This window comes from Capra hircus, chromosome 20, assembly GCF_001704415.2.
Source record: "Capra hircus breed San Clemente chromosome 20, ASM170441v1, whole genome shotgun sequence".
Taxonomy (NCBI): Eukaryota; Metazoa; Chordata; class Mammalia; order Artiodactyla; family Bovidae; genus Capra; species Capra hircus.
The window spans coordinates 69,682,782-69,754,723 of NC_030827.1; positions in this window are offsets into that span (position 1 = coordinate 69,682,782).

A 71,942-nucleotide genomic window follows, 5' to 3' on the forward strand; every position below is an offset into this window, starting at 1 on the left:
CATCACTGACTCAACCGACATGAGTTTGAGTAAACTCTGGGAGTTGGTGAAGGACAGGGAGGCCTGGAGTGCTGCAGTCCATGGGGTCCCAAAGAGTCGAACATGACTGAGTGACTGAACTGAACTGAAAGACCCCCTCCCCGTCTTGGAGAACTCTTTGGACCCAAGGATGAGGTCTTGCCTTTGGAAAATTCATTTTATTCCTCCTCAACGAGCAGTCATAGCAGTGGGCCCTCAGGACGGGCTCCGGGGAGGGTTCACTTGTCTTGTGTGATGTAACAAGTTCATGAAAAAAGTCGTTAGCCGGCCGCCCCTCCCCTGTCTCTGTCTTGGAATTGTGTGGTAAATATCGCCACTAGTCCAGGAGGAGAGCCGTCCATCCGGCGGCTGGGGCCATGTTTACATATGCACTTCCGGTCGTTGACAGACGTTGAGCTGCTCGCATGGAGCTCAGTGGGGGCCTGGGCTCAGTCCAGAGACAGTCCGTGAGCTGGCTCATCTGAAAGTGTCTCCATCTGCCTGATGCAGCAACCAAGCCAGAACAGACAGCAGCAACCACCCGGGGGCAGGCGGGCAGGGGTGCACGGCATCCCCTCTGCTCCTGTGGGTGTGGGTGTGGGTGTGGGCTCCTCCTGGTCGCTCACGGGTGTGGGTGTGGGCTCCTCCTGGTCGCTCAGGGGTGTGGGTGTGGGCTCCTCCTGGTCGCTCACAGGTGTGGGTGTGGGTGTGGGCTCCTCCTGGTCGCTCGCGGGTGTGGGTGTGGGTGTGGGCTCCTCCTGGTTGCTCAGGGGTGTGGGTGTGGGCTCCTCCTGGTCGCTCACGGGTGTGGGTGTGGGCTCCTCCTGGTCGCTCACGGGTGTGGGTGTGGGCTCCTCCTGGTCGCTCACGGGTGTGGGTGTGGGCTCCTCCTGGTCGCTCACAGGTGTGGGTGTGGGTGTGGGCTCCTCCTGGTCGCTCGCGGGTGTGGGTGTGGGTGTGGGCTCCTCCTGGTCGCTCGCGGGTGTGGGTGTGGGCTCCTCCTGGTCGCTCGCGGGTGTGGGTGTGGGTGTGGGCTCCTCCTGGTCACTCGCGGGTGTGGGTGTGGGCTCCTCCTGGTCGCTCAGGGGTGTGGGTGTGGGTGTGGGCTCCTCCTGGTCGCTCGCGGGTGTGGGTGTGGGTGTGGGCTCCTCCTGGTCACTCGCGGGTGTGGGTGTGGGCTCCTCCTGGTCGCTCAGGGGTGTGGGTGTGGGTGTGGGCTCCTCCTGGTCGCTCGCGGGTGTGGGTGTGGGTGTGGGCTCCTCCTGGTCGCTCGCGGGTGTGGGTGTGGGCTCCTCCTGGTCGCTCGCGGGTGTGGGTGTGGGCTCCTCCTGGTTGCTCAGGGGTGTGGGTGTGGGCTCCTCCTGGTTGCTCAGGGGTGTGGGTGTGGGCTCCTCCTGGTCGCTCGCGGGTGTGGGTGTGGGTGTGGGCTCCTCCTGGTTGCTCAGGGGTGTGGGTGTGGGCTCCTCCTGGTTGCTCAGGGGTGTGGGTGTGGGCTCCTCCTGGTCGCTCGCGGGTGTGGGTGTGGGTGTGGGCTCCTCCTGGTCGCTCAGGGGTGTGGGTGTGGGCTCCTCCTGGTCGCTCGCGGGTGTGGGTGTGGGTGTGGGCTCCTCCTGGTCGCTCAGGGGTGTGGGTGTGGGCTCCTCCTGGTCGCTCAGGGGTGTGGGTGTGGGTGTGGGCTTCTCCTGGTCGCTCGCGGGTGTGGGTGTGGGCTCCTCCTGGTCGCTCGCGGGTGAAGACCTTCTGGGGCGGGGGAGGCTCTCAGTCTCTTCCCAGGGGGTTCTCCACTCAGAGATGCCTGCCACGGCACCTTCTCATGGGGGTTTGTGTTCTTTCTGTCACATTTGGCAGTGGAACCGGCAATGCCCACTGGCAATCAGGAGAGATTTTTCTGGCCAGTGGTTCTTCTTTGGATTCAATTCTGTGGGCTCTCTGGGCCCATGCTCCCAGCCTCCTGAACGGAGCTCACACTTTGACCCTGTTTTTTGTAGAAAACACAAAGTGGGAAAGACACAGGTGAGGTCACACTTGGAAACAAGATGCAGCATAATTGTTGATCTAAGACTTTTTGATAAGATTAGGGGATGAAGTCCTTTTTCAATTAGTCGAGCACCATCAAGACCAAGATTCCATGTGCTTCTGTGTTAATAAACACGATCATTGCACACTCATGCACGGTCATCCAGCTGTTATGCATCTTTTCCTGGTAACCACCCCCAGTCTGGGATGACTTACCTTGAATGCCTTTATATCATTTCAGTAACTCAGAAATTACTGTGATCTCTTTGAAAATTATGCGATCCTCAAGCATCAGTCTCATTCGTGAGTTCTGTTCATAACAACGATGGCATGCTTAGGCAGTTTCACTGTAACATCATAAAATGGGAGAAAGTAACCATCTAATTTTTAAAAAACTGAGCCTCAAAAGCCTATATAATTTTTGTTAGTGGTATTTATCTTGGTTCGACAACGTGGAGCTACTCCAATTTAGCTTCCATGGCAAGTTGGATCAAAATTGAATATAGATCAGATCTCGAGCTTGGCAGTGGAACAAATCGGTCTGATTATGTGGGATTACATGGTGCATGAATTTTTAAATTAGATAGTTTCTTGCCCTATTAAATAATGTCAACAGTATTGTTGTAGGGCCTTATTTTCATTTCTTGTCTGCTTTCTCATATAAATATCTTTTTCTTTCATTAACCAATATTCCTTTATTTAAATTTGATAACACCCAGGACGTCCCTCTCTCCCTGGAGAGTCTATTCATGTTGAGTAAAATTTCAGAGTAAACTCATTTGTTTCCTTTTAGTGTGTTTTATCATATAGTATGTCTTGGAATTCTTTGCTAGAATGTTGTGTCTTTTTACTGGAGCACATCAATGCGGGGACTTTCCTCTTTGGGGCTCCTGGTAATATCTGCTGACCATTTTTTGGCTGTGGTCCAGCTTCAACTGACGCTCTGTTTGTGACTGTGTTCCCAGGGCCCATGTCCAGCCAGGAGTCTGAGATTCTGAGAGCCAGGGACAGCGGGCTCCCGACCAGGAAGAGCCGCGGGTGGGGTCGTGTCCATGCGGGAGCCCGGGTAACACCCTCTCCCTGTGGCCACAGGAGGCTTCAAAGGCCCAGACGCACAGTCTGGAGCCCTGGGCTGTCAGCTGGGGTCTTATCCTTCTGCGGGTGGAAACACAGTTTGGCGAAGCTACACATATTTTACCTTCAGGATATTCAGAGTGAGTCTATCCGGAGGAAACGGCTTAACTCAGCAGGGCCGTGGGCAGCCTCCACCATTGCTGATAAATGTCTTTATTGCCTTAAGGAAATGACAACCCACTCCAGTACTCTTGCCTGGAAAATGCCATGGACGGAGGAGCCTGGTAGGTTACAGCCCATGGGGTCGCAAAGATTCGGACACGACTGAATGACTTCACTTTCTTTCTTCTCCTTCTTTCCTTGCTTTCCCTCTCCTGTTTGTGAGCACATTTCAGTATCGGCACTCCAGTTCATTTTCAACTGGCATCCGCCTTCCAGGGAACACCTCATGAAGATGGGGTTACTTGGGGCTGCATGGGGTGCCTCTCAGAGTCTTCATGGGGTCAGCAGCTGCTCCCTCTGGAGGGACGTGGTCAAGCTGCAACTGAGGAGTCCTGCTGACCAGGGGGTGGCCGTTGGCAATCAGACTCCAGCTCTGTGCTCTCCGGGGCTTGGGACTCGCCTCAGGCTCCTGACCCGTCAAGCACCCAGGGCCCCCCAGGCACTGGGAGGGCTGGGAGGTCATCACAGTGTCGCCCACACAGAGTGACACCAGCTTTGGTCCAGTGGCCTTGCCCGCCAGCTCCGCCTTGCACCTGGGCCTTCAGGACAGAGCCCCACCCCTGGTGGGATCCCCGTCCCTGTCCCCCTGCCTCCTCTGTACCCACACCTCGCTTCTGCCGGGTGACGGCAGCGCAGTAACCACGGCGCCTGAGCAGAGCTGAGCCTGGCGCGTCCTACCTCCCTGCCACGGCTCCAGCGTCTAATCCTTGAAGCTGTCGCATACCCACAGCCCGAGGCACACAGCCCACTCTGCGAGCCCACCGAACCCCATAGCAGACCCCCCTCCTCAGGGCAAGAGCCTTCATCCTGACTTTCATTGTTCTCGTGTGACTGGAGCTTCGGCATTCGTCACAGTACTTAGGCGTGGAGGTCACATGCATGTTGTGTGTAGGACAGTAGGGGTTTAGGGAAGAGCAGCTTCCAGAATTTCTATGTAGACACGATTTCATGATCACAGTTTGCTCAGAATGATTATGGGAGAATTAGCCATAAAACTGTTTTCATATTAGTTAGCACATTCCTTTTAAGACATTTGCTTCCTTATTTGAGTTGGCTTGAAGAAAAGAATGCAAAGATAGGCAAACGTAATTTAGAAACTGTGTGTGTATGTGTGTAGTTAATATAGATTAACTAATTATACTAACAGACTTCCCCACTGGCTCAGGGGTAAAGAATCCTCCTGCAATGCAGGAAATGTAGGAGACTCTGGTTCAATCCCCGGATCGGGCAGATCCCCTGGAGGAGGAAGCGGCAACCCACTCCAGTACTCTTGCCTGGAGAACCCCGTGGACAGAGGCGCTTGGCGGTCTACAGTCCTTGGGGGTCACAGAGAGCTGGACAGGACCGGGCACACACGCGTGCAATTGCACTAACACGCAAGCACTTTGTAAAATGGGTGCTGGAGTGTGGACGGAAGCACCTAGGTCATCTAGACTTGTTTCTCTTTTCACGATCACCGGATCTGTCCTCAGTAAGGAGATGGATGAGGGTGTCTCCTGGAAAGACATGGAGAAACCCTTCTCCTCGCTGCGTCTACCAAGGACATCGCCCTTGTGATGTCTGCCTCTGCCACCTTCTCCTAGCCACAGTTTCTGTCTGGTTGCCTCTCCCCATCATCCATTCTGGCCACAATACTCAGGTGTAAATAGCGAACACACAGATAGTAAGTGTTTGGTGCTGTGAGTTTTGACCACTGTGCACCTGTGTGACCCACACTTCAATCAAGAAAAGGGGTGGTTTCGTCACCTAAGAATAGAATTACTGGTTCATGAAGGAAGGAGATGTTTGCCTTCGATTTTTAAATGCCAAATGATTTTCCAAAGTGGAATGTATGAGAATTTCAAAAATATTGGAGAGTTTGACTGTTTCACGTGTCCTCACGTTAGCCAGCTTGGTGGTGGTGTAAGTCTTCTTCAGCTTACCTGCTCCATTGGGTCTGAGGTGGCTTCTCGTTACGGACATGATTTGAATTTTCCTGGTGACTATTGAACACCGATGCATGTCATTATTGACTGCTCACATATCCTCCTCTGTGAAGTGTGTCTTCAAGTTATTTGCCCACTTGTATTAGTCTGTTTATTATTAAGTTGAAAAGTTTGTGTATACGTTTTGGATGCTAGTCACTAGGCAGATATAGGGGTCTGTTCTGCACTGTAACTCGCCTTTTGATTTTCTTCATGTTTTCAATATCACACATTTTTAATTTTGATAAAAGCAGTTTGTCAGGTATTTCTTTCTCTTTTATGGTTAATATACTTTGTGTCTCATCCAAGAAATCTTGACCAACCTCACAGTTGCAAAGGTTTCCTTCTGTATTTCCTTCCAAAACCTTGATAGATTCAGCTATTATACTAATTATATCTGGCTATTACACCCATCTCAAATTGATTGCTGAGTATGGTGGGAGGTAAGGGGTGGTTTTTTTTCCCATATGTATATGCAGTTGTTTCAACACCATTCCTTGAAAAGACTTTCCTTCGTCTATGGAATTCCCTTGGCTCCACTGCAGAAAATGAGCTTTCTCTGTGCAGATTGAGGGGATAGTTCAGGACTCTCTCCTAGTCTTTCCATTTGTTAGACTCACATCACTTCTACAGCACATTGCCTTGGTTGCTACAGACTGAGAGACAGCTCTAAAATTTAAAGAAAAAAAGCTGTAAATCCCACAGCTGTATTCTTCTAGTTCAAATTTGTCTTGACCAATTTAGGTTCTTTCAATTTCTTTATATATTTCAGAATCAACTTGTCAATTTCTGCATAAAAACCTGCCGGGTTTTTCATTCTGTATATAAATTAACGTTTTTGTTAATAATATTATACTATGTTAGAGATACTAAGGGAAAATTTCATGCAAAGATGGGCTCGATAAAGGACAGAAACGGTCTGGACCTAACAGAAGCAGAAGATATTAAGAAGAGGTGGCAAGAATACACAGAAGAACTGTACAAAAAAGATCTTCATGAACCAGATAATCACGATGGTGTGATCACTCACCTAGAGCCAGACATCCTGGAATTGTGAGGTTAAGTGGGCCTTAGAAAGCATCACTACAAACAAAGCTAGTGGAGGTGACGGAATCCCGGTTGAGCTGTTTCGAATCCTAAAAGATGATGCTGTGAAAGTGCTGCACTCAATATGCCAGCAAATTTGGAAAACTCAGCAGTGGCCAAAAGACTGGGAAAGGTCAGTTTTCATTCCAATCCCAAAGAAAGGCAATGCCAAAGAATGCTCAAACTACTGCATAATTGCACTCATCTCACACACTAGTAAAGTAGTGCTCAAAATTCTCCAAGCCAGGCTTCAGCAATATGTGAACCGTGAACTCCCTGATGTTCAAGCTGCTTTTAGAAAAGGCAGAGGAACCAGAGATCAACTTGCCAACATCCGCTGAATCATGGAAAAAGCAAGAGAGTTCCAGAAAAACATCTATTTCTGCTTTATTGATTATGCCAAAGCCTTGACTGTGTGGATCACAATAAACTGTGGAAAATTCTGAAAGAGATGGAAATACCAGACCACTTGACCTACCTCTTGAGAAACCTGTTTGCAGGTCAGGAAGCAACAGTTAGAACTGGACATGGAACAGACTGGTTCCAAATAGGAAAAGGAGTATGTCAAGGCTGTATATTGTCACCCTGCTTATTTAACTTATATGCAGAGTACATCATGAGAAACGCTGGGCTGGAAGAAGCACAAGCTGGAATCAAGATTGCCAGGAGAAATATCAATAACCTCAGATATGCAGATGACACCACCCTTATGGCAGAAAGTGAAGAAGAACTAAAAAGCCTCTTGATGAAAGTGAAAGAGGAGAGTGAAAAAGTTGGCTTAAAGCTCAACATTCAGAAAACAAAGATCATGGCATCTGGTCCCATCACTTCATGGGAAATAGATGGGGAAACAGTGGAAACAGTGGCTGACTTTATTTTGAGGGGCTCCAAAATCACTGCAGATGGTGATTGCAGCCACGAAATTAAAAGACGCTTACTCCTTGAAAGGAAAGTTATGACCAACCTAGAGAGCATATTAAAAAGCAGAGACATTACTTTGCCATCAAAGGTCTGTCTAGTCAAGGATATGGTTTTTCCAGTGGTCATGTATGGATGTGAAAGTTGGACTGTGAAGAAAGCTGAGTGCTGAAGAATTGATGCTTTTGAACTGTGGTGTTGGAGAAGACTCTTGAGAGTCGCTTGGACTGCAAGGAGATCCAACCAGTCCATTCTAAAGGAGATCAGTCCTGGGTGTTCATTGGAATGACTGATGCTAAAGCTGAAACTCCAGTACTTTGGCCACCTCATGCGAAGAGCTGACTCATTGGAAAAGACCCTGGTGCTGGGAGGGATTGGGGGCAGGAGGAGAAGGGGACAACCTAGGATGAGATGGCTGGACAGCATCACCGACTCGATGGATGTGAGTCTGAGTGAACTCCGGGAGTTAGTGATGGACAGGGAGGCCTGGTGTGCTGAGATTCATGGGGTCGCAGAGTCAGACACGACTGAGCGAATGGACTGAACTGAACTGAACTGATGTTGTTCTAGTGTCTCACCAAACACATAGGGCATCTCCTTGTCTCTGAGCTGGCCCAGCTAGAATCCAACATGGTCCGCAGTCTGCAGCCACAAAGCTGCTGCTCCAGAGAGGTGCTCTGCCAATGCCTCTGCTCAGGTTCACTCTTACGCGTGTGTGTAGTTTCCTCTCTGTGTGTCTCTCCCTCCCCGACTGCCCTTCATTATGAGAGCGTCTGAAAAAGACCTTCTTTCAAGGGTGACTTCTGGCCTTTGCTACTCCCCACTGGTCCCCACTCACTGAGGGGCGCCTTCCAGCCCGCTTTTCCCCTTGCAACTGGAACGGTCTCATCCGTCCATCTGAAGATGATCCACGTTTTGCTTCCTTGTGGTGATGGCTCACCCTGAAGTGATATTTAAACTACCAAAGTCAAGGTAACGTATTTTAACAGAACAGTGCTTCCCAAACTTAGAAAAGGTATTCACAGATGCGTGTGCTAAGTCACTTCAGTCGTGTCTGACTCTGTGCGACCCCCTGGACCGTAGCCCACCAGGCTCCTCTGTCCATGGGATTCTCCAGGCAAGAACACTGGAGTGGGTTGCCGTGCCCTCCTTCAGGGGATCTTCTCAACCCAGGGATTGAACCTGAGTCTCTCATGTCTCAGGTGGGGTCTTTACCACTAGCGCCACCTGGGAAGCCCATAAGAAATGTTAAATATGTAGACAGTAAACCTACATGATGTCTGTGGAATTTTAAATACTTGTTACTTGTCTATAAAATACTTGTTACTTTAAAAAATTGTAAAAAAGAAATAATAACTTACTAGAGAGTGGATCACATTTGCATTTGCATGTAGCTTTGCACATGACTTCAAACAGAATTCTTTTCTTTCTTTGGTAATGAGACATGTGTTGTTATTTTCAGTAAACATGTTTTTAAAGTCAAGTTTCAAAAAAAAAATAAATAAATTCAAGTTTCTTGCTTGAAATGGCTACCCACTATTTATTTTCATGACTTGGTGATGTGTTTCTCAGATTGTTCACTGTCATTAAGGAGAAATTTGCTTTGCACAAATAGGTACACAGTTTTGAAAATTAAATTTTTGAAAACTACCATTCAAATGTACAATAGTTGAAATGACATCCGAAGCACATAGAAGCCTCCCCTTCATGGATAAATGTAACTAGTTTCTGTTTTGAGATGATGTAAGTCTCTCGTGACCTCCTTTCATTGCAGCGTCTGCCGGCCACTCTCCACTCGCAGGGGGCTGTGCGGACTGCAGGTCAACAAGCACCGAGTATGGGCAGCTCAGCTAGGCCCTGGTCGACGGTGGGCAGCATGGTGCTCGTAGCAGCTTCAGAAGGACAAGGGCAGCCAGGGGGTGGACTGAGGCGAGAGTGCAGGGCTGGGAGGGCAGAGCTGTCCTCAGGCCTGGCACACTTGGCCGTCAGGCTGACCCAGCCTGGACCTGCTGACCTGAAGTCTATGGTGTCTTAACCAGCAACCCAGGGCACTCAGCCCCCTGCAGATCAGTGGGAGGCTCTGTCCAGGGGACCTGGAACCAAGTTGTCCCGTAAGAAACCGCCACTGACTGCTCAGTGCGTATTTTCAGCGAAAGCAGGAGGGAGAGGAGAGGAGGGGGAGGCCTCCGTCTTCGTCCAGGTTCAGAGTCAGGCTTTGCTTCTCTTTCCGTAGTGATGCTCAGGCAGGTGCTGTCCTGCCCACAGGAGGTGAACAGGCGTGCTGCGGAGTTGATGGGCTCCCCGTTTTCCCTGCAGCCTTCCTGTCCCTGGGAGCACGGCGGGTTCCTGTCCATCACTCTTGATGGAGTCGTGGAACTCAGGGGTGACTGTAGACTGTCCACCGGACGAGGCTTGGGACCTTCTGGGCTCAGAAAGATGTGTACATGCTTGCTGGTGCCAGGGCTTTCTTCCCTCTCTGGTTGGATGTGGAAGCATCATTCAAGTAGGGAAATTGCAATCTGGACCTCTCCTCTCATGCACAGAAAGTGAGGCCGTTGGGGTTAGACAGTCTGAATCTGAGCAGCTCAGGGCATTCCTAAGATGAAATGCTGGCTGTTCCATGTTGAGATAATTGATGTGACTCTTGGCACGTTTCTCAGCTCCTCTTCACTGGTGAACACCCACATCAAAAGATATTTATGACCGTCGAATGCACCAAAGTCCAGAAGCATTTCTCAGCTGGACACAAAGTCATAACTTGAAAAATATTAGCTGTGATAAGATAGAAATGGTAAAATTTAAAAAACACAATATTTGGAATAAATAAGTTGCTACATACTGTGTGTGTGTACCTGTGTGTGTGTGTGTGTGTGTGTGTGTGTGTATCTCTGTGCGTGTACCTTCGACACATAGAATGATTATATTAATGCAGTGTGGACAGAACCATATTTTCAAGAGCCAGGCCAGGCTTTCAGAAGCTGAGCTTTTGATGATAAATTTTTTTTTTTTTAGTTTTTGAGATTTATCTTATGGAACACAACCTTACCTTCACTCAATATATACTGAGGATTACAGACGAGGTGATGGATAGATTTCTTATCTTTTATAGATGTTATCAGACGTGTGGCTCCAGCCTCCACAGCATCAGCCACAGAGATAGAGACAGAAGCTGTTCAATAAATAGTTATGGTGTTGGTTTGAGTCGATTGCCATTTGCCAGAGAAAGAATGAATTCAGACCACTTTAGACATGAGAATCTCTCTGCTAGTGATCTTCCTGCATCAATCACGCAAACACGGCGAGAATGTGCTCGCTCTTCTCGCTTCTCCTCTAAGATAGAAATATCACAACACAGTTTCACTTGCCTGGACACCCAGAGCACTAACACACTCGCCTGTGGAGAGTTTGAGCAGAGTCAGAAAGCAGTGTGAACGTTTTCTGGGCAGACGTACAGAGGTCACGTGTGACGGGAAGCCCTCAGGCTGCCCTTGACGGGCAGCTGTTCTGTGCACAGGCCTCACAAGCTCGCAGGACCATTCCAAGCTCATCACAGGTTAAAAGGCACAAGAAGGAAGAGAGGGCCCCACTGCGTGGAGGGGGAGCTTCCCGATGTTGGGTGTGAGAAGTGTGAGTCAGACAGTCTGCCCAGCCCTCATCACCCCCGGACCCTCTGTGGTCTTGCCTCCTGCTTTGCGGACCCTGACTCCAACCATACCCCAGGGACCCAAGGTCTCTGCTACCAGCGCAGGCTTCTCCTTGAGCTCCAAACCCACAGATCCGCAGTCTCCAGCCATCCCTTCCTAGCTGTTCCGCAAGGACATCACGGAGTCAGAGCGCAAAGCCTGACTCGCAGTCCCGCCCCACCCCCCGCGCCTATGTGAGGTTTCTCTTCGTTTCCTTAACTGGTCCTTCAAATCACGACTCTCTCTTCCACGGCACCCGTCACATCCCTGTAGCTCCGCAGGGAGTGTGTCCCCTAAGCTGCATTGCTGTCCATCCCACGGACCCTGCCCCGTCAAGGTGTCCATCCCAGCTGTCCTGGCCCGAAGCCAGAGTCCCACTTGCCTCTCTGTCTCCCACCTCTCTGGCCTCCCGGCCCTCCTCCATCTCAGCCGGAGCCCCATGCTCAGCATCACGTCCAGTCACGTCCCACCCGCCCTGCCTCTCCCTTTCTCGCTAAGCGCACCATCCGACCCTACCAAGGCGCCAGGACTTCACCACCCTTCCTTCGGCCAAGTCTACCACCTAAGATCCACCCCACAACCCACCCAGCGCTTCTCCAACCATAAAGCTGCAATGATGCCTGACTCCCCTTTATCTTCTAGTTTATAGGACCATCTTCTAAAGAAGCATTTTTGAGAAACATAAAAGCCTAAACAAGGTCCGTTAAGTGTGCATCTGCCGGGAATGTTTAGCCAGGTGCCTAGAATGTAACCAGTCCTTCCAAACACTTCCTCAGCCATTCACGCCTGCCTCCTCCGTCCCCAAAGCATGCTGGGCCCTGGGTGCTTTCAGCTCATCCTCCCGTTTTCTCACTCATTCTCGCTGGGTCACTCGCTCAGTGTGACACGGATGCTCACGCATGAGATAGGAATTAAGCTGACATAGTCTAGAGAAGTGGGAGTCGCTCAATCACGTCCAACTCTTTGCCACCCATGGACTGTATAGTCCGTGGCATCTTCCAGGCCAGGATCCTGCAGTGGGCAGCCTTTCCCTTCTCCAGGGGATCTTCCCCACTCAGGCATGGAACTCAGGTCCCCCGCGTTGCGGGCAGATTCTTCACCAGCTGAGCCTCCAGGGAAGCCCAGACAGGAGGTTTGCACAAAAATATTCCCTCCGTCTTTTGGACACTGGTGGGGGGATGTGTACCAAGGAGCACGCGTGGACTTCCTTTTGACTGTGGGATTTTCTCTTCTGCAGCCAAGTTTCACTCAGTGGCTTTCTGTGTCCACCTTCTGACAAGGCAAGGGGAAGCAGCCCTCAGCCCAGGCGCACACAGGCCTTCGGAAATGATCTGCTCCCTTGCAGCCTGGGGCGTCCACATGGGTGAGTCCAGCCAGCGCTACCTGCCCTGAGTTCAAACGGTTTCCCACCACTTCCCCACGTGTCTCCTCATTTGTTTGCTCTGACTGATGAATAAAATGAATTGTCTAGGTCTGTGCCATTTATTCTTTCCAGAAACAACTTTTCTTTCCATTTAACTGTGTTCAGGTCAGTTCAGTCCCTCAGTTCTGTCCAACTCTTTGAGACCCCATGGACTGCAGCACACCAGGCCTCCCTGTCCATCACCAACTCCCGGAGTTTACTCAAACTCATGTCCATTGAGTGGGTGATGCCATCCAACCATCTCATGCTCTGTCGTCCCCTTTTCCTCCCGCCTTCAATCTTTCCCAGCATCAGGGTCTTTTCCAAGGAGTCAGTTCTTCAAGTCAGGTGGCCAAAGGACTGGAATTTCAGCTTCAGCATCAGTCCTTCCAATGAATACTCAGGACTGATCTCCTTTGGGATGGACTGGTTGGATCCCCTTGCAGTCCAAGGGACTCTCAAGTCTTCTCCAACACCACAGTTCAAAAGCATCAATTCTTCGATGCTCAGCTTTCTTTATGGTCCAACTCTCACATCCATACACGACCACGGGGAAAACCATAGCCTTGACTAGACGGACCTTTGTTGGCAAGCGTAACCTTTTTAATATGCTGTCTAGGTTGGTCATAGCAACTGTGTCAGTGAAACTATTTCTTAAAGCTTTGATACCCTTCCAGTGTCCATCAGTAAACTAAGGGCCACTTGCCATCTTCACAGGGACCCAGGGGTCACGGGAGCGCAGTTCCCATCCTTTGCCCCATGTGCCCCGAATGCCTGCGGGTGTGAAGATCACGTGGGTTTTTGTGAACCGATGCCTTCTGTCTGTTTCTCACCACCTCGTATCCTTGCTCCGACTCACGCACGCTCTCCTTGTGGCCTCTTCCTCCTCTGTTTTCAGAGTGCTGTCCACTCTACAGAGAGTCCAGAGAGTCCAGAGAAACAGGACCATGGATGCCGAGAAACAGGTCTAGCGGTTTTATTAAACTCACAGTCTTACTAAAACTGTCAGGCCTTCTCACCACCAGGACCTCGGTGTCTCTGCCAGCTCTTTTGGCCCGTCACGATACCTTAAAATTTCAGGGAGAAAAAAAAATGTCGTGTGATGAATTGGGACAGCAGGCACGGCCCTGTGCTCCCAAAACTTTTCTGTTTGAGAGTCTTAATGTGTATTTACACATAGATTTAAAATATTAATATTTAAAATGTAATTAAAAGATTTAAACCCATTTTAATACTAAAAGGAGGTAAACAGTAATGCCTGTCTGAGTTATCCAAGCTCTTTAGAGGATGGGGTGGGGGTAAAATTCATTAATATTAAGAGCAATCTTGAGACACCTCATCTGGTTCTTGGAGACACCCATTGGGGAGATGATGTAAAGCACGGGAGAGAGCTTCAGGAAGCGCCAGGGCAGAAGTCTGAATCCTGCAGGCAGCCGGCAGGGTCCAGGAGGAGTCCCGGGCAGGAGGGGCACCGCCTCTTGTCCAGGATGGCATTTCTCAGCCTCCGTGCTGCTGACGTTCCAGGCAGAACATCTGTGTAGTGGGGCCTGTCCTGTGCCTTGAAGCCTGTTGAGCAGCACCGCTGGCCTCCGCCCTGAGATGCCAGGAGCAGCCCCCTCCCCACGTGTAGTAATCAAAAGTGTCTGCAGACTTTGCTGACGGTCCCGGGCAGCCGAGGTGCCCTCAGCTGGGAGCATGGATCCAGAAGGACGCAGGACGCAGCACTTGGTCTTCATCACTTGCCTGGCCATTTGGTAAGAGGATGGGGTGTGTCTCTTCCTGGAGGACCTTAGAAGCAGCCAAACTTCTCCATGTGGCCTAGCAACAGCTCTCAGCAAAAAGAAGCGGCAACACCCCGCGTTTCTGATTTCTGGCTGAAAGGAAAATAGAATCATTGGCTTCTTGCACTGGGGTGAAAGACAGGCATTTGCCTAATCTTGGCTTTCTTATACTCTTCCTACCAGGAAATAGTAAATTTACTCAATTTTTACACCGATTGTCACAAAATACTAAACGTATTTCAAGGCAAACATAGATCTGGAAGAAAAAAAAAAAAAATCCATGTGACCTCCAAGTGAACTGTAAGTGGACATCACTGAGTTTATTTCTGTATTGTCTCAGAGAGGGTGAGATATTCAAGGACACTTTCAAATCCGGGCGATCACAGTTGCCCACCTCTGCTGAGCTCGGCTCTGTCCCAGGCCATTTGATCTCCCCCAAATCTCCACGTCTTTATTCTGTTTCACAAAATAACCAGTACCGTGGAACGAGGGGTATTTCCAGCTTGAGAAAGAGCTTTTAGAAATCAATTTTTAAAAATACACAATTTACCAGGGAAACAAAGAGCAAGAGGTAAAAACTTAGAGTTCTTTTTTAAAAATTAATTTATCTATTTTAATTGGAGGCTGATTACTTTACGATATTGTGGTGGTTTTTGCCATACATTCACGTGAATCAGCCACGGGTGTACGTGGGTCCCCCATCCTGAAGCCCCTCCCACAACCTCCCCATCCCATCCCTCAGGGTCATCCCAGGGCACCAGCCCTGAGCACCCTGTCTCCTGCATCGAACCTGGACTGGCGATCTGTTTCACATATGGTAATAAACATGTTTCAAAACTTAGAGTTCTTTAAAGCCCATAAACATCTAAACAAAAGGCTCAGTGTTACTTATAATTTAAAATGCTAATCAAAATAACATTTAGCTATCCATTTTCCACTTGGAAAAAGTAATGAAGAGTTTCAAGACCTCCCATTGTCAACGAGTGTATAAAGGAGGTATTCTCTCTCTGGTGTGGTTGGGACATGTGCATTTGATACAGTGTTTCCAGGGAGAATTTGGTGATAGCTATAAACTGTGGAAAATTCTGAAAGAGATGGGAATACCAGACCACCTGACCTGCCTCTTGAGAAACCTGTATGCAGGTCAGGAAGCAACAGTTAGAACTAGACATGGAACAACAGACTGGTTCCAAATAGGAAAAGGAGTATGTCAAGGCTGTATATTGTCACCCTGCTTATTTAACTTATATGCAGAGTACACCATGAGAAACGCTGGGCTGGAGGAAGCACAAGCTGGAACCAAGATTGCCGGTAGAAATATCAGTAACCTCAAATATGCAGATGACACCACCCTTATGGCAGAAAGTGAAGAGGAACTAAAAAGCCTCTTGATGAAAGTGAAAGAGGAGAGTGAAAAAGCTGGCTTAAAGCTCAACATTCAGAGAATGAAGATCATGGCATCTGGTCCCATTATTTCATGGGAAATAGATGGGGAAACAGTGGAAACAGTGTCAGACTTTATTTTGGGGGGCTCCAAAATCACTGCAGATGGTGATTGCAGCCACGGAATTAAAAGATGCTTACTCTTTGGAAGAAAAGTTATGACCAACCTAGATAGCATATTCAAAAGCAGAGACATTACTTTGCCGACTAAGGTCCGTCTAGTCAAGGCTATGGTTTTTCCAGTGGTCGTGTATGGATGTGAGAGTTGGACTGTGAAGAAGGCTGAGCGCCGAAGAATTGATGCTTTTGAACTGTGGTGTTGGAGAAGACTCTTGAGAGTCCCTTGGACTGCAAGGAGATCCAGCCAGTCCATTCTGAAGGAGATCAACCCTGGGATTTCTTTGGAAGGAATGATGCTAAAGCGGAAACTCCAGTACTTTGGCCACCTCATGCAAAGAGTTGACTCGTTGGAAAAGACCCTAATGCTGGGAGGGATTGGGGGCAGGTGGAGAAGGGGACGACCGAGGATAAGATGGCTGGATGGCATCACTGACTCAATGGACGTGCGTCTGAGTGAACTCCAGGAGTTGGTGAGGACAGGGAGGCCTGGCGTGCTGCGATTCGTGGGGTCGCAAAGAGTCGGACACGACTGAGCGACGGAACTGAACTGAACACGTTTCAATTCTATCAATTTGCTGGCGGGATAATCCACTATGAGAAATTTACCCTGAAGTCATACACAAAACAGTAAGTATATGGAGATTCACAACAGCTTTCAAAAACAAAGCAAAATGGGAAACAACTAAAAACGTTTAGTATTGTGGGAACAGCTGAATAAACTGAGGTATGGGCAGGACAGCAGAAGGCTGCTGGGAAGATAAGGCCCCCAGGAGAGTGTGAGCTGGGAGGGCAAGTCCCCGGTCATGAACAAGAACTTAAATATCATTAAACAGGAAGGATGTATCCACGTCTCCACTCAGACAGCAGAAGAAGGAGGTGCCAGGCACAGAAACACTCTTTCTCCGGAGTCAAACTGTTCAAGAATGATTGTCCTGGGTCCCCTGGTAGCCCAGTTGTTAAAGAGCATGTCTGCCTGTGCAGGAGAGTTGGGTTTGATCTCTGATCCAGGAAGATTCCTTGCGGCAGAACAGCTGAGTCCATGAGCACAAATATGAAGCCCACGCACTTGGGAGCTGGTGCATCACAACGTGAGAGGCCACCGCAACCAGAAGCCCCTCTCGCAGCAACGAAGACCCACAACTGCCAGAAGTGAAACAAATCACTCTTTAAATTGTATTTAAGCAGAGTGATTATCCCTGGAGTCAGAGGAGACTTCCTGGACTGTTTTCCTTTGATCATATAATTATTGGGGCTTCCCTGGTGGCTCAGCTGGTAAAAATCCACCTGCAATGCAGGAGACCTAGGTTCGATCCCTGGGTTCAATCCCTGGGTTGGGAAGATCCCCTGGAGAAGGGAAAGGCTACCTCTCCAGTATTCTGGTCTGGAGAATTCCTTCGACTGTATAATCCATGAGGTCGCAAAGAGGCAGACACAACATAGATTTATTTCTTTTACATTTAAAATGAATTAATTTAAAAAGGCAAATCAAACCAAGTGAAAAGCGAAGGGAGCAGGTGACTCACTGGTGGCTGAAGACAGCCTCACAGCAGGATTTCCTGAGTGGCTCCACACCAGCAAGGTGGTGCCCTGTTCTGTCTCGGATGTTGACTAAGAAAGACATGCAACTTGAGAGCTGAGAGTTAAGCTTTATTTGGGGCAAAATGAGGACTGTAGCTCGGGAGGCAGCATCGCTGACAGCTCTGAGAGCCTGCTCCAAAGGGGCAGTGACGGAAAGTCAATATATAAGGTTTTGGTGACGGGGGAGTTCAATACCATGAAGCCCTCATTTTGCAAAAGGCTTTGTTTTAGTCATGAGGATCTGATGTCACCATGAAGGGATTTAGCGCTTCTCTTGATATGAGGAGATGGAAGGGTTGAGATCATAAAATCTGTTCCTAAAACCATCCAGCTATCTAAAGACCTGTCCCACCAGATTCCCTGAGCACAGAGCGCCTGACTCAGCCCTGAGTTCCCTCAAGGGTTGTTGAAGGTCAACAGCTGCAGCAGCCTGGGGCTCAGTCTCCGCAGAGGCAGTCGGCAACCGCCTTTGCTGTTCAGTCATTGGCGATGCTCTTGGTAAGTGCCAATTTGAAGTTGACACAGGTCACGATGGGCGGGCTGGCGTAGAGTGGCAGGTCCCTGCAGCAAAGGGTGGCGTGCTCCCCACCTGGCGGATCGCACACCCAGGGCTGCGTACCTAAGAGGTTGTGTCCCTTTCCCCCACAGAGCAAAAGCCCCAGGGCCAGAAAGAGAGCCCGTGTCCTGTGTGTGTCCCCCGTGGGTGGGAAGCAGTAGGTCATTAACAGGAAGACGCTGTCACTGCTCATCCTCTGTAAGTACAGAAGACAGGCCAGGTGACGCAGATATTTAGTGATGCTGGAGAAGGGAATGGCAGCCCAGTCCAGTATTCTTGCCTGGAGAATCCTGTGGACGGAGGAGCCTGGTGGGCTGCTGTCCATAGGGTCGCAGAGTCGGACACGACTGAGGCGACTTAGCATGCATGCATGCATGCAACCACACAGCTGCCTCTGCAAGGCTCCGAGCTCCCTCTTGGTCATGCGTGGATGCATGCATGCTAAGTCGCTTCAGTCGTGTCCGACTCTTGTGACCCCAATGGACTGTAGCCCACCAGAATCCGTGGGATTCTCCAGGCAAGAATACTGGAGTGGGGTGCCATGTCCTTCTCCAGTGGGTCTCCCCAACCCAGGGATCAAACTTGCATCTCTTTCCTTTCCTACTTGGGAGGCGGGCTCTTTACCCCTAGTGCCACCTGGGAAGCCTAGTCGACACCTCGGGGCCCCTGTAAATCTGATCTGACCTCTTTGCTTCCTAGACGCAGAGCTGGCTGGTCTCCAGCACTTTAAAGGCTGTTTCTATGAAGTACCAAATTTCTGTTTCCTCCGGGAAGGCAGAGCAGACAGCCACCCAACCGGAGAGCCGGGCGCTTCTGTTGCTCTGTATTAAAATTACCTTTAAATGACACATTGATTCCAGTGCTACGAAATTTAGCCAACAGTGCATCGCATTTGAATACATTATAATAATCAAGCTCCCGTGTTTGAATTAAAGCTTTTTATTGCATGATTTGACTGAATACTGTAAAAACCTCATTAATTTCTATGCCACTAATTTGTAACTTGTGATAAAGCATGAGCAAGGGTGGTGGAGGGAGAAGGGAGAAGAACTCTGACTGAAGTTGTTTTTATTTTTTTTTTTCTACTGCAAATCTTTTCCATGAAAGTGCAAATCAGCGCTGTAAACAAGATTGCAGGGGGTCTGATTTGAGACACTTAAGAGAATAAACTTTTCAAATGCCTTCTAGAAGCGTCATTTACATGCATACAATTTACATGCTAATTACAAACCATTCCAGTCTATTCACTAAAGTAATTCCCTTGAGAACCTCAGCTGGGCTTTTTCTTTTTCTTTCTTTCCCTATTTTCTTTTTTTTTTTTTTTTGGCCTGGGTTAAGTTTACTATTATGCTTGAAAGTTACAAACTGTGTGTCCCCACATGCTTTATAATTTGAATGGGCTTTGTGTAATTAATTTAAATTAGTAAAATTTCACTGCAGTTTCTGTTGCTTTTTTCTCTTGCATTCTAATTCGATTCTAAGATGTTCAGAAAGCGCTTCTCCCCAAAAGGAAATTCTCAATAGAAGTGGGGGAACTAACTTGACCGAGCAGAGAGAGAAGGGGGAGGCTTGGGCTCCAGAAGTCTAGTCATCCGTGCTGAAACTGAAACTATTTAATAGATTTTACAAGAATGCTTTGCAGTTAAGAGCGGTGTGTGTGCACTCAGAAACGACTGGTCACCTCCTATCACCCTATCCGCTGGGCTGCAGCCCGCCAGGCTGTGCTGTCTATGGGATTCTCCAGACAAGAATACTGGAGTGGGTTGCCACGCCCTCCTCCAAGGGGTCTTCCTGACTCAGGAACTGAACCCACGGCTGCACTGTCAGGCAGGTTCTTTACCTCGTTACCCGGGAAGCCCCTCTCTGAGTGGGCCTGAGAAGCTTGATAAATATTGGTGTATATTTTGTAAATGAATAAAGTTGTCATCCTGGTGCAAGTTCTATGTTCCCCGTCATTTACTGTCTGAAGTCATATCTGTATTCATATCAAGGATTTTGCCTCGCATCCAGAGTTATGATGGTCCCCGGGCCAGAAGTAAATGAAATCAAATATGTAGGTCATAACTGCACAAGAAAATAGATTTTCTGAAGAGCCGGATAGAGACAGAACAATAGGAAGGTGTGTCTGCCCTGCCCCTCCAGCTGCCCCAGGAGGGTGCGGGGGTGGGGGTGGGGGGTGGGGGGAAAGTGAGTTGTAAGAATGAGGAGCAGTGGATGAGCTGGCTTTGCTGGGGAGACACAGGCCTGATGCAGACTCAGCTGAGAAGCTTGTCTTTTCCCAATTTATTTAGTTTGCTAATTGGGTTACAAAATAAAATTAAGACTAACAACAAATACCCTCCTTCAAGCCATGTAAATTATGCATTGCATTGCTCTGCATATAACTTTAGGTGGTAAGGCAATTAAGCCTAGGAATGCTCGCCAGAGGAAGGCTGTTGTTCACAGAACCTAGCAGATGCCTTGGAATTTCAGTCTTACGCAATGTAATTATTCTTATGTGAAATATAATTAATGAAGAAAACGCCTCAGATGTGTGGGCTAGGAAGGCAAATATAACCATCCTTTATTGTGCCTTCAAGGTTAGAATTATTATAGCACTTATAATTTTATGATAATTACCCATAATGAGACTCCACACATGTGATGTAGTCTACATGCTTTCGACAATAGAAGTTTTCAAGATGCCTCATTAAGTATTTTAGTATATATTTATGTGATTTTTCACTCCACCTCCCGGTTTTGGTGGCAACACAGCCCATGTAAAAGCATATGTACAAACTTTAATAAAAAGCGCCATCATTAAAGATCATAAAATGATTACAATGAATAGATATTAAGATGTCACAGCTGCCTAAGCCACCCCTCTATGTACTCCCGTGCTGAATTGTTTTATGACCTAACATAAACCTATTAAACTACTGGTAATAAAGGATTGTAATTAGTGATAAAACCTTGTTGCTTAGTGAGCCAAGACAGTCATCCTTACTTTGAATTTTATTGAAAGTAATCAAGATGAACCTTCAGCAATGTCAAATAAGAGAGCAAGGTTGTGCTTTTTATCAGGGGCACCATCGATCAGCCTCTCTGGAGTTTCCCTTCTCGATTTATTTCTCTTGGTTTTTGTGTCATTTTTATCTTGTTTGTAAACACCAGGTGCCGGAGGAAGCATTCCAAGGCGGAGAGGAGCTGGCAAGCGGTCCGTCCTGCCCGCTGAACGGCGAGGCCCTGGCGTCCCGGCTCCTGGGTGTCACCGTGGAGCTGGTCGGATGCGGCTCTGGTCTAGTTTTGTCTCCCGCAGCCGGGACGACTGCCGAGGGGAGACACCCAGCCCTTTAGGTGCTGGTCAAGAAAGAGGAAGCTGTGCAGAGAACAGGGCGGAACCGTGACCTTCGGCTCTCACCTCACACTAACGTTTCTCCTGATCATCCTCAGCCAAACGTGAGCTTGGCTTCCGCCCGAGCAAAGGCCTCGCTCCAAGCTCCAAGCACCCCCTGGGCCTCTCCACACTGTGTGCCCGCCTCCGCGAACACAGTCCTGATGCCCGTGTGTGCAGGAGGCTGCCTCTCCACGTCCTCGGGGGGAGGGGACGCCCACAGCTCTCCAGATGCGAATTTCCCATCTGCCCTTCAAACTTCAGGACGGGGCCACGTGACCGGGGGCGGGAGCCTGGAGGATGTCTTTGCAAAGCTTCCGGAAGGGGCAGGACAGAGCTCCCTGGGGGCGCCCCTGGCCTTGACCTCCGGGCCCTCAACCTGCAGCCCTCCAAAGGAAGGTGTGTCTGAGAGGCCTGCCCTGAATCTTTAAAGTGACCGGGAGACCCAGACCTTCCCTGTGCCCCTAAGCATGTATCTGAGCGAAGACCTTAGCACGCATGTCCCCGCTGGGCCTGGCAGCCTGCGGCGCTCAGGTAGACCAGTAGGCAGACTTCAGTCACCAGAATTCCACTCCCGGTCAGTGGACACTGTGCGTCCTGGGGGATAACAGAGCCTGGACTGAAAAACCCACCAAGAGCACCCAGACCTGCTGGAGGACAGCAGGGCTGGTGAGGGGCCGGGGTTCTCCGGCAGGACGCCGGCCAGCACGGACCTCAGTCCTAACTTTTCCCTGGGGGCCTCATGGGCCCCGCACCCAGAGGCGGGGAGCGAGGGAGGCAGGCCTGAGGAGCAGGGCTAGAGCAGAGATCCCGTGTAACTGACCCGATGTGAGCTAGAGGAGTTGCTGAGTTATAAACAAGGAACCGGTGGGGCACCAGGCAGACGGCAACACTGAATGCCTCCTGATGCTTCTCTTTTTTCTTTTTTTCCCCTTCAAGCTATGTTTGATTACTTTTTAAAAAATTTTACTAGAGGATAGTTGATTTTGGAGAAGGAAATGGCGATCCAGTCCAGTATTCTGACCTGGAAAATCCCATGGGCAGAGGACCCTGGTGGGCTGCACCCCATGGGGTCACAAAGAGCTGGACACAACTGAGGGACTAACACACACATAGTTGATTTGCAATGTTGTGTTAGTTTCGTGCGTACAGCTAAGTGGTTCAGTTATACATATCAGTTGCTATTCAGTCACTCAGTCGTGTCCAACTCTTCGAGACCCCATAGACTGCAGCCCGCCAGGCTTCCCTGTCCCTCACCATCTCCCAGAGTTTGCTCAAACTCATGTCCACTGAGTCAGGATGCCATCCAACCATCTCATCCGCTATCGTCCCCTTCTCCTCCTGTCTTCCATCTTTCCCAGCATCAGGGTGTTTTCCAATGAGTCAGCTCTGCATATCAGATGGCCAAAGTATTGGAGCTTCAGCTTCAGCATCAGTCCTTCCAATGAATATTCAGGGTTGATTTCCTTTAGGATTAACTGGTTTGACCTTACATCATTACATATATTCATTCTTTTTCAGATCTCTTGCTCATATAGATTTTCAAGACCGAGTGTAGTTTCCTGTGATATAGTAGATCCTTGCTGATTACCTGTTTTACATACAGTAGTGTGTTTCTGTTAAACACAAGCTATTAATTTGTCCCTCCCTCCTTTCTCTTTTGGTTACCATAATTTTGTTTTCTAAGTCTGTGAGTCACTTCGTAACTACCTGCAATGCAAGAGACCCAGGTTTGATCCCTGGGTCTTGAAGATGCCCCGGGAGAATGAAATGGCACCCCACCGCGGTATCCTCGCCTGGAGAATCCTGTGGACAGAGGAGCATGGCGGGCTACAGTGCATGGGGCCTCAGAGAGTTGGACATGACTGAGTGGAAGCACGGAGTCCTACACTGCAGGAAGATGCTGGTTTTTAAAGTCAGATTCCACATATGAAGGGTATCATGTGGCCAGAGTCTTCTACAGACTTGGGAAGGGCTGGGATTAGGGCTGGAGAGGCCCCTCCTTCTGAGCCTAATTCCATGTTGTCATGAGTAGGATGCATGCTTTCTCCTTGGTGCTCTCCTGGCAGTGCTATCTCAGAGAAACTCTAAAAGGAAACCAGAGCACAGCCACACTCCCCTAAATGTCAGCCTGGTGGCAGAATCTCCCATCACTTGACATCTACGTGAAATCAGAGGACCCTGAGGTTGATGGCTTTTGCCAGCAACTCAGAAAGACTGCACATGTGTTCTCTTTTTTATCTTAAATGTATCTGGAATTGCAGGGCTAAATACATAAGCTATAGCAGTTGGTCAGCTTTTAAGCTACTTGAAGAAAGGTAAGCATCTGCGTTGGCAACCCGAAATACCAGCCGTAAGCTGACAAGTAATTAAACCAGCATATCTGTAACAACTGTCAGCTCTTCTTTCTGGCAACTTGGATGTAAACCAAAAGCAAGAAAATCAAGGGTGAGGGAAGGCAAGAGCTTGAGAGAGCTTTGGTTGTAGAGGACCACTGCTGGGCTGTCCTCGGGGCAGGTAGGCAGACCTGCCTGGGCTTTTAAGAGGCTGCTGGGGGCAGCTCAGTGGGAAAGAATCCGCCTGTCAATGCAGGACACCTGGGTTTGATCCCTGGGTTGGAAAGATCCCCTGGAGGAGGAAATGGCAACCCACTCCAGTATTCTTGCCTGGAGAATCCCATGGACAGAGGAGCCTGGCAGACTCCAGCACATGGGTGTCGGACACAGCCTAGCGACTGAGTGTGCATGCGTGCCATCTGACTGGAAGGGTCGGGGCTCCCTTTGCCAATTATCAACAGGAAGAAGAGCTTCAGATAGGGTGCACATCTGAGCTCTGCCGCCTCCCGGGGTGGGCCCTGGTGGGGGCAGGCAGCACCCTCCTGGGAAGCTCCTGAGGTCTGATGCTTCACTATGCATGGTCTGGACAAAACCTCCACCTTCCGTCTCCCGCACACTATGCCCGTCCAGACGGGGACACACAGTACGTACTCTGGCAAGATCTCTGTCCACGTGGGGATGCTCTGTGTCTACAGATACACGGGCCAGGCTTGGAGCTCTCAAGGGTTCTAAGTGACCGGGAAACAGTAAGTCCAGCGGTGAGCAACCCACCTTTCTGGGCTGGAGGCTGCAGTTAATGGACTGCCCTGCGCATCCCCTCAGCTTGACCCCTTCTTTGTGCAGAAACTCATCTGCTTGATGCATTTGAAAGTCATGCAGTGGGGACCCCACGCCTGCCTAGAACTGCTTAGAAAGCAGTTCCCTGCTTTCTAAGATAAGCTGGCAGTTCTGTGGCTCTGCCATGGGCCCTGTGATGACGGGAGAACCAGCCCAGGTCAAGAGCCTGGCTTTCAGGGCACGAGGGCTCAGGCTCCATTCACAGACACACAATGACATCCTTCATCACGACCAGCCTGATGGCAGACACCGCCGCACAGCACACTCAGCGTGAAAAGAGCAAGTACTGAGGAGCCTGTCAGACCTGAGGCATCCCTGGTTGCAGTGAGATGGGACGGTTCTCAGTGATACTTTTAAGCATTTAGGCTGATTTATTTACTCTCTCTCGACGCCACTGAAAGCCCCCAACGTGTGAAGGAAAGCACAGCATAATTGTTAGGGATCTGACTGCAAAAAATGACAGACGTTTTCCTTTCAAAACCTCCTAATACCTTCATAGTCTCTTATGTCCGAATGGATTCTTAAGATGTGTTAATTTCCAAGTAGTCAAACTAGGAATTACTTGCCAATCTTGGGAACACAGACCCCTGATCCGAGGCCTCAGCACACTCTGTCTCTGCTTCTCTTGATGAGAAGTGTGACAAGCGAACACTTAAACTGAAATGCAGACATAAACGAGGGTCTGAGGCTCCAGAGCAGACCCCCCTCCCGAGGACGGCACCTTCGAGGATACGCTGGGAGATCGCACTCCGGCTATCCGCGTTATCCGGCTCAGACTGCAGCTCTCCTGTTGGACAGCTTATCCCGTTTCATCAAATAGACTGTCAGATGTACCTGGGCATAGCAAGTCATTCGCGCTGGATTTATCTCAGTGGCCTCCCTCTCTCCCGGTTTCGAGAGTCAGCCCTGGCCCTCCAGACGCTGTGAGAACCGCCAGATACGGGCGAGACTGCGTCCACACTGGAGAGAGGAATGACCAGCCCCAATGCGCTGTCTTTTGAACAAGTCCATGCAGACAGAAGTAAATAACAGTTAATTACAAATTACATTTTGGTTGGGGCCCGAGCAGGCCGCTCGCCTGGAATAACGATCGGGCCCTCGGGGTCTCACCTGACTGCGAGCCGGTGTGCCGAGACACAGGCTGGGTGCCTACAAGTTTCAAAACAAGCTGCTAAACACAAAAGCTTATTGGATTACAGCGATTTAGGAAAAGCGTTCAGCTCTCTCGGTAACAGCAGAATGAGGGCAGAAGGGCTGGCTTGCGGACCGAGAGGGTCAGGCAGGAAGTCGGCTCTTGTTTGCTGACTTTGGAGAACTTGTCCCAAGTCAGGGAGGCTGTGGGCTGCTGACCTCGGCTGGCTGACCCAGGGAGGCAGACTCTCTGACAAGACTTTAGACTCAAAATCAGAGGAAGGCCCTCATAGTCAAATAATGCATGCCGTAAGACTGTGGACTCTTTTTAAATCAGAAAAGGATTTTTATGACCATCAGTAGGCCTTCTGATTTCCTGGTGATAGGGTTTTTTGTGTAACAGTAAATTAGTTTACTACGTTTTTAAGTCCAATTTTAAGTTACTATGCTTGCAAAAATAAGACAATGTTGAAAGTAATGAATGTCAGCGTTCAAGCATTGAAAAGACCTTGGCTTTTGTAATTCACTAAAGCAATTTCTATTCATTTAGTTGAGCTAAATGCTTATTGTTAAAGACAAAAGCCCCAGCAGTCTGACACTGAGCTCATTATGTATGTTAGAAACGCGGCAATCCAAGGCCACACCGCTTGCAGCAACGCTGGAGACTGGGGGGAGGGGGGGTGGGAAGGGAGGGAGAAGGCAGGGACCCAGGGATTAAAATGCAGCACGCACCGTTCTCAACAGCTTCCCATTTAGGCCTGATTAAAACTTCAAAACAAAGCTGGTTGGAAGCATCGGTAGAAAGATTTCTGTTGTTGTCATTAAGTGATGGGGGTGATCATTAAACTCCAGAAAGTTTAATGGGGCCCCTTCTCAGAGACCTCCAGCAGCGGGGACTCAAGTCCCAGCTGAGCCTCAAAACTGCTGGAAATGCTGGAGGCCATGTTGACAAACGTTTGCAGAATAGCCTTATGTAGACACGGTGAGTTCTAGAAGATAAAGTCACCGCTTTTGTTTAAAGAGCACTGGCAAAGCACAAGAATAAAACTTCCTGCATTGCTGTCAGCCACCGTAGCCGGAGGGGACACTTTTGATGGCCCTCTGAGCCCAGCACCCAAACCTCAGGTGAGCCTTCGTGCTCGGTCGATGGAAGTCCTGCTACTGCGAGGCAACAAAAAAAAGCCCCGTCTCCTGTTATGGGCAAGACAGCCTCGCTGCCCTTGGTGATCTTCTCCTGATTACCCTCCACGTCATGGGAAAAACCTGACCATTTCTCCCAGGAGCAGAAAGTTTGGAAGTTGAGGCCAAGCATTTGCACGTGATCTTCCGCAAGATAAAAGTGGAGTCGTTGCTGAGGAGATAAACTTTATTGTTTCAGCTCATTCAGAAACAGCATGTGACAGCTTTACTCTCGAGACAACACCCATGAAGCCCAGGCAGGAGGCCATCCAGACATAGTTTAAGATGCCACGAGAATCTTGAAGAGGTTACCCTCCAGAAGTTTTCCTTTCAGCCTACAAAATTTGAAAGCTACTTTTTAGAAATGGGGAAACGTGCCATTAAAATAGGCAGAGAGTACAGTTTCAACCCAAAGAAGTGAAATGAGTCGGTTTGAGGGATCCGATGGGTCTGTCCCAGTGAGACATCTCAAATTCAGCTGCAAACACACCTGGAAGAGCTCTCACCCCAAAATCGGGGAGAAAAATAGCTGCCTCCTCCGCGTGGAGGGGAGCGGCTGTCTTATCGGAGGCCGAGTGCCACGGACGGTGCCGATAGTGACACGGGCAATCCATCATGCCCTCAGCGCCGTCGGGGACGCGGCGCCTCCGCCCGCCCGGGATGCGAGCCCAGAGGCGGACGCTTTACCCCAGGAGCCTCCCGCGCCCGCAGCCTCCACTCGCCCGTCGTGTGTGAGGTCTCCGCAGCGTGACAGCAAATCCACTCGGGCCGGCAGTCATGACGCGCAGGCCCACCAGGCCGTCGTGACGAGCGCGCGGGACGCGGCCTTTATCACGCGCCCTGTAGAGCCGGTTAAGGGGTCTCCGCCGAGACCCGGCAGCCTGCCAGGCGGGTCAGCCACCGCCGTCTCCCTCTCCGGGAATTCTCCAGGGTGATGGCTCTCAGAGGCCCAGAGTCAGCACTCATGTGCTGGAAATCCATCTGATATTATTGCAATGTGTCTACATGTTGACCAACTCTGTCGATTTATTTATTTTTAATCCATAGAGCACGAATAGAGATCCTCGAGTTGGGAGATGCTTCTGGATACTATAGCATCTTATCACGTCCTCTGCTGCTGCTGCTGCTGCTGCTGAGTCACTTTAGGTGTGTCTGATTCTGTGGGACCCATGGACAGCAGCCCACCAGGCTCCTCCGTCCACAGGATTCTCTAGGCAAGAATCCTGGCGTGGGTTGCCATTTCCTTCCCCAATCATCTGGAAACACCTAAACCATAAAAAGACAGCGTTGTTTTTTTTTTAACACTTGTGGCACTCGAGGGTAGAGACACATTGCGGTATGTGTCCACCACCATCTTCGGCCCCGGCTCTTGAACTCCAAGAGTGCAGGCGCCTGGCTGTGGTCACCATGGACACACACGGGGTCAGTGACCAGTCCCTGCACATGGCATAGGTGTTCAGAGCGAAATTTCTAAATTTTTCTAGATTGTGTTTGCTTTTTTTTATCATTATTTCTTTCTTCCATTTTTGTTAAATCACAACAAGCTTTTCTTGGATTAAAAAAAAAAAGAAAAAAAAACTCTAGTTGATTAGTAATATAGTTCTTTCATGTATATGCAAGATCTTTTCACACCTTGATAAAATGAGCATCTATTTCAACACTAATGAATTTCCAGTGCCCGGTTAGGAATACCAAGAACCGGCTACACGGTTGCCTGTCCCAGGAAACAGATCTGACTCTAGAGGCAAGTGAGGATTTTATTTCTGGAGAGTCTAATACACGGTCCCAAACAGCATGAACGTGGCAGGGGGATATAAGTCTTCATCGGGAAAACGGTGTCCCAAATGGGAAACTCGGGCAAATGAAAATTGCAAGCAGTTTCAGGCTGGAGCTGGCTTCTGTGTGTCTTGGGCTCTCACTGGGGTTAGGGCAAAATTTCCCCACTGCCATTTTGTTCAGTGTGGGTCTGGACGGATGCCGTCTGTGCTGAGATGTCTCATGGTGTGCAAAGCTGAAATTGAGCTTAAAGCTGCACTGGAAAAAGGAAATTTTAATATTCTACTTTCCTACAGTATTGGAAATGAGCTTGTCCTTCCAGATAAATGTGCACCGATATATAGTAGCAACATCGGTCAGGATCTAACATCTGGACATCTGTGTCTCAACCTCAACAGGGGCCTCGTGTGTCCTTCTGTCAGTGTAGACCACGGAAGCCGGCTACCAGAAGCCTTCCCAGCTACAAGCTGCCAATTGCTTTCTACCTGCTCCTCTTCCCAGTGGCAGCTTCACACCACCCAAAGCAATGACCTATTAGTGCTCTCCTTATTTTTAAGTTCTGAAATGTGATGAGTTCCTAAATATTTGAAAATACAATTCCAAGTATTTAAAAGCCTAATACTGAAAGAAAAAACAATTAGGCCAAACTTCACAAAAACTGAAAAAGTGGGTATTGACATTAAAGAGTATTGTAATTATTTCCCACTTGTTAAACATAAACTAGCATCTGTTTTTTGCAATGTGCAGTTATACGCTCACGTATTACCTTAAAGTTTGCCATGTATGTGCAGAGGCAAGGATTTATAAAAATGAGAAAAGGGAGTGAAATGCTTCCTTCAATAGTTAAGAGTTTGAATACATTATAAATGTATAAAATAATTATGAATAAACCATAAAAGTATTTCCACCCACAGAAATACCCCATGAGCAATGCGTGGCAATGCATGGTTTACCTACCCCTCAAGGGCATCTTGCAAACATTATTTGCCTTAGGCAGATTTCAGCGGGAAGGAGCTGAGGACGGACGGAGCTCAGGAGAGCACGCAAAGTGCTCAGGTTGTTTGCTCCAGAGCGATGCTGAGCCACCAACAGGGGGGCTCAGGCTACAGCTGTGCTCCTCAAGGAGAAGCCAGGGCTCTTGGGTGGCAGGGGACAAGTGGATGAGAGTGAGGACTGCTTCTTGGCAAACACATGGAAAAGTCATGTTGTCTTGGTTGGATGTTCGCGATGCTTGTTGAAACCTAGGAACAGCTTAGTCACCCGAAGACGGGGGTATCCTGAAACCCAGTGCTCGCCGGAGCGGAAGAGCCCGGGCAGAAGTTGGTGGTGGGCAGACACTGTCGTGTGTCTCGACCCCAAAAGCAAGGACAATAATGCGTCCAGCAGGGCCCTTTCTTGACCCCTGACTTCTAACCTCTGATCCCCTCCATACCCTGTGCTAACTGAGGCCTTTACTTAGGAAAAAAGGAACTGGGAGTTCTCCTAACAGTAGAAGGAAAGAAACATGGCAAGCCTGGCCTCACACCTGGCTTGGATTCCCTGGGAGCTGAGGGGTCCCCCTTCCAACGGGATCTCTGTGTTTTCTGAGGACTGGGACAGCCTTCCAGGAGGGGGGCTTCACCATGGGACGCATGTGTCCAACTATGACAAACGGAAGGAGCCGATAAGAGCGCTGCCTTTAAAAATACTAGGAATTCACTGCAACGGTGGTGCCACAGTAAAGGGGAGCCCATCACCACGGGGTCCCGGTGTAGACACGGTGAGCGCCACGGAGCTGCGTCTGCGCTACAGTGAGCCTAGCCCAGGACTGCTCGGGCTCCGGCGGAAGAGTCTACATGATTCTCCTTAGCGATGTAAACAAAACCGAGCAAAGACATTATCCTGGGTGGGCTTGATAACCGATACAGCTTTAAGCGTACCCGGGTCATACCCGAGACTGACTCTGTCTCACTGAAAATAAGTCTCTGTTCTACACATTATGACTCTGTGCCATCAGGCCAGAATATTCAAATGCAAGATCAAACTGATTTTTAAACAATGAACCATTTCAGAGCCCGTATTTCCCCAAAGCGCAGGACGCAGGAGGGCAGGGCAGCCAAGGTGAGTGCCCAGGGTGCCCAGCAGGTGGTGGAGGTCTGAACCTCACACATGCACTCGGGACCCTAGTGAGCGTCTTGACTCCACCCCAAAGTCCCTTCACCATCTCTGGGGCCGGTCTTCCACACAGACACCTGTTTCTGTGTGACCGCACCGTTGGCTGTCCGCTCAGGATGTGAATGCATGCTCGCCCGACCGGGCGTCCGTGGGCACCTCCCACCCTGCGTCTCCTTCCTCTCTGGTCCTTACGGACTGCCCGCTGGGCCCCTCTGTGCCTCCAGGCGGGCAGCAGACCCTCAACCACGTTATGGGAAATGGATGGTGTCAGTCCTTCCTCAGGACAAAAGATCAGAGCGAAAACAGAGAAATCCAAGCCGGGGCCTGCAGGAAGAGAAAGCCTCTGATCTGGTTTGCTAAGCCCTGTCTCTGTTTTGAGAATCAGGTTTCACATTCAAAATGGGTCTGTGTTCACTTCAATGATCCAGACTCCTCCCAAACTGCAAGAGTAAAACTCTAGAGCCGCTGCTCCTCAACAAGAAAAGTCACCGAAATGGGTGCCGAGACGAAGAGCAGCCCTCACTCTCTGCAACTAGAGAAGGCTTGCGCATGGCAACGAAGACCCGGTGCAGCCAAAAATAAATAAATAAAAACGAAAACCTCTTGACCTTGGACCAATGCAACTGGTATTGGGGAGAGTCCTGGATTTGGGACCAAAACTGGCTATGGTATCCAGGGTTTAGCCTCATGCCTGCCTTCCCCTCAGACTTGGGCTTCTCAAAGTTTTCTTTAAAAATGATCGCAGCCCACTCAAGAGAGCAGAGAGCAGGCCTGGGAAGTCAAGAGCAGATACTGCATTCCACGGGTCATGAGGCTTTGCCCCAAAGGGTAAGTGTCTCACACGGGTGTTTTAGGGGATCGTGGAGTCATGGCTACAAGGACACTTGGGCTCTGGTTCTTATGGGTCACTTAGCACCAGACACTAATGAAGTCCAGCTGTCTGTGACTGTTCTAGGGTGTCTGTGCACAGGCCAAAAACAAGTTGGCAACTTTGTCTGTAAAAGGTCAGAAGGTAAATCCTTCCAGTTTGGGGGTCACATACAGTCCCTGAAGCCAGGACTCAGGTCTGCCTGGTGCGGGAGCATCGCTGGGCGGTGAGCACCAGGGGCTTCATCTGCAGAAACAGCCGAGGCTGCACCCAGCCCACAAGCCATGGTCCACGACCCCTAGGCCTGCACTGAACCCCCGCTTCCAGGGCCGCCCCAGAAACGTCTCTCCTCGCAGCTGAGTCCAACACTTCACTCCAGCCTCCCCTTTCAGACCTGCCTTTTTATCTTCATCTCTCCCCCAGTCTGTTGGGGAACAGACTTTACTAGCTTCAGCAATATATCAGTCATAAGATTAGCATCTATTTCATTAGTTTTAACCCAGAAGGCTTCCCTGGTGGTTTAGAGAGTAAAGCGTCTGCCTACAATGCCGGAGACCCAGGTTCAATCCCTGGACTGCGAAGATCCCCTGGAGAAGGAAATGGCAACCCACTCCAGTACTCTTGCCTGGAGAATCCCATGGACAGAGGAGTCTAGTAGGCTATAGCCCACAGGGTGGCAAAGAGTCAGACACGACTGAGCGACTTCACTTTTAACCCAGAAGGTGTAGTGGAACAGCTTCGTCCTGCTTCCTGGAGACACTGTGCTTTATTGGGGTTCTCTCTCGAGATGCTTCTAATTCAAGGAAGGAAGGTAGGATGTCTGCCTGCACATGAAGAGTCAGGTGAGGGTGTGTGCAAGTGAAAGGACCGATAGACCGGCTCAGGTGAGGAACCACTCACCCCCCGAGACACAGAGAGTCAAGGGTTAGTGAGAGGATGAGCTTTAATAATGATGATGAAGTTAGAAATACAAACATATGGAAACACCCTAAATATCCATGGACAGGTGAAAGGATAAAGATGTGGTATCCATGGGCTTGGCGACAACAGGTAGCATCAATAGCCTGCGGTTACATTTCGGAGCATCTGTGCCGATAGCGGAAAGGTGAGCAGGGATGGGGGTCATCCTTTTGCACCTGGTCTGTGGATCAGGGCCCTGGGGATTCTTATACATCAGTTGTACCTGACTTCAATCACTCACTCCTCTCCCGAAAACCGTGTCCCTAAACTTCCTGCACCATAAGGCAGGATGGCAAATGCTGCGGCATGTTCTGAGCATCCTTGTCCTCAGGAGCCTTGAGGGGCCTCACACACCCTCAGCGCCTGTGAGGCACATGACCTCAGCGCCCTGTCCACCTCCCCAGGTCCACCTCTGCTGCGGAGGCAGCGACCAGGTGGCCCAGGCAGCAGGAAGCCCCGGGAGGGGCCAAGGGCTGCTCTGTCCCTGTGCGATCCACCCCGAGGGGCAGCGGCGGTGCCGATCACACCCCAGCCAAGCCTGTGAAGTGCAGAAATCTGGATGCTAAAGGCTTGTCAACTACAAACTGGCCCACGGGCACCTGCCACCCACCCCGACCAGGAATAAATCGCAAGCTGCTGCAGCCGCTGGCCTTCGAAACCCCCTGAAGGAGTTCAGAGTGGAGAGCAGACAGGAGGCACTCTGTGCTCCAGGGGAAGAGCGGCAGGATGCGTCCTCAGACCGTTTTAGTTTCAGGAGCCGATTTTATGAGCCCGATTCTTATACCTCCCATATCTAGAAAAGCCCTAACATCCTTCATGGTGACAACTGTTCCTTGTGACTAGCAGAAGCTTCGTGAGACTAGCAGAAATCTCTGCAAAAAAAAAAAAAAAAAAAAAGCTTGATTGCACTTTGATTGTACTCCTCCCTGGCCACAATCACACACATCCTGACCTCCCCCCATGATCTCTTTGGAGCAGCGTCTCAGCACCATCTGAGATGCAGTTCTCATTTTGCCCCACATAAAACTAAACTCACACCTCTCCTGTTCTGCATTTATTTCTAGGTTGACAGGCTGAAGGTTCTCTGCTGCGTGCAGGGCCCATGAACGCCATCTCCAACCTGCCTGGCTTGGCAGCTCCTCTGGGCCCCCAGGGTTTCCCTGGTGGCATAGTGGTAAAGAACCTGCCTGCCAATGCAGGAGGCTTGGGTTCAGTCCCTGGGGGGGTAAGATCCCCTGAAGGAAGGCACAGCAACCCCGTCCAGTATTCTTGCCTGGAGAATCCCATGGACAGAGGAGCCTGGCGGGCTGCAGTCCACGGGGTCACAGAGTCAGACATGACTGAGCATGCACTCACAGCTGGGCCCCCAGCGGAATCTGAGAAGAGGGGACCTACCTTTGGTTCAGAAGTAGGGAGTGGGGCGGGGATGTAGGCAGCTGCAAATTAAAACCGCAACGAAATGCAATGGGAACCTGGGAACCTGGGAACCGCACGCTTATCATCGGTCGCTTGAGGCCAGGAGATCCCAGTCCTGATAACTCACTCCAGCCTGAATACAGAGGTGAGCTCGAGCACCAAAGACTCTACAGTGGTGAGACCTGCCCCCCACATGGTCTCACAACAGGAGAGACCACGCGTGAATCAGTCGTGCAAGTGTTCCGGGCAGTGGGTCTTAGACCTGTCTGCTGTCTGAACGATTTTGAGCTGTGCACACGTGTTCCACACAGTGAGCTCAGCGGCAGGAGGCACTCGGTTGTAACACGTTACTGACCACAAGACCCAGGGAGAATTCTCAGGACCACCAGAGTCTGGCTAAAGATCGCTGTAAGCAGTTACGACCCTCACAGTACTCAGGGCGTTTCTGTCATGGTTGTTCCAAGAGCTGTTTTCGTATCAAGGTGAAGCACCCCGTCGTTTAAAAGAAGAGCTGATTCATCTTCAAAACATAGCTCTTCCTGGGGGCACATTTAGATGACAGAATGAATCAATGGCAGGGCTGCTAGTAAACTGCCTGGGAGGGTTCAAAACAGATTTGAGATAAAGGAGAGAGAGAGATTAAGTCAAGACAGCACCTAATGCTTTTTTTGCCAAACACTCTCCCCTGCGGCCCCCACCCCACAGACAGGATGCTCATCTGATGACCCCCCCACTGTATTCGCAGGGCCGGGTGCCCATCTTTCGTCACCTCTGTGGCCCCCTATCACACCTTCAGGAAACAAGAGCCGAGAAAGCAGATAATCAATAATGAGATCAGGAGACGGTATCGGAGGAGAACAGGGCGGGGGTGCCTGCTTGGTTTGTGGAAGGCTGTTTCTCCCGGGCTGCTCACACGCGGGCGGATGAGTGTGAAGTGATAAAGTGCCAGGAGGGAGGCGCTGGGAGAAGCCCAGGAGCCCGCCTCGCCCCCGCCGGTCTCGCGGGGCACGGAAGTCCCTCTCGGGGTGGACTTCTGAGCAACACGCGATGCGGAGTTCCGGGCACAGCGGCAAGTCGGGGTGCTCACGGCCGGAGAGCGGGGGAACTGTGGGGCGCGTCTCCCCGGGACAGACACGCAGCGGGCAGCCCCCGCCCCGGATGACGAGGGCCGAGACCACACGGGCTCTACACCGGGGTGGGGGCACTCACGGGTCCTCCCCAGGCACAGCCACGCTCGCCTCCGCTATCGCAAACATCTTCGGGAGGGCAGGGGGCCCCAACCTCCTCCAAGGGGCACTAGGAACACACTCTTCTTTTACGGGCTAACAAGCGTGCCCATTCCCTGGTGGCTCAGACGGCAAAGCGTCTGCCGCAATGTAGCGGGAGACCCGGGTTCAATCTCCGGGTCGGGAAGATCCCCTAGGGAAGGACATGGCAACCCACGTCAGCACTCTTGCCTGGAAAACCCCCATGGACGGAGGAGCATGGTAGGCTAGAGGTAGGCCCCATGGTCCTGTGGGGCCCTAAATGGGAAACCTTAAAAAAGATGGGTTAGCTTTGCCGCGGGAAACTAACCTGGCGCCTGGCAGAAGAGATAGGGGCTGGTCTATGTTACAGGTTTTGATTGGCTCTCTTGATTTCCGCGCACGTGGACAGCGCGTGATCACCATAGACTCCTGTTACAATGAAGGCGCATGACGATTTGACCTTTAACGAGACTGGCGCAACTATAGAAAGTCCCTCGCAAAACCCCCCTGCCTGCCTATATAAACCAAGAGTTTGTGACAATAAAGCTGAACTGCTTAGACGGAACCCCTGTCTCGTCTGATTGTCTCTTGCTCGCCGAGGGGCTGGGTTGGCAGACAGCAGGCTCACCTCTCCTCGGGACCCCTCGGCTTTGCTGAGGGAAGTTCCACTGCCTCTCTCTTTCTGCGGAGCGCCCCCCGAAGGGTCGCAAGGAGTCGGACACGACTGAGCGACTTCACTTCTTCAAGCACACACAGCCTCTTCCACGTGGCCTCAGGGACCCACCCCTCTGGGGTGCGGCATGAGCTGGGCCTGAGATGGCAGGCTGCCCATGTCTCCTGCACGGGATGCTGGGCACCGTGATGGGCACCCGTACCCCCACAGGGCGGCAGGCGCGCACACACACCGTCGGTATGACCGAGGGTCACGTTGCGCCCCTGGGTGACGTCACATGCACGCTCAGGGTCACACTCCTCCTGCGCAGCGACGACCTCTTCCGGGGGCACGCGCCCCTCCCCTCTAGGACGGGGCGCCCACCCCTCCTCTGTGTGATGACTGCTTCCAGCCACCCCCGCGCCCCAGCCCTCTGTTCAAGAGTGTGTACCCAGCACGGCCTTTCTGAGGAGTCCAGCCAAGGAGATTTCAGCGCACCACCTCCATCCTTTGTCTGAAATAATGTTGTACTTTGCAAATCAACTCTACTTCAGTGCAATTTTAAAAAATTAAAATAACATTGGAGGTGAAGTTATTCCCACCTGACTCAGAGTTAAAGAATCTGCCTGCAACTCAAGAGATGTGAGTTCAATCCCCAGGTTGGGAAGATCCCCTGGAGGAGGAAATGACAACCCACTCCAGTGTTCTTGCCTGGAAAATCCCATGGGCAGAGGATCCTGAAGGGCTACAGTCCATGGGGTCACAAACAGTCCGACACGACTTAGCAACTAAACCGCCACCACCAAAGTGATTAAAGAACAGAGATGCTAGTTCTGTGTGTATTTTAATAGGCTCTGGAGAGCAGTGAATAAGCCCTGTCACGATCGCAGGCCTGCTTAGCCGCCCAGTCGTGTCTGACTCTTTGTGACCCCATGGGCTGTAGCCCGCCAGTCTCCTCTGTCCACGGGATTCTCCAGGCAAGAAAGCTGGAGTGAACTGCGGTGCCCTGCTCCAGGGGGTCTGCCCCACCCAGGGATCCAACCCAGGTCTCCTGCTTTGCAGGCAGGTTCTTTACAGATTCTTTACCGTTGAGCCAGCAGGGAAGCCCACCACAGTTAACCTCACTGCATCTTCCCCGACAGTCACCGAGCCCACACGGAACAGTTGTTCAGAGAGGATCCAGACACTACAAACACATAGTTTTTTAATCTGGTGAAAAATAATATTGTACCCAATGAGTATTCCGCATTATTCGAAATTAACACTTTTCACAAGTGAGAAGGGGTCCCCTAAATCTGCCATTGAGGACTAACCTGCTGTGCTGTGTGAATAAACTGACATTTAGAGGGTGAAATTTTCTTTTGTAAACCATGATTTCTGACCCTTGAAGATTTCATTCCTCAAATAAGTACGTGAGTACGTGTGTCTTAATCCCTTACAGAACACACGGAGGGCTATCTGAAGTGAGCGGATTTCCTTTTCACCAACATGTGTCCCCCCCGCCCCCAGCACAGACTTCTTTGTCCAGTTTCTGCCCAGCGCTCCTGTTGGGCAAATGGGTTCTCTTTTGCTCCCTGTGACCACGAAACTGCAGTTTTTCGTTAGCTCTAGGATGAGATGACATCATTTGCAGGCTGGTTTTTGGAATCCGGGAGTCAGGGGAGCTGGAGAGGGGGCCTGGGGGTAATGGGAGGGCCCAGGTGCTGAGAGGGCTCCTCCCCACCTTCCCCATCCCCAGGCCGTCTCAGTTGGTTTCCATTAAGGAGAAGCCTCTGCAGGCCTCTGGCAGGGCGGGGCTGGGTGGGGGCTGGGGGGTTGTGGTGGAGAGTGTCCCTATTCTAAGTTGCTGGCGGATTTAAAGAATTGCACCTGGGGTAAGCACACGCCCCTGCACCCCCCACAGCACTATAGTCCATTACAATTCCAAAGGCGATCACAGAAGGCGAAGGGCCGGCCGGAGTTAATGAGATTTCTCACCCAAAACACTAATCTGGGTTAAAACTAAAAGAATGCTGATAAGGTCGCCAGCAGCTTTTACAGAAACAAGAAGGGTGCTGTGCTCATCAATTGTGCCTCTGGCGGGTCGAGGGGTGGGGGTGGGGGCAGGCTTTCATCCCAGGGGGAAAACCTGAGAAGATGGGTGTGGAGACAAAGCCTCTTAGGTGAAGAGCGGTTGAAGTAGAATAAAACAGGCCATTTTCATGTTTGCAGAGCATACAAGGTAGAAACCAGCTGATGGGAGCAGAAGTTGAACATCACTTTAAAAGGCGGCGATTGACCCACAGAGAAAGCACACAGTAAAATGCGCTGCCAGCGCTGATTAGCCCTGTCTCCCTCCGGCAAATACCTGGCTCTGGAGCGTGTGCGCCGGAACATTTTGTTTTATTACCTTGTGAGATAAGTGGGGAAAAAAGCCTTACGTACCTGGGGAATTCAAATATTCAGCTCTGTCGCATCAGGGCCTGCGCTCAATTTCACGCCGGGCGCATAATTATAACAGTGTTTAAAGGGAGCCCAGAAGAAAGATGGGTTCAAGTGCAAATTAATTTCAGATTATCACAACAAAGGCAATCAGAGCTCAACAAGCTCGCCGGCAAAACACTGAAAGGTCCCCAGGCCCCTCCCCGCCCCAACTTACAACAAAGACCCTTCAGCTCGAATTAAGCTAATGATCTCAAACGGCCCTCGGCCTACCTTTTTTGGTGTGCCTTTTTTTTTTTTTTTTTTTTTTTTTTGGCCTGTTTGCGCAGTTGACTGTGGCCAACCTGCAAAGGAGCCGGAGAGGAGGGGGCTGGGGGCCCCGGGGGAGGGGCGGGCGGGCGGAGGGCCCGGAAAGGTCAGGGCTCCGCATCCATCAAGCGACAAACAAACCGCCCGCGACGTGACGGGCCTGCGCAGCGTCAAGTCGTCTTCCTGCGCGGAGAAGAGGGGAGGGGACCGAGGCGTTGAAAGAGGCCTGGGTGAGTGCCTGCGTCTGCCCCGCAGCTCGGAGGAGCGCGACTGGGCTCCCCGACCAGCCTCGAGCCGTGCAGAAACCCGGCCTCCCAGCCCCTCCGCGGGGGCCCGTGGGAAGCGGACTGGGGCGCCGACGCGCAGGTCAGGCCTCATTGCCGCCTCATCACCTCCGCAGGAGTCGGGGAGCCCCCGGCGTCTGGGGAGCCGGCCGGGCGTCGGGCCGCCGTCTGGTTACTGCACAGCCGACCGTGGCGCGTCCGCCGCCTCGCCAGCCGCGATCCCCTGGTTAAGGCTTCAGGGCAAACGACTGTCGCTGTCAGGACCCCCCGGATCGGGGCAGAGAGAGGCCCCTCGCCACTTCAGAGCTGGCCCCTCACTGTGGCTGAACGGCCTTCCAGGTTTTTTTTTTTTTTTAAATCCCACTCCACCCCACCCCCCCACCCCCCAAGGCAGGTGCGTTTGCTCCAGACACAAATACAGCCCTGGGAGAACAGGTCCAGAACCAGGCCAGTGGGCTTCCCCTTGGAGGAGGAGGCCCCGCATTCCCAGCCCCCAACCCCGACCCTGCATTCTGAACTGGCTGCTGGGTCACTGGAGCCAGCAGCTCAGCACCCCCATAGACTCCTTCCTGACTGTGTGCCCGGCCCCCCTTTCCTTGTCCTCCAAGCAGCTCGGGCCTCTCTGTGGCAAGACAGAGCCAAGGAAATCATACACTCCCCCGACACTTCTAGGTGGTGCTGTGTGGCCGAATCCATCCCTCAAGGTCCCAGATCGTAAGGGACCGGGGAGGGGGCACAAGGCCCAGGTGCCCTTCACGGCACCCTCTCTTATCCCCTCACCTGGATCCCCTTCAATCAGAAACAGCCCCACAGGGAGCCGGGTCTGGGGTCCTGGGTTCCTCAGCCCCTCCTCTGTCTAGATTCCTCAGGTTCTGGGCTCAGAGTTTTAATGGAGACCCTGGAAGCCCTGCAAGCCCCAGCTGATCTCCTGAATCTTCAGGAGCAGAGGAAAGTGTTGGCTGGCCTGGAAGCCAGGCCAGCATGGATGGCTCACGTGATAGGGAAGCAAGAGGTCTACTGGGAGGCCAGGGGCCAGCACAGGACATGCATCAGCTTGGGGTCCGAAGATGGACTCAGCCTCTCTGCATCCAGAGGACGTGAGCTCAGAGTCCTCTTCTGGTAAAATAAAGATCAACAGTCTCAGCAGTTAACATGGTCTTAACAAGAATATTTGGGACAGAACAATTATTTGCACACCTTAATGCTGGGGTTGTCTCAGTTGCAGCTGTGAAGAAATGGGGGGTGTGGGAGGGTCTCATTAGCTTAACATGGGGTAAAAATACTCAAAAATACTCAATCAGACATCCTTGCGGAATCTGAAGCCCAGGACGAGGGAGGAGCTGGTGACGGCCATTCACCCTATCTGACACACGCGTATCAAGTGTCACGGTGGCAGGCCTGCAGAGCGGGGGCCGCAGGGTGGTGCCCTTGCTGTGCGGACTCTTGGCTTCTAGAAGCTCTGAGCCCCAGCTGTGCACGCTGGTTAAGGGTCTTGTATTCTGTCCCAGGTCAGATTTTTATAAAAGTTGATATTTGTGTTAGTTGCTCAGTCGCATCCGACTCTTTTTGACCCCATAGACTGTAGCCCAACAGGCTCCTCCATCCATCAGATTCTCCAGGCAAGAATGGGTTGGAGGGGGTTGCCATTCCCTTCTCCATGATGATGTTTACCCTTGCCCCCAAAAAATAGTTCAAAGGGAGGTGTGAGATGACACCCCTGGGTCCTCACTGGCCTCCGAGGGGACATACAAAACCCCGGGACCCCACATGGGCACTGTGTCCTGCCTGTCAGCCCTGCTCCTCATGGGGACCCTGTCACCTTCCCGTCTCCTGGACATCCTCACTCAGGGCCATCCACTATGAGAAGCCATGCCTCCCAACATTTATTCTCAGATAAATGAGAGGAAGCTCAGCTGCCTTCAGTTCAGCTCAGTTGCTCAGCCATGTCTGATGCTTTGACCCTGTGGGCTGCAGCAGCCAGGCCTCCCTGTCCATCACCAACTCCCAGAGTTTACTTAAACCCATGTCCATTGAGTCGGTGATGTCCAACCATCTCATCCTCGGTCGTCCCCTTCTCCTCCTGCCTTCAATCTTTCCCAGCATCAGGGTCTTTTCAAATGAGTTAGTTCTTCACATCAGGAACATACAGTGGTCACGTATGGATGTGAGGGTTGGACTGTGAAGAAAGCTGAGCACCAAAGAATTGATGCTTTTGAACTGTGGTGTTGGAGAAGACTCTTGAGAGTTCCTTGGAGTGCAAGGAGATCCAACCAGTCCATCCTAAAGGAGATCAGTCCTGGGTGTTCATTGGAAGGCCTGATGCTGAAGCTGAAACTCCAGTACTCTGGCCAACTGATGCGAAGAGCTGACTCATTTGAAAAGACCCCAGTGCTGGAAAAGATTGAAGGCTTGAGGAGAAGGGGCTGACAGAGAATGAGATGGTTGGATGGCATCACCGACTTGATGGACATGGGTTTGGGTGAACTCTGGGAGTTGGTGATGGACAGGGAGGCCTGGCGTGCTGCAGTTCATGGGGTCTCAAAGAGTCGGACACAACTGAGTGACTGAACTGAAGTTCACATCAGGTGTCCAAAGTATTTTTCAGCTATATTAGCAGTGGTGATTTAGACAACGACCTCCCCTCCCCTTTCGAGAAGCAGAGTCTATCTTCATAGCAGTCATGCTGAGGGGCTGCCCCTGGAACCTGGGTCCTGCTAAGGCTCCTACGAGGGACCCAGATTCTGGAAGACTCTCCCCTTAGAGAGTTCTGAAGGGCTTCCCTGGCAGTCCAGTGGCTGAGACTCTGCTTCCACCGCAGGGGTGCAGGCTCCATCCCCGGCTGGGGAACTGAGAGCCCACAGGGCATAGGCACAGTGTGCGGTGCAGCCCAGGAAAGAGAGCCTTGAGACATCTCCTCCTGAGCCTGTTAGTGACGGGGCTCTCCTGACACACCTTGCACGTTCCCCCAGCTGGTCCCTGGCTTGGAAACGCCTCCTCTAGGGGCTCCTGCCCCTCCCTGCGGGCTGGGACCTGTGCACAGCCTCACCCTCCCCACCCAGGGTGGAGCCCACCAGGCCTCAGACGGGTGAATTCATGCATCTTCCCTTCTGAATTACTCTGAGCTCTGAATAGGAGCCCAGAGCTCAGACTAACTTCCAGGATCATGTACAGTGAGTGCCTCTGAGTCGCTTCAGTGGTGTCTGACTGTCTGTGACCCCATGGACTGCAGCCCGCCAGGCTCCTCTTTCCGTGTGCTTCTCCAGACAAGAATACTGGAGTGGGCTGCCATCTGAGAGGGGGCTAAACTGAAAGCATTTTCAGGATCAGCGGAGGCAGCCTTTGTGACCATGTGGGTCCACTGCTCTATGAGGGTGCAGACAGCCAGCAGGTCCCGGGCAGAGGCGGTGGGCAGAGGCCAAGCTACGCCGCCCATGTGGGCTATGCTCACAGACAGAATGGTCCATGGTGGGCCACGCGGGATGAGCAGCAACATCGGGGAGTTCAGGCCAAGTGGGGCCAACATTCCTCACTCGGCAGGAAGCCTCAGACACCAGTCACCATGAAGAGTGTGCCGAAAAGTCACAGGAAGTGGAAAGGAAGCAGTGAACTTGGTATCAAACTCATGTCATTATAGGGTCTGATGCAGTTTGTAATCTGTTACCGTTCTGTCTTCTGGAATGCCGAGGTCATGATTTGATGTCTACAAGGTGGATCCAGAAGCTGGTGCTCATCCTCAGAGCCCAGAGAGGGGCCCGGCCTCCCCGTGCGAGCTGGCCGGATACGCATCTGTCTGTCTGTCCATCCAGAGAGACTCAGAGAGACCAAGACGGAGGGAGGGAGGGAGGAAGACGGAAGGAGAGGCACTGGGGCGAGTGGTTGCTTCTCCCCATCACTCAGCGTCACCCAGACCCCCTGCACCAAACAGACTCTGTGCTCGGCACCAGAAAATTACCAAAGGGTCACATTTCACGGCTCCATTTTAATCCTGTTTTTTCTTTCTCCTTCTGGGTGATCACGGCAGCATGTCGTTACACCTCGCCCCCCACCTCCCACAGAGATGAACTCCATTACCTTTTTCAGATTCCCACCACGGGCTGCTGAGCGCCCCAGCAGAGGTGCCACCGGGCAGACGCCTGCCTTCTCCAGGCCAGGTGTGCACCCTGTGACAAGTGGGCGTTTGCTGAGCGACCACCGACAGAAACCTGGAGTCAGGCCTTGGAGCTGACAATGAAGAATGCTAGAAACACGGCTGCCCTCAGGCTTCGTCAGGGAAGGCACTGCATCTCCGAGACCCAAGTCCAGTGCAGGCGCCGCCACCCTCGCCCACAGTGCAGGCGCCGCCACCCTCGCCCACAGTGCAGGCGCGCACCGGCCTGACAGCCACGGGATTCCACACCCGGCCTTTCACCCGGATCCACCAGGACTGAAAGTGTCGGTTTTGACTTTGTGTGTTTTATCTAGTCATCTTTGTTGGATTTGCTCTGAGATAGATGACTGTCTTCCAGCCCTGTCGATTAATTTCTGACATGGTTTGAAGATGAATGACAATGGCCTGCTACCTATGCACATAGCAATTAGCCTTCATTTGCTTGTATACATTTCCAGTGGTTTTTAGTTTATGGAATATGCCTATTCTGAATGTGTAGAAACAGGTATGCGAGTGCATGCCTCCTAACAAGCTCCCATGCTGACTTGTCAAAACAGAAAGTGAGATGTACGTGAGGCCAACAGAACAGGAGCCTCGTCCAGCAAATCTCCTTCGTGGGTTTTATCTGAAAAACAGAACAGCCCTGGAGCCTGTCACCTGTGAGCGGAGCAGGAACAAAGACCTTGGCAAGGTGTGAAATGTTCGTTCTTATGCTCCAAGAATATTTTTATTAATTTGAAAGAAATTCCAGGCAAGTTGCATCAGGATAGGTAGATATATTTAAAGGACGCACACATAAATATCACAAGAAATAAACTGCGTCATTCCAGGGAAAACAAATCAAGATGGGTGACGATAAAGGTCTCATCTGACGAACGTGCAGGTCCTTGATCTCAGGGTTTACCCCATTCTGCCTCTGGCCGGAGAGACAGAGCTCTCCAGTTCACACTTGCCATGGTACCACCACCCATGACTTTGCAGGGTGCTCATCAGGCCGTGGACAGAGGCAGGTGGGTCAGTGGGGACCCCGGTGGAGATGCTCAGCCCAGGACTGAGGAACAGAAGCAGGTGAGGACGGCCAGGGACGCAGAGCGTCAGAGCTGGATCTGACCACATAGAAGGCGGCCTCAGCAGTGGAAGAGCCGGGCCGGCCCCTAGGAGGCAGGACTGAATGGAACCAGAAACACACAGGTGTCAGGGGAGGCCATGCTTTCACCTGTGGAGTGAACAAGTGCATTGAGAGGCAAGCACAGTTACCAGGGGGCCTGTCATCAGGAAATCACAAATAAACCCCACCAGCTTCCTGTTAATGGACACAGCACTCAGCTCGCTCAGGTTTCCGACAAACGTTTCCTTACATCAGCCACGAAATGCACCTTTGTCCTCCGAGCTTTCAGAAACTTGATGCTTTATTTGGACGCATTCCCCTAATGAAGATACTTGAGTGTCAGTCCAGGAGAAAAGAGACTATGACTCTCTGAAACACAAGCTATAATTTAGAGGCAAGTTACCAGTGGAGGAGTCTGGGCAGAGATGCCCTCAGGAAGGAGTGGGGTGGGGGGCTGGGGGGTGGGGCAGGGCTGCCCGAGACCTTGCCCAGAGCCGCCAAACCCCCTCTCCCTTGCATCACATCAGCCGTCCCTTCTAGAGCCTCCCAGGGTGGCAGAAGCAGAAACTGGTGGGATTGACCCCCACCAGGGGCAACCGCCCCCAGAGCCCCTCCAACCAACCCGATTCAGCTGGAAGAAGGCTGTGTTGTCACCGCCTGAGTGTGAGTGCGTGCAGCCTGGGCTCCACGGTGGTCCTGGGCCAGTTCAGACCCCCCAGCGAGGAAGGGCTGATCTGAACGTCTGTGCAGGGTCCGGCAGCCTCAGAGGTGCCCTCTCTGCTCCTCAATGTCGCCCAGTTTAACGCTGTGTCCTTAATCCAGGCTCTTCACACCTGGTCCTGTTGGTTTTGTACCCTCGGCAGTTCTCAACATTTGAATGCCTTCTCTTAAGGGTTTAAGGGGTTTCCCAGGTAGCAGCAGTGGTAAAGAACCCGCCTGCCAATGCAGGAGACACAAGAAATACAGGTTCGATCCCTGGGTCAGGAAGATCCCCTGGAGGAGTTCGTGGCAACCCACTCTAGTATATTCTTGCTTCGAGAATCCCAGGGCCAGAGGCTCATGGTGGGCTACAGTCCACGGGGTCGAAAAGAGTCAGAGCTGACAGAAGCGACTTAGCAAGGGTTTAACAGAAGTGGCTGATAACAGGAGATTATGCGTTTCCAGATAATCCAAGGTTAATTTTATGCCACAGCAAAATTATTATTAAAGCATCAACCACTTCGGAGGACTGTGACAGCTCCCAGGCGCGTCTAAGGGGAGCCCGTATTGAGGAACACTATGATCCGGATTTTCTGTTGTTCACGGGATGTTTGACACACGTGAAGTCAACAGTTTCTATGAAAATTGTTCTGACTTGTGTGAATCCCCTGGGGGGCATCAGATTTGAGTGAAATAACCCGGCAGCTCCAGCACGTGGACGGTGTCCGCCTTCTCTTGAGGTCTGAGCGGGCGAGCGTTCTGCCACGGGGTCCCTGGGCCCCTGAGGACTTGCACTGACGCTGGGTGCTCACCCCCTGCCCCCCCCCCCAGGGCACAAAGCCAGTGAGCGCTGGGGACACAGACAGACCTTCCAGGGAGCGATTCAGGGAGCACTTTCAGGACGCCCGGGATGTGTTTACATCTCAGCGGAACAGCTCAAGTGTGAGGTGGAGCTCCTAGACCACAACTCCACATCCAAAGCAGCTTCACTCAGAGATGACCGCTGAAGTGCTCCGTGCTTTGCCAAGGTCTAAACATGCAACCTCCCGGGAAAGCGTCTGTATACTGTGGGAGGGCTCGCTGGCGAGTATTCTTTCAAGCGATAGGGATGCATAATGATTTAAAGGAGGCATGTATGACCCAATGCATAAATGCAGAAACAGAGCTTAAGAATATAAACGAGGCGTTCCAGTTAGGAAAAAGGTGGGACAAACCCATGTATAAGGACACTACTGCGCTGCTCAGGCTGATCTCTAGGTATGACCTCCTTTACCTTACACCTCTCCATTCTCTCCAAGTTACATTTACAGTGATAGCACAGAGCTCAGGATGGACGTGAATACAGGCACAGAAGTAAGTGCAGAGACACGGGTACAGGCGCACATGATGCAGACGTTGCTACACGTACAGGTGTGGAGACGGATGGTCTGTAGGCGAGGGATGTGGTCTCAATAGAGATGCGTGTGGCTCTAAGTATAGGTACAGGTATGGAGGTAAACAGATGGAGAGAGGCATAGGAGTAGATGAGACGGATGGAGATACACAGACAGGTATAGATACAGACACGATGTGATCTTATACAAGTCAAAGAGTCTGTGAGCCCCAAGCTGGACCCTGGGCACCACCTCCATGGATTCTGGGCACTGCCTGTCTCTGTTCTCTGGGGCATCTCTCATCCTAAGTGTCTCCATCCCAAATTTCATTGAGTCCACAGGTGAAGTGCACCCTGGGGATAGATAGGTGGACAGGCAGGACTTCTGACTGAAGGCCCAGGGCAGCCCCTAACCCTGAACCAAGCTTCGGGGGCCCTCTGTGTGACAGAGGCCCTCCTGTCGCAGGTCAGCTCTCAGCAACGTGCTGTTCCCAGGATGGACTCCCGTGTGGACACAACCCCCCCAGACCCCGAGTCCTCTGTGGAGGCTGTGCCCACCCTGCCTCCTAGTGTTTGGGGCTGGGTCTTCCATTGTGCAAGGGTGATAAGTTGAAATTTTCAAAGGATAAATAAAAAAGCAACAGCAGTTACTGCAACTTCACACATACATCTCTCTGTGTGTGTAATTTGCAATGAGATTTCCTCAAGTTTTTCTGGTGGTAGGCATTATCTTTCCTTTTCTGCTTACTCATTTTCCTCTTTTTTTCTACGGGGTTTTCCAGTAGTCATGTACAGGTGTGAAAGTTGGACCATAAAGAAGGCTGAGCACTAAAGATTTGAAACTTTCGAATGGTGGTGTTGGAGAAGACTCTTGAGAGTTCCTGGGACAGCAAGGAGATTAAACCAGTCAATCTTAAAGGAAATCAGTCCTGAAACCAGATTGACGTTGAAGCTGAAGCTCCAATACTTTGTCTACCTGATGTGAAGAGCTGAATGATTGGAAAAGCCCTGATGCTGGGAAAGATTGAGGGCAGGAGGAGAAGGGGACGACAGAGGATGAGATGGTTGGATGGCATCACTGACTCAATGGACATGAATCTTAGCAAACTCCGGGAGTTGGTGATGGACAGGGAAGGCTGGCGTGCTGCAGTCCATGGGGTCACAAGAAGTTGGACACGACAGCAACTGAGTAGCTGCCGCTGCTGCTGCTGCTAAGTCACTTCAGTCGTGTCCGACTCTGTGCGACCCCGTAGACGGCAGCCCACCAGGCTCCCCTGCAGCAGCAACAATAATTTTCCTGTCGATTAAATGTTGTTGTTGTTGTTCAGTTGCTAAGTCATATCTCGTCTTGCTCTCTGGTTCTCAACTCTGTTCTCCTTCCTCGCCTCCCTGCACTCAATTGCACAAACACACACACAAAGACGCATGTACACACACACTTACACACACACACACAGCAGCTCCCTCTCAGGGCCTCAGAGGGTGAGGCCCACAGGGCTCTTGGATGAATTGGGACAAGGCTGCAGCCCAGTGATTTCAGAGGCAGAAGGAAGCAGGCTGCTGTGACCTCCCTCTCTGTCCACCCTGGAGGCGAGGGGATCATGAGTGGGGTCATCCTGATGGAAGAACCGTCTGGAAGCCTGAGTGGGGCCACAGCGGGCATGGGGAGAGGCGCCCAGGAGGGGATGTCACTGGGATCTCTGTTCTAATCTCAAGGCAAGAGGCCCCTTTCTCTGTCTCATCCCCTGAGGATTCCTGTTTCAGAGCCGCTGTCTGGACAGGCCACTTGGCCCAGTCAGTTATGTCCACTGGGTGCTGGGACTCCAGGGACTCCAGGCTCTGGTCCCTCTCCCAGGAGCCAGGGCCGGGGCAACAGGGATGCTCCTGCAAATTCCTCCTGGTCCCCACTCCTGTCCAGCAGCTCCGCCGCTTGGGGCTGCTGTCCTAGGACAGACTGTGGGCCTCTTACTCCTCCAGTGATGACCTGCCCGTGAGCCCCAGGTCTGACGCCCTGGGGGGTGTCCCCAAGGAGTCCATTCATCACCCAAGTGTCACCTGTTGCACTTCCAATCAGGAAAGCCTGGAAACCAAGGGGGAACTTCTCACTAGAAGGACTTCTGCCTTCTCCCGAGGCCCGGAGGCAGCTGCACCTCCAAGGCCTGCCTGCCACGTGTCTACACAGCCAGCATCACCTTTTACAAGCATCCAGGAGCTGGATGGGACAGGACCCTCCCTGAATGGGACACCCACAAACCAACAGGGAGACCACTTTTCTTTACTTCCTGATGACCTTGGAGATCCATAAGCAAAACCCACTTTCCACTCTCAACGAACATTTTGGGACAGTCAGGCAGTGTTTTTCACGGAGGACACAGCTGGGTTTAGTCTCGGGAACTGGAGGGCAAGGCTCCCCCTGTTCAGCCCAGTTCTCCCCAGCGGTGAAAGGACAGGTCTTCCAATAGTTTTCCTGTTCTTTTGAACTTGCATGATGAAACGATCCTTTCTGCTGCTGTCACGTATTTTAATTAATGTCATTTCATTTGTACTTGTACCTTCAGGCTATTTCAGCAATAAACTATAACTTTACAAATTGGGGCAAAAATTCTCCTTCACAGCATGCATTTGGAAAGAGGGTATTTTATTTCAGTAGTCCCTTGGACTGCCAGGAGATCAAATGAGTCAATCCTAAAGGAAATCAACTCTGAATATTCATTGGAAGGACTGATGCTAAAGCTGAAGCTGAAGCTCCAATCCTTTGGCCACCTGATGTGGAGCGCCAACTCATTGGAAAAGAGCCTGACGCTGGGAAAGGCTGAAGGCAGGAGGAGAAGGGACGACAGAGGGTAAGATGGTTGGATGGCGTCTGTGCCTCGATGGACACAAGTTAGAGCGAGCTCCGGGGAAGAGTGGAGGAGGGCAGAGGAGCCTGTGTGCTATAGGCGATGGGGCTGCCGGGACTGTAAGGGCTGAACACAACCTGGAGACTGAACAACGGCAAACTCAGCCTCTGAGAGCCCAGAGTCGCCCAAGGACGTCAACCTTCAACGTTAGTCCCTCCCCAGAGGTGAGCAGGGCCCGAAGGTGCCATAACCTCCCAGTCTTTCAGGGGATGCCTGCAGCCCCAGCCTGTGTTTGGTGGAAGGGTGCCCCCTCCCCCAGGGCCTCACCCGGCCCCCTTCAGCTCCGACAGGAAGCCCGCCCCGAGGGCACTCACGGCCCGTGTCCCCAGGGGTTCAGCACTTCCTCACTTCACACGTTGCCCTGGCTGGCTGCTCCAGATAACCCGAGTGTGAGGCTGTGGGCGCTGATAACAGGAGGCAGCCCAGGCCTTCCTGAAATAGGCTGAGCTCCGGAGCCCCAGCTGGGAGCCTCCCTGTAGACAAAATCCAGCTCCAGGGTGGGCGGCCTCCCGGCACCCAAGCCGTCAAGGCCTGTGGCGAAGCCGAGGCCACCGCTCCAGGAATGTGCTCAGCTGGTTCTGGGAAGACGTCCGTCTCGGGAGGAACGGATCCTGCCTCTAGCATGAAAGTCAAGGATCTTGTTCTGTCCCCACCAGACAAGCCTGGGACCAGGCTGGTGCTGGGTTTGGGAAGCCGGCCTTCACGTCTGCTCTGTCCTGGGCAGGGACCCAGGGCGGGGAGTGCAGATCTGAGCCAGCAGCTGTCCTGGGAGACTTTGCTTTGGCATTGTCACTCCACGTCCATGTCGACCTGCTGGCAGGGCTGTGGGTGGCTTCCCAGTGACCAAAGGCACCGGGTCATTGCTGCCTTTGGGGAGGTGATGCCGCCTTGGAGCCTCCTGGATCCTGAGGACCCTAAACTCGGGGCTCCACCCCTGGTCTGCAGTGCAGAAATACCAGCCCTCTCACGTGGACGGCCATCGTCCTCCAAACTCAATAATCCGACGTCCCTGAAGAGTATCACTTTCTCAAAGCAAATGCCTTTTCTTGTTTCTGGGGAGAGAGCAAAGTATGGAAAGTATTCCGGTGAGAATTAAATGCAGCATTACCTTTGTTATCCCATACCACTTTTAAAACCCGCTGAGGAACCCCTTCATTCAGCTTCTGCCTTTCCAAACTTCCAACGGAATCCAGACGAGCTGAGCTTTTTCACCCACTGAAGAGTCTCCTTAATGAGCTGGGGTGTACGTAAGAGCGGTGACAGTTCTCACAGGACCAGCCACTCGGGCCCCCTCCGAGCACACTTCAGCACATCCTTACCCCCACAAGTTCTATGCCCGGAATGTTGTTTTTGACTCATGCACCCAGAAGAGACGGTTCCTGTTCACCCTCTCAGCCTGTGTCTTTTTTTTGCATCCTCTAGTAACTTTGAGATCAAGCTCTCACCTCCGTTTACAACAGAATAAATTGGAAAAGCTAACCTCCTGACTTATAGCTATTTTTGCAGTGTTGAGAGATGAGCTGAATAATTGTAATAATTGTTTTAAACATGTCCTTGGTCCTCTCTGATTGTGTGGGGGAAGAAGAGGGGACAGACATGGCTGGCAGCCTGATGTCATATCAACACCCCTGACAGCAAGAGAGTGTAACAAATATTTCCTAAAGTGGTTTCTTCCTGCTAAGGATGACCTTTTTGAATCAAGCCACGTGGCCAGAAAGCTCCTTCTGGGAAATAAACCATACATGGTGAGTTTCAGTTTATGTCTATAAATCCAATTTGTAGACACAGAGAATTCTGAGTAAGGGGAGCAGAAATGAGATGGGAGTCACAGCGGTTACTGGGGACCCTGTTTCTTCTCTGGACCTTTTATACTAAATGAAAGTCTTGCTACACACAGTCAGCTCTGCTCTCCACTGGAAAAGGCCAATCCAGTTGATGTCCTGTGCAGGACAGCGTTGGTGAGAGGCGATAGAACAGAGGTGTGGCGTGAGAGAAAGCTATGTCGAGGCGGTGGAGTTGACTCCTGCTCAGAGTTCAAGCAGTATAGCCAATATAGTCAAAGTTCAAGCAATATTGGTCAAGCAATATAGGAGTGTGTGTTTTTTAATTCCCAGCTCCTAATCTACCCTCCTTTTCCCTTTGGTAACCATAAGTTACCAAAGCTACCGCCTCGTAGCTCGATATGAGGGATCCTTTCCCTACTTCGTCGGGAAATAATTCCCAGCGTTCCCGTCGCATCTCAAGAGGAGGCGCTCTCAACAGGAAAGGCGAGAGGAACTCCAGGGTCGTGCCACCATTCCCAGAGTCCCCCAGATGTCTCAGTCCATTCCAGAGGAACCTGTTTTCCCTGCACTGCCTCGACTTTCACGCCGAGGATCGACTCACACCACGGTGGCACGTGGGACAGCCCTGTGGGAAAGCCTCGTGGGAAAGCCTCGAGGGAAAGCCACAGATCCCTTGATCCACTATGTCTATGAGTTTATTTCTGCTTTCTAAATAAGTTGCCCCTTCTCCGTCCCACTTCCTTCACTTAGCCTCGAGGGAAAGCCACAGATCCGTTGATCCTCTATGTCTGTGAGTTTATTTCTGCTTTCTAAATAAATTCATCTGCATCTTTTCTTCAGATTTCACAAATAAATGGTGTTACACCACCGTTGCCTTTCTCCGCCCCACTTCCTTCACTTAGCATGGCCCTCTCTAGGGCGTCTATGTGGTTGGAGATCACCACGCTCTTCTTTTGCCTGCTGAGCGGCTTTCTGTCGTGTACACGTGCCACACCTTTCTCATCCACGGTAGAGGTCCCTGTCGGCTCCACGTCTTGGCTGTTGTGAATAGCATTGCTGTGAGCTTTGGGGTGCATGTATCTTTTTTGAGTTATGTTTTTCTCCAGATATGTGCCCAGGAGTGGGATTGCAGGAGCATATGGTAGCTCTGCTTTTAGTTTTTTAAAAGCACTTTCTTCACTATGTCTCTAATACTCTCTTAATCACATCTCTAGTTTATAATGCCCTTAACGTGCTTCTGAGTTGCTCCCCAGGATTTTGCTGGTGAGCTCTGCATCAGTGTGCATTTGGGATATTGTTCCACAGCCTTCTTCTCTTGAACTGTCTGCACGTGGACTCTTATCAGCATAATGATGGTCTCATGCTGCGTGCTTGGAGGTGTTTCCTCGTCAGTTTGGGGGAACACTTTGTGGAGAGTTAGTCTTAGTTATTTTTTACATGTTCGGTAGCATTTTCAGTGAAGCCAGTGGTCTGGGACATTTTTCTTGTTGTTGAGAAGTTTTTACGTTAATTCAATCTTCTTACTAATTTCAGCTCTGTTCAGACACTCTGTTTCCTCATAATTCAGTTTTGGTACCTAATTTGTTTGGGTACAACTCTCCATAGCATTATTTTATAATCCTTTTCATTTCTGTAAACTTGGTTGTAATATCTCCTCTTTAGTTTCAGGTTTCAATTGTTTGAATCTTCTCTGTTTTCCCCTTCATCAGTCTAGATAAAAGTTGGTCAGTTTTGTAGTATTTTGGAAGCACCAACTCTTGCTTTCAGTGATTTTATACATTGTTTTTCTAGTCTTTATTTGCTTATCTCCCCTCTAATTTTATTACTCAATTTCCTTCTCTCACTGCCTGCAAATGGACCAGCTCTCCTCTGATCATGCCTTTCCTATAATAATCCCCAAGAATAGAAGAAGGTGACCAGCATACAGGGAAGTATCCTGATTTTCTGTCTTGCTCTAGAGCTACACAGCCATGATTGTCCTGCAAGTTTCTACAGGCACCAGCTTTCCAAACATTTGATCACCACAAGGCCATCATCGTCTTTCCAGATGGTGACTAATAATCGTGCGGTGTCGATCAGTCCTCAGGTCAATGCGGCCTCTGTGTCTGTAGCTCTTTGCACTCCCTCCCTCCCTCCCTCTGTCTTTTCCTTCCTTCTTCCTTCCCTCCCTCCTTCCTTCCATCCTTTGCTCTTCTTCCCTCCTTTTCTGCCCCTTTCTTTCTTTCTTCCCCCTTCTCTCCCTCCCTCTCGTCTTCCTTCCTCCCTCTTCCCCTCTTTCCTTCGCAGCAGGTCAGTTCTTCATGACAGTGTCTGTGTCTGTCAGGTTGAACTAGGATAACGTGCCAAAGCTGCAGTCCCAGCCGGGGTCACTGTTGATGGTGGAGTGGACGGACCTCTTCCCCATGCGGTCACACTAGGGGTCTGAGGCTCTCAGAGGCACTGCTGTCTGGAGTGTTGGTGTTTCCTCAGCAGAAGGGAGACACTGGCAAACTTGTCCTCCAAGGCTTCAAGCTACAAGTCAAGCTCCTCACATCTGATCACAGACCATTGACCAAAGCAGTCACAACAACATGGCCAGCTTCAGACAGGAAGAGGGTACAGCCTGACCACATGTCCCGTGGGAAAGCCCTGAAACACTGGCCAGCCTAAATGTGGCCACAAAGGCATCCATCAGGCACGGGGACTGGCCACAAGCAAAGGACAGAAAGGGTGTCACCCACAACTTTAAAGGGAGAAAAAAACCCCATCTTAAAAATAAAAAAGAGATAAGAAATCAGCAGAAAAGTTGGCAAAGAAAACGTGACTCGCAAAGAAGCAAGCACGTTGTGAAAAGGTGCCCAAACCCTGTGAGTTAAAGCGGCAGCGAAGCATTGACTGTTCTTCTTTGGCAAGAGGGAGAGAGTCACTTCGGAGACAGCCAGTGCTGGCAGGACGCCGAGCAGAGGAGGCCACTGGCACAGCCTTTGGGGACCGCTGGGGTCCGAGGCCACAGCCACCCACTTCAGAAACGAGACAGTTCTCCTTGACTTACGGGGGATGATGTCGGATAAGCCTGTTTCAAGCAGAACGCGTGCTGCGTGCTGCACTGCGTCGCTCAGTCCTGTCCGACTCTCTGCGATCCCGCGGACCAAAGAGCTAAAAATGCATCGATCACACAAACCTATAAAACAGCACAACTTAGCCCAGCCTCCCCCACACGTGCTCAGAACACTTCCCTTAAGCTGCGCTTGGGCAAGAGCATCTGACATGGTTTATAACGGGATGAATATCACGTGACGGTTACTGAATACCGTACTGAACGTGAAAGACAGATGCCTGTCTTGCGGGGCCCGCTGGCCCCCGTCCTCGTGCGGCTGGTGGAGGCTGCCTGCCACTGCCCAGCCCCAGAAAGAGGGTCCTGCCACGTGCCGTCAGTGCAGGAAAAATAGCAAGACTCAAAGCTCCAAGTGTGCTTTCTGCTGAATGCATGTCTCTTTCACATCATCATAAGACCTTGAGTCAAACCATGAGTCAAACCATCATAAGTCAGGGGCCACCTGTACTTCAGCCCAGCAGTCCTGCTCCCAGAAAACCATCCTGAAAATTAAAAGGCACTTATATAAAGATTTAAGTGCAAGAGAGCTTGAGCAAGCTCTGAGAGTTGGTGATGGACAGGGAGGCCTGGCGTGCTGCAGTCCATGGGGTTGCAATGAGTCGCACGCGACTGAGCGACTGAACTGAACTGAACAGAGAGAAGAACAAAAGTGACCAGCACAGCGCGGCTCGGAGGGTCCGACACCAGAAGCAAAGCGAATGGCCCAAGATTAAGAGAAATGCCTGAATGTGTCACAGAGTGTCCACACTGGAAGCATCAGAAGCGGCTTTGGACATGAGTTAGGATTGTGCCAGGAGCAGCATCCACCAGACCCAACGGAGTGGGAAAACAGAATGGAGGCGGGGTCTATGGTGTGTGATCAGACGCGCGCGCGTGTGTGTGTGGGTGTGTGTGTGTGTGGCTGAGTACCGCGTGGTTGCAGTGGCCTCCCTGCGATGGACAGCCTAGGTTGGTTTAGGAGGAAGGTGAGGAGGGAGCAGGGTACATATCCGTGAGAACCATAGAAACAAAAAGGGAACAAAACTCACAGTATTACATTACGGTCATATTTATATATTTTTGCAAAATTACATGTATGTACATGAAGTTAAAAATGACGCTTCACATTTTTGGTCTGTGCTACTCATCCGATCTCTTGCCATCTCTTGAGTTTGAAAATAGAGTCTTAACTCTGGACGCACCTGTTCCGGGAAGAAGGTCCATCAAACTGCAGCCCACCCTTCCCAGGTGACCCGTCCGCATTCCTCCTCTGCCAGCTGTCTCTCTGTGAAGCTGAAGGCTGTGTGCTGGAGAGGGGCTCAAAGGAGGAGCCTTGTTTGTTGACTGACAGAGACCACACAAAACTCCCCTGAGATCTGCTTTCTCAGAGAAAAAACCCCTCCAGTTGATCTTCAACTCCGAATTATATTTTGTGGAAAACACACTGTGTTGTTGCTGAGGTGAAAGTCAACATGCAAAGACAAGGGCAGCCCCGGCCTCGCTGCCCCATCGCACACACTCTCGCACTTTCTCCTCTTTCTGAACCCTCGGCACGTATTCATCTTTCCCTAACATTTCCAGAGTTTCAGCTCTAATTGATTGCTTTCTGATTTCTTTCTTGCACTGTCTTGTATTATCACTGAAAGCGGAGGGCAGACAGGGCTGTAGTTTATGGTGTATTTTTCAGGAGGGCTTCACGGGGCTGACACGGGGTGGTCACTTACTGTCATTTTAAACTGAGCTATGCTGGCCCTCAACTCAAGTGACAGGCTCAACCGCTGCTCAGCTGACGCCGTCAATGGCGTGTCATTGATCCACACTCAAAAACACGGACTCAATTGTTCTTTGGTCAATTGAGGCCACACAGCTTGAACCGCATGCTTGTCAGTCACACGGACGTGGATTAAGTCCATTTAGATTTGTACGACTGTTGAGATACCTACTATTTAAATAATGCGGCACAATATTCACACCCCTTCATGGCAAGGAAGTATATACTGCCTGGCTTGTCAATACAGAGCTGAATTATTATGTCATCCTGTGTAGTAAACCATCCTCCCAGGTGCTGGAGATGTGGGCGGCGATGATTCATAGCAAGGCCTGGAGGGGCACAGCCATCATTCAGCGCCCGTGATGAAGATCGGACACCTGCCACAGCTCTGGCAGGGGAAGCCTCCCCTGCTGCTTGTGGGGACCCTGGAAGTTACTTTCTCCCCAAGCCAGCCTGTCTTGAGCCTGAAAAGAAATGCTGAAGGGCCAGGTGGTAAAAGCAGCCCATTCTTTCCAGCTAAACCCTCCATGTCTTGATGAAATTACACAAAGGTCCATCTAGTCAAAGCTATGGTTTTTCCAGTGGTCACGTACGGATGTGAGAGTTGGACCATAGAGAAAGCTGACCCCCTGCCTCTGCTCTGGAGCCATGCTGGGAAGCAGAACAACGCCTTCTTCACTGTGATGTGATGGACCGAACGCAAGGACGGACATGCTAAGGCTCGACTCAAATCCTGGAGCGACGGATTCAAGTTCTCTGCTAGGTCCCCAAAGTCGCTTTGTAAAGCTATAGCAAAAAAGGTAAAGATATGTGGTGGAAACCCAGATAATGTTCTAAAAATGCATCTCAAATTCTTTTTTAAAACGAATAAAATTTAATTAGAGAAAACATGTGGAAACTCCAGTGAATACTCCTGGACACGTGAGGGTCTCCAGGTTCATATCACATTTGCAAGAACAGCACTGATACCACTGACCCCCCACACTGGGGGCACCGGGGGCACTGGGGACGCTGGGGGCGCTGGGGGCACTGGGGGCGCTGCGGGCACTGGGGACGCTGGGGGCGCTGGGAACACTGCGGGCACTGCGGGCACTGCGGGCACTGGGGACGCTGGGGGCGCTGGGGGCGCTGGGGGCGCTGGGGGCACTGCGGGCACTGGGGGCGCTGCGGGCACTGCGGGCACTGAGGGCACTGGGGACGCTGGGGGCACTGGGGACACTGCGGGCACTGCGGGCACTGCGGGCGCTGGGGACGCTGCGGGCGCTGCGGGCGCTGCGGGCGCTGCGGGAGGCAAGTCTGAGCTCGCTCTGCACTTTTTCTCTTTCAACGCCCGCAGCACCTTCAGCCCGTCTAAAGAGTGGTGCCCACCCACATGCGGAACACTACTGCCCTCTCGCAGATCTCATCAGCGAAGACGGAAGAGGAAGAAAGAGCTCTGCTCGCCTGACAAGTGGTGAGCAAGTGGGGAGCAGAGGACCACAGGCCAGGAAGCAGCTGGATGCAGAATTCGTGAGGTTGCACACAGCTGACTTCCCAGGTGGCGCCAGTGGTAAAGAATCCCCCTCCAATGCAGAATATACAAGAGACACAGGTTCGATCCCCGAGTTGGGACGATGCCCTGGAGGAGGTCATGGCAACCCACTCCAGTGTTCCTGCCTGGAGAATCCCATGGACAGAGGAGCCCAGTGGCCTACAGTCCAAGGGGTCACTAAGAGTCGCAAACAACTGAAGTGACTTAGCACACAGCATGCAGAGACAGAGTCATAGCACACAGCCCCTGTGCGACCCCGGTCTGGTGTCCCGGGGCCCGTGGGGGCGCCGTCTGAGGAGACAGACCTTCAGTTACCCTAACTGCCCACGGGGGTGTGCTCTTCCCAGGCCAGTTTGGCTGCCATTTATTGGAAGTGGGGGTGGGGTCAAACCACCTAGAGACGGATTCGAAGTGGGTTGGGATCAGTGCAGGGGTGGGGGTCAAGGTTGCTGGTGGTTTGTGGCTAGACTAAGAGATACTGAGTGATCCTAAACAGAGTGATTACTAGTTAGGAAGTCTCTGTAACTCCCCTCTGCTCTTATTTAGACTACATCTCACATGTATGGGGACTTCCAAAGATGATGCTGTGAAAGTGCTGCGCTCAATATGCCAACAAATTTGGAAAACTCAGCAGTGGCCACAGCACTGGAAAAGATCAGTTTTCATTCCAATCCCAAAGAAAAGCAATGCCAAAAATGTTCAAACTACCACACAATTGCACTCATCTCACATGATAGCAAAGTAATTCTCAAAATTCTCCAAGTCAGGCTTCAGCAATATGTGAACTGTGAACTTCCTGATGTTCAAGCTGGTTTTAGAAAAGGCAGAGGAACCAGAGATCAAATTGCCAACATCCGCTGGATCATGGAAAAAGCAAGAGATTCCAGAAAAACATCTATTTCTGCTTTATTGATATGCCAAAGCCTTTGATTGTGTGGATCACAACAAACTGTGGAAAATTCTTTAAGAGATGGGAATACCAGACCACCTGACCTGCCTCTTGAGAAATCTGTATGCAGGTCAGGAAGCAACAGTTAGAACTGGACATGGAACAGCAGACTGGTTCCAAATCGGGAAAGGAATATGTCAAGGTTGCATATTGTCACCCTGCTTATTTAACCTCTATGCAGAGTACATCATGAGAAACGCTGGACTAGATGAAGCACAAGCTGGAATCAAGATTGTCAGGAGGAATATTAATCACCTCAGATATGCAGATGACACCACCCTTATGGCAGAAAGTGAAAAGGAACTAAAGAGCCTCTTGATGAAAGTGAAAGAAGAGAGTGAAAAAGCTGGCTTAAAACTCAACAATCAAAAAACAGATCATGGCATCTGGTCCCATCACTCAACGGAAACAGTGATAGACTTTATTTTGGGCTCCAAAATCATGGCAGATGGTGACTGCAGCTATGAAATTAAAAGACGCTTACTCCTCTGAAGGAAAGTTATGACCAACCTAGATAACATATTAAAAAGCAGAGACATTACTTTGGCAACAAAGGTCCGGCTAGTCAAGGCTGTGGTTTTTCCAGTAGTCATGTATGGATGTGAGAGTTGGACTATAAAGAAATCTGAGCACCGAAGGACTGATGCTTCTGAACTGTGATGTTAGAGAAGACTCTTGAGAGTCCCTTGGACTGCAAGGAGATCCAACCAGTCAATCCTAAAGGAGATCAGTCCTGGATGTTCTTTGGAAGGACTGATGCTGAAGATGAAACTCCAATACTTTGGCCACATGATGCAAAGAACCGACTCATTGCAAAAGAACCTGATGCTGGGAAAGACTGAGGGCAGGAGGGGAAGGGGACGCCAGAGGATAAGACGCTTGGGTGGCATCACCAACACGATGGACATGAGTCTGAGTAGGCTCTGGGAGTTGGTGATGGACAGGAAAACCTGGTGTGCTGCAGTCCATGGGGTCACAAAGAGTCAGACGTGACTGAGTGACTGAACTGAACTAGTGGTTCAGATGATAAAGGATCGACCTGCAACGTGGGAGACCTGGTTGGATCCCTGGGTTGGGAAGATCCCCTGGGGAAGGGAATGGCTACCCACGGGTCTTCTCGCCTGGAGAACTGCAGGGACAGAGGAGTCTGGCGGGCTAGAGCCCATGGGGCCGCATAGAAACGAACATGACTGAGCAACAGACACTTTCTCTTCACACACATTGTATGAAGAAAAGCACTCATATCATGGAAGACTTCTGGTTGAAAGTAGTGCCTGAGTTTTAACTCCATCATAAATGCTTCAGTTTCTCAACCAGCAGGCAATTTTATCCACATGGATGGAAAAGAGGCCAAGGGCCCTGTGGATGCCTTTCTGCTGACAATGAACTCTTTTCACACTCGGTTTAGTCAATCTTTTAAATGGAATTTGTGAAAATGAATGCAATCAATTTCTGAGAATAATTTATTACAGAAATTCGAAGCAAAAGTTTAAAAAATCAATGCATGTCTATAGAAACAATAAGATATCACTTCTGTGAAGGAAAAATAGAAAGAAGAAAAAAATGCTGACAAGAGTAAAAAAAAAGATGACAGACACTCATAGTATAATGTCTATTGTATAGAGATTGCTATAAACCAAACACTAGGGTTTATGTACATAATGTCAGCGATTTAGTCTTTGCAACAATCCTGTGAAGAGGAGTCAGTACTGTCTTCCTGTCTCAGCTGATACACTGAGGCTCAGAGAGTAAGTGGGTAGTTGTTTCCAGAGCTCACGCTGCTAATAACCGGAGTTCTGCCCAGTGAGGAGTCTGGAAAGGTCAAAGTCCGTCTGAGCTCTCCATCCGGAGACTTGGCTCCTTGTCTGAATCTGTGAAAACCACGATGCTCTACACACACAGCATGGGAGGGCTTCAGCCCCTCCCTGGGCTGGGGCCCAAAGACTTTCCTGGTGGAGGAGGCAGATTCTGTGAGGATCCTATCTATTGGCAGCCTTTGCTCACGGCCCTGGGGCTGGGCACATGCAGATTCTTATCAGAAATGGAGGTTCCCATGGCCCCGAGGATCTGGACTTGACCCATCGGGGTGAAGCACCAAGCATTTCCTAATCAAGGTTCAGAGAGCAGGTGTTCAGACAGTTCCCTGCCACCTTCCAACTGGGTTCTGTGTCAGGAGGGAATGCTGACCTCTTTCCTGTGATTTACATTTTTATGCAGTTTCAGTTCAGTGCAGTCGCTCAGTCCTGTCTGACTCTTTGCGACCCCATGGACTGCAGCACACCAGGCCTCCCTGTCCATTGCCAGCTCCCAGAGCTCGCTCACACTCGTCCGTTGAGTCAGTGATGCCATCCAACCATCTCATCTTCTGTTGTCCCCTTCTTCTCCCATCTTCAGTCTTTCCCAGCATCAAGGTTTTTTCAAATGAGTCAGTTCTTCTCATCAGGTGGCAGGTTCTTTACCACTAGCGCCACCTAGGAAGTCCCCTCTATGGCCTCATTTAAACCCTAATCGCCTCCTTTCTGTACACAGCTGCACTGGGGGTTGGGGACTTCCCCGGTGAAGCTAGTGGTAAAGAGCCTGTCTGCCAGCGCAGGAGACATGAGAGGCACGGGTTCGACCCCCGGGTCAGGAAGATCCTCTGGAGAAGTGCACAGAAGCCCACTCCAGTGTTCTTGCCTGGAGAATTCTATGGACAGAAGAGCCTGGCGGGCTATAGTCTATGGGGTCAGAAAGAGTTGGACACAACTGAAGTGACTTCGCATACACACATATGGATTTTGGAATGGACACAAATGCTAGTTATTTCATAACACCATCTTAGAAGCCTTCACATGCTGGTGAGCATTTCCAGGTTAACAAAGAACAGGGGAAAATGCACAGTTTCAACAATATTGGTATCCATTCTAGGAAAGAATCAACTTAAATTCTGGCTGGATTGTGAACCCCTTGATCATTTGCCCAAGAATTTAAAACTACACACCCTCTGAGCATGTAAATGCGTTAACAATCAAGCCAGCCTTCTTTAAATGTGACGTGTCATCATGAAATGAAATCTGCTATGGACCAGAGAGACCCTTGGCTGTGTCGGGCCCTCACCAGATGTATTTATTCAGCCCGACAAGTGCTTGAGGTCAACCTACGTACCTTCCTTGCACTCAGGGAGCTTCCGTCTTAAAACCCCAGTTCCTATCAGCTCGGTGGCATCCTTTACAGCGTGCTCCCACCAGGCCCTCTGTGCAGAAAGACACGATAGGGAGACCTATTCCAAGTTCCTGTGGGCAGACTACTTGAAATCGAGCCCCGTCGTGGTGAGTGAACGCTCCCCAGCAGGCCTGGGGTCGGACTTGGGAATGCAGTAGTCGGCCTTTCTCCAAAATCAGGCGTGGAGCCTGGGATTTGAAATGCTAAGTCTCCTGCAGACAAGTGGCTACCAGTCCCGACCTGTAAAGAGAGGAAGTTATCCGCCTCCAGGCAGCAGGCGTTGGGTGTCAGCCTCTTGCAGGAGTTGTAAGTGAAAAGGCAGGTGGTTAACAGCTCACCAAGTAACTCTGGCCCCAGTCCAGCTTTCACTGTGAATTAGGAAGGTCTTAAAGCAATTTTAAGAGGAAAGGCGGTTTTTGTCTTTATATCGACACATTTATACACAAACATGGGGGGAAATTCCCAGTTGAAGCATCTGAGGCGTCTGTAGCCAATTTGCTGATCTTAACGGCACAGAGGAGTTGTTTTTTTAAAAGAGGTCTAAATAAATTGTTATTGGAAAATGATGACAACACTGTTCAACAAGACACTTTTGACTTTAAAGATTGAAATATCTGCCTCACATTAAGAGAAAGAAACAACATTCAATTAGATATTTATGAAAAGTGCTATAAAAATTTCCAGCAGAACTTTCCCCTTGGTGACACTGACTAACTCTTTGTGACCCCATGGACTGCAGACTCCCTGTCCCTCACCATCTCCTGGAATTTGCCCAAGTTCATGTCCATCGAGTCAGTGACACCACCCAACCATCTCATCCTCTGTCGCCCTTTTCTCTTTCCACCTTCAATCTTTCCCAACATCAGGGTCTTTTCCAGAACGTGGACTTTAATGCATAATACAGAATGTGAGAAATGTGGCTAGCTGGTTCTGTAGAGTCTGACACGTTGATTTTCTGCACTACTGGCTGTAAGATACACAGAGTTATGGGCTATTTTGACAAATGCATTTTCTCACACTTGGTGGTGAGGTACAGAATGATTGGGAAATAGAAACTTGGATGAGACTCCACTTTCTTCAGCCTGTTCCTGTGAATCACCCAGAGTTGTGGTCAGGAGCGGTGGGAGCCAATGCCAGCTAGCTTGAGGCTTAGAAGGAATGCGGCTCAGAGAGGTGGTGGGTGGGCATGGAGAGCAGTGAGGGGCGCGAGCAGGGCAGGTGAGTGAAGGGGAGCGTGGGGCCCCCGCTGCTGACTTTCCCTCCGTCCCTGGAGGCAAACCCCAAAGTGCTCGTGCTCAGCCGCGAAGTCGCGTCTGACCTTTTGCCACGCCACGGACTGTAGCCTGCCGGGCTCCTCTGTCCATGGCAGCTCCCAGGCAAGAATACTGGAGTGGGTTGCCATTTGCTTCTCCAGGAGTCTTCCTGACCAGAGACTGAACCCGAATTCCCTGTGTCTCCTGCATTGGCAAGCAGATTCTTTACCACTGAGCCACCTGGGAAGCCCCAAGCTCCAAAGGGCCCTGTGTAAATGCAAGGTCCTGAATGGGAGGGTTGCACGCCAAGCAGGGAGCAGGGGAGAACAGACGTCCCCACTTGGCGTCTGTTACGGGCGATGTGGGCGTTTATGCCCTCAACACTACACGCAGTGGGGCATTCCACACAGTGGAAAAGAGGTGGATCAATGGATGGCAGGAAATAAAAAATGACAAAGATCCTTGGAAGAATTTTGTTAACAGAGAACTTTGAAAATGTTCTAATAGTAAGAATTGACTGAGAAAAGCTGTCTTCACGGAAAACGATACCATGTACATTATATGCCTTAGGCGCTTAAGTTGTTCAGTGACTATGATGACATCACGAGAAGGCATGTGGTAGACCAGACGCCTCTCTTTGGCAAGAGAGCTAAATACATTGATAAACTGGAGGGTAGTGAAGTTCTGATACCAAGATGTGGACTTGAGGGGATGGTTTCTGAAGAAGGCAGTCTCCTAGGGGGAAAGGGTAAAGGATTTAAAAATACAAATAGCCCCAACACTTGATCCAGGCTGAAAAAACCTGTACTTATGTAATGAGTATGCTTCATGCAGACAAAACAGGACAGAGAAATGCAGGTCAGGGGCATTCTCTGGGAGGCTAGGCAGGTGGGGAAGTGGCTGAAGGGCCAGCGTGCCCCACGAAGGCCTCCTTTGTCAGCAGAGACCATAGCCTTGGGCAGCAGGCCAACCTGGGAATAGCAGAAGAAGCTGGTGTTTAGGGGCTTCCCAGGTGGAGCAGCGGTAAAGAGTCCACCCATCGATGCAGGAAACGCGTGAAGCGCAGGCTCATTCCCCGGGTCAGGAAGATCCTCTGGAGAAGGAAACGACAGCCTGCTCCAATATTCTGCCTAGGAAATCCCATGGACAGAGCAGCCTGGTGGGCTACAGTCCATAGGGTCACAAAGAGTCAGACACGACTGAGCAACTACACACCCACGCCTGCTGGTGTTTACATGCAGGGGGGGACCAAGGAGGGAGTACTGAGGGCTGAGTACTTTTCTCCTCAAAAACAGTGTGGAAGTAGCGTCGAAAATGCTAAATCTTGCAAAAGAGAATACTGTTTTCTCGGAATAACCTAATCTTTCAGGGTATTGTTGCTGGATATAATGCCAAGACTGGGAAAGGTCAGTCCTCAACCCAGTTCCCAAGAAGGGTAGTGCTAAGGAGTGCGCAAACCATCGGACAGTTGCACCCATCTCCCTTGCTAGTTAGGTTTTGCTTAACATCTTGCGTGCTAGGCTTCAGCATTATGTGAACCAAGAACTTGCAGATGTCCAAGCTGGGTTTAGAAAAGGCAGAGGAACCAGAGATCAAATTGCCAACATTCACTGGATCACTAGGGAATTCCAGAAAAACACCTATTGTGTTGCACTGACTACGTTAAAGCTTTTAGACTGTGTGGATCATAGCAGACTGTAGAAAACTCTTAAAGAGATGGGAATACCAGGCCATCTTCCCTGTCTCCTGAGAAAACTCTACACGGGTCAAGAAGCAACAGTTAGAGCCTTGTATGTAACAATCGATTGATTTAAGATTGAGAAAGGTGTAGGAAGCGTTATCTGTTGTCACTCTGTCTAACCCATATGCCGAGTTACAAGCTGGAATCAAGACAGGCGGGAGAAACATCAACAACCTCAGACACGCGGATGACACCACTCTAATAACATAAAGTGAAGAGGAATGAAAGAGCCTCTTGATGGGAGTGAAGGAGGAGAGTGAAAGAGCCAGCTTAAGACTAAATATTAAAAAAAAACAAAACTAAACTAAGGTCGTGGCACCCAGCCCCATCGCTTCATGGCAAATAAAACAGAAAGGGGAAGGAGAGGCAGATTCCCTCTCCTTGGCTCTAAACTCACTGTGGACGGTGACTGCAGCCATGAACTCGGAAGACGGTTGCTTCTTGGCAGGAAAGCGATGACAAACATAGACAGTGTGTTGGAAGCAGGGACCTTACTCTGCTGACAAAGCTTCCTATAGTCAAGGCTATGGTCTTCCCAGCAATCACATACAGGTGTGACAGCTGGACCACAAAGAAGGTGGAACGCCAAAGCACTGACACTTTCAAACTGTGCTGCTGGAGAAGGTTCCTGAAAGTCCCCAGGACAGCAAAGAGGTCAAACCAGTGAATCTCAAGGGAGATCGACCCTGAATACTCATTCGGAGGACGGATGCTGAAGCTGAAGCTCCGCTCTTTGGGCCATCTGACGCAGACACCTGACTCACTGTAAAAGCCCCTGATGCTGGGAAAGACTGAGGGCAGAAGGAGAAGAGAGCGGCAGAGGGTGAGATGGTTCGATGGCATCACCCATGCAATGGACATGAACTTGGGCAAACTTCAGGAGATGGTGAGGGACCGGGAGGCCTGGCGTGCTGCCGCCCATGAGATCGCAAAGAGCTGGACATGACTGGGCGACGGAACAACAGCAACATGATGCCGGGATTGGCATCTGTTCGAACAAGGACGAAACCTGAAACGGGAAATCACTTCACTCCCCCGGTGAAGAGCGTCACACGATGCAAACTGTCTGCCCTGTTGGGCTGCAGCCTGCAGACCTGTACTTGCCCAGCTTTAAGGCTGAAGAAAGAGCCTGGAGCCAGCGACAGACACGCCACTCAAAAGTGCTGCTAAGCGCAGGGCTGCCCAGGGGACCCGCTTCCTTCAGTCGGGACCACCCCGAATCAGCCGGGCTGACAGAGCTGTGTAGCCCTCAGAGGAAGCAGTGCCTCCGTTTTCCCAGGTAATTGACTACTTGACTCCCTCGGATAGGTCACAGAATGGAAGTTCTCACTGCAGCTTACCAGGTGACACTTGCTTGCTTCAGTTCAGTTCAGTCACTCAGTCATGTCCAACTCTTTGCGACCCCATGAATCACAGCACGCTGGGCCTCCCTGTCCATCACCAACTCCCAGAGTTCACTCAGACTCACATCCATCGAGTCCATGATGCCATCCAGCCATCTCATCCTCGGTCATCCCCTTCTCCTCCTGCCCCCAATCCCTCCAAGCATCAGCGTCATTTCCAATGAGTCAACTCTTCGCATGAGGTGGCCAAAGTACTGGAGCTTCAGCTTTAGCATCAGTCCCTCCAAAGAAATCCCAGGGCTGATCTCCTTTAGAATGGACTGGTTGGATCTCCTTGCAGTCCAAGGGACTCTCAAGAGTCTTCTCCAACATCACAGTTCAAAAGCATCAATTCTTCGGCTCTCAGCCTTCTTCACAGTCCAACTCTCGCATCCATATATGACCACTGGAAAAACCATATCCTTGACTAGACAGACCTTTGTTGGCAAAGTAACGTCTCTGCTTTTGAATATGCTACCTAGATTGGTCATAACTTTCCTTCCAAGGAGTAAGCGTCTTTTAATTTCATGGCTGCAATCACCATCTGCAGTGATTTTGGAGCCCCCCAAAATAAAGTCTGACACTGTTTCCACTGGTTCCCCATCTATTTCCCATGAAGTGATCTTAGTACTTAATTCTTCCCTTGAGGAGGAGTCAGTTGAGGGGGTGGGTGGAGGAGAAAAACCCAGGGGGTGTTTACTTCTTTGGAACAATTTTGAGAAGTGAAATTCCCACTTTATGTGCCTTTTGAAGGATGAACTTGGCAGATGGGGTAGTAAGTTCAGGGTCGTAAAGACTTAAAGAGATGATTTAGAACATAAAACTCACCTCGCAAAGTGCCAGCACACACGGAATGCCCAGGAATCCTAACTTTCAATGCGGTTCCTGTGTTACGTGCAAGATTCTCATTTCTTGTGCTTCTTCTGTTCCGTTGCTTTCAACACGCTGTCGGTAATTCTAGATAGCAACCGTATTATCTACTTGTCTGTCTTTGCTAGGGTTGGAATTTGTGAAAATCAAATGGATATTACATTGTAATATTTCAAAAAGTGACTTGAAACAGAGATGAAAATTTAAGACAACATATGATGTCACTCTTTCAGAAAATATTCAGAACGTGGTCCCACTCGTGCATATCCAGGAAATCAGACTTCCCAGGTGAGCAGTTAACAGCCAGAAATGCTGTGGATGGAGTTTTGTCAGGAAACCTTCAAATCAAATGATGCCTTTTCATAACATGCATGTGTTTTTTTCTGTCCATTCCAGAACTGTTATTACTGGACATTTTTTTTAGCAGTTTTATCATTCTGTTGCTTCTGAATAAGAAAGGGCCAGTCTCATTCTTATTAAGCATGAATGTAGATATTGTCTCGTCATCTTTGGGATCAAAAAAGTGGTACCTGGGGCAAGGAATGTCAAAGGCATTTTGATCCAAACTAACTGGAATCCTTTTTGAAAATAAATTTGTGCTCTGCCCCCAAATGAACAAGGCTTGTGACATCAGTCTTGTGTATATCCCCCTGCCCCTGAAGTATATCAAAATAACATTAACAGTGGGTAAGTCACGGGTATTACCGTGAATAATCAGGTGTAAACACTTGTATGTAAAACTGAGGATGTGGAAGGCTCAGAAAAGAGTAAGAGCAGGGTTTCCCCTCCCCTACGGAGTTCACCGTGTGCACCCCGCCCTGGCCTGGGAGGCTGCTATCTTTGTGTTCTTCCCTGAAGCCCACAGCTCTTCACATATGTTTAATCACTTTCTGTGGCCAAAATCACAGCAGCAGCATGAACGTCTCTATTTCTTCATTGGAAAAGCAAAATAATAATATAATACTTGAATCATAAAGTAGTCAAACAAAAATTTTAATTACAGAATAATTTGTTCCTGAGTTGTTTTTAAAGCTCAGTCGCTAGACACAGATGCCGACATAAGGGGACCTCCTCTCCATCTGAGCCTCCCTGACTCCCTGGGGCAGCATCCTCAGTCCATGCTAAAGGCTGGGGCCCATGGGTGATGGGGACTAGGGCCACCTCAGCCACACGGCAGATGGAGGCCACGGTGCCTGCAGGGCTACCTCTGTCCCTCCCATCATCCCGAGAGTCCTCACCCCTCAGGCAGCTGTGACCCTCTCCCAGCCTCACCCCGTTCACGGCAGCCAGAGCTGAGAGTCAGCTTTGGAGCACGGAGAACCCCCACGCTCCTCCTCTGAGTTTCAGCCCATCTGACGGCTTGCGGAGATCCCTCCTGCACCAGTTTCAGGAGGCTCCTGGGGCCTTCACAGCCCAGCCCAGCCCAGTAGGAGTCCTGCTAAGTCAGAATGCCCACCTTTGACCCCTGATACCCACTTGCCCTCAGGACTACCCCCCACCCTGGGGCTTCCTCATAGAGGCTGTTCCTACACTGCTCCTTGGCTGGAAACCAAGCTGTACTTCCTGGGTTCAGAAGGCAGCCCAGACCTATGCTGAGATCTCTCCCCCATTGCAATAATTCCTGAAGAAAATCTATTTTTCTGCTCTAACTGTGGTCTGACTCTGGTTCTGTTTAACAAAGGCAGGTCCACATATCTACCCAACAGTTAGTGTCTCTGAGTGCGCACTGCCTTGCATTTGCACACACAAACACACACACACGCACGCACACTATTTAATGGCAGCAGCTAATGATGAATGATAAAGATCATTTCTAGGACACAGTGGTTTTCTCATAACGATGTGAGTCATGAAACTGCCCGCACAGCCACGCCACACAAGGCAGGCCTGTCGTTCCCTCCCTTTGTCCTGTTAGCGAGAGTTAAATCAACAGCAAAAGGGCAGGAAGAACCCAGTTCACTCCCCACCTTGCTGGACTGATGGACCGTCATATGCAAAGGTTACCAGGAGGCTGCTGAATGCCTGCCTATACAGCCCTGTGACCCCCACACCCAAACGGAAGAAGACTAAGAAAAGGACACAGTTCCATCCCTCAGTCGTGTCCGGCTCTCTGTGACCCCACGGACTGCAGCACTCCAGACTTCTCCATCCTTCACCATCTCCAAGAACTTGCTCAAACTCATGTCCATTGAGACGGCGATTCCATCCAACCACGTCATCCTCTGTGGCTCCCTTCTCCCCTTGCCCTCAGTCTTTCCCAGCATCAGGGTCTTTTCCAATGAATCATCTCTTCTTTCAGCTGGCCAAAATATTGGAGCTTCAGCTTCAGGATCATTCCTCCCAATGGATATTCAGGACTGATTTCCTTTAGGATGGACGGATTGGATCTCCTTGCAGTCCAAGGGACTCTCAAGAGTCTTCTCCAACATCACAGTTCAAAAGCATCAATTCTTTGGTGCTCAACCGTCTTTATGATCCAACTCTCACATCCACACATGACTACTGGAAAAACCATAGCTTTGATTATACAGACTTTTGCCGGTAAAGTATTGTCTCTACTTTTTAATATGCTGTCTAGGGTTGTCATAGCTTTTCTTCCAAGGAGCAAGCATCTTTTAATTTCATGGCTGCAGTCACCATCCACCGTGATTTTGGAGCCCAAGAAAATAGAGTCTGTCACTGTTTCCACTGTTTCCCCATCTATGTTCCATGAAGTGATGGGACCGGATGCCATGATCTTAGCTTTTTGAATGTTTAATTTTAAGTCAGCTTTTTAACTCTCCTCTTTCATCTTCATCAAGAGGCTTTTTAGTTCCTCTTCGCTTTCTGCCATAAGGGTGGTGTCATCTGCATATCTGAGGTTATTGATATTTCTCCAAGCAATCATGATTCCAACTTGAGCTTCATCCAGCCCAGCATTTCTCATGATGCACTCTGCACATAAGTTAAATAAGCAGTCTTAATGTACTCCTTTCCCAATTTGGAACCAGTCTGTTGTTCCAGGTCTGGTTCTAACTATTGCTTCTTGACCTGCATACAGATTTCTCAGGAGCCAGGTAAGGTGGTCTGGTATTCCCAACTTTTAAAGAATTTTCCAGTTTGTTGTGATCCACACAGTCAAAGGCTTTTAGCGTAGTCAGTGAAGCAGAAGTAGGTGTCTTTTCTGGAACTCTCTTGCTATTTCTGTGATCCAACAGATGATGGCAACTTGGTCTCTGGTTTACTTGCCGCTTATAAATCCAGCTTCCAACATTCAGAAGTTGTTGGTTCATGTACTGTTGAAGCCTGGCTTGGAGGATTTTGAGCATTAACTTCCTAGCGTGTGAAATGAATGAAACTGCAGTAGTTTGAACAGTCCTTAGCATTGCCTTTCTTTGGGACTGGAATGAAAACTGAACTTTTCCAGTCCTGTGGCCACTGCTGAGTTTCCCAAACTTGCTGGCATATTGAGTGCAGCACTATAACAACATCTTTCAGGACTTGAAGGAGCTCCGCTGGAATCCCATCACCTCCGCTAGCTTTGTTTGCAGTGATGCTTCCTAAGGCCCGCCTGACTCCACACTCCAGGATGTCTGGCTCTAGGGGAGTGATCACACCGTCGTGGTTATCTGGGTCGTTAAGATCTTGTTTTGTGTAGTGCTGTGTATTCTTGCCAACTCTTCTTAATATCTTCTGTTTCTGTTATGTTTATATCATTTCTGTCCTTTATCTAGCCCATTTTGCATGAAATGTTCCCTTGCTATCTCTAATTTTCTTGAAGAGATCTCTAGTCTTTCCCATTCTATTTCTTTCTTCTATTTCTTTGCTTTGTTCACTTAGGAAGGCTTTCTTTTAACTCCTTGCTATTCTCTGGAACTCTACATTCAGATGAGTTTATCTTTATCTTTCTCCTTTGCTTTTCACTTCTCTTCTTTTCTCAGCTATTTGTAAGGCCTCCTCAGGCAACCATTTTGCTTTTTTGCATTTCTTTTTCTTGGGGATGATTTTGATCACTGTCTCCTGTATTATGTAACAAACTTCTGTTCATAGTTGTTCAGGAACTCTGTCTATCAGATCTAATCCCTTGAATCTCTTTGTCACTTCCATTGTATAATCGAAAGGGATTTGATTTAGGTGTCTGTAATTCTACAACATCATAAACTAATATGCATAGGATGGATAAATAGCAAATTGCTACTGTATAATACAAGGAATTATATTCAATATCCTTAATAAATCATAATGGAAAAGAATATGAAAAAGAACATATGTGTGTGTGTGTGTGCGTGTGTATAACTGATTCACTTTGCTCTACAGCAGAAATTAATACAACCCAGTAAGTCAACTACACTTCAATACAATTAAAAAACAAAACAGAACAGCTGCAGCAGGGACTTCATCCCACTCATCGCTGTGTGAGCTCAGGGTCCTGCTCTGAGGAGACAGTCCTGCCGAGCGGCTCCCTTGCACGCCCTTGCCACCTCCTTCCGGTATCCTGTGCGCTGGCCCCTCTGCCGCCGCTTTGCAGATGCCTTCCTCAACCTTGTGCATCCAGCTGCCTTAGTTCCTGGATTTGGAGATGTCTGTGCGGACAAGACTTCTTGAGAGGAGCATGGACTCTTTGCAGAAGCTTCCGTGACAAACACAAGTGTCCTGCGTTCTCACTTGCTGTTTGGAGCTAATATCGGACTTCCAGGGAAGCTCTGCAGATAGGGCAGAGTTCTGGGCGCCTCGCAGGTAGCTGCCCTGGCTGTGAACCTCTGATGCAACCGCGGTCATCACAGCAGGGCTGCGGCAATGCTGCACTGTTCACAGAGGCACGGACGTGACACCCACAGGCGCCACAGTGGTGTGTGCACCAGCGCCAGGAGACCCCGGGATGTCCTGGTGGGCGGCTGAGCCTGGCTCCTGCGCTATTTCTACCCCACATTCATGGCGTCATTGTAACTATGGGAAAATACTGGATAAACACCAGCTGAGGACGATTCCACGAACAACTGACCAGGGCTCTCAGGTTCTGTCAGGAGCAGGCGAGGCAGGTGTGTTAGTCTGCTCAGGCCACCAGAGCAAGTCTCCATTCACGGGGTGACTTCAGCATATGAACCTGGGGGCAGGGGGTGTGGGTAGGAAGCACAGTCCACCCAGGAACAGGGTGTGAGCTCGACTGCACCCTGGGATCATGCACTGGGTCCTGGAACACGGAAAGGACTCTGGTGGAAGTGGGGTGAAGATGGCAGTCTCTGGAGCTGAGGTCAAGGACACTCTGACATTGTCCATTGTATGTCCCTTAAAAAAACTTAAAGAGAATAAGCGTAATATATCAGAGTCAGGTAAGATTTTACGTGCACCAAAGCTTAAAAGGGTTAGTTATTAAAACC